Source organism: Tachypleus tridentatus, chromosome 13 (assembly GCF_004210375.1).
Source record: "Tachypleus tridentatus isolate NWPU-2018 chromosome 13, ASM421037v1, whole genome shotgun sequence".
Classification (NCBI taxonomy): domain Eukaryota; kingdom Metazoa; phylum Arthropoda; class Merostomata; order Xiphosura; family Limulidae; genus Tachypleus; species Tachypleus tridentatus.
In genome coordinates this window covers 271,232,839-271,304,927 of record NC_134837.1, presented here as the reverse complement: position 1 = coordinate 271,304,927, position 72,089 = coordinate 271,232,839, and the positions used below count along the sequence as shown (strand labels likewise).

Below are 72,089 nucleotides of genomic sequence, written 5' to 3'. Positions count from 1 at the left end.
CTGAGCACAAATTACTAAATGAAATAGCAGAACTGATTGTGGAACTAAATACCTTTAGAATTTTATGTCAAGTTTCAAATAATTTCATCCATTAGTTTGATGTTTGGAAAAAATTTTATGAGAATTACATCACTTACTTATTATATAAGTTTTTGTATAGTTCACACAGTGAAACAGATGACCATGAAAACCCCATTTTAAATGCAATTTATCAGTAGATTTTAAGCTAAGTATGGAGGGTAGGCAAGAATCCCCACTTGCCTTACCTGCTGGTTACAATGTGGAGTGGGACTAAATCAGGCCTCGTTTTGGACTATAAGCACCAAGAAGATATCTCAAGCAGTCTTGTGGAACACCCCACCTCATGTGTAAATGTTTAGTTGGGCCAGAAGTGTTCTACATTGTGTAAATTTTAGTTCAACATGCCTAAGCAGCAATATATGTTACTAAGCAACATTCCATAAAGAACTAGAGGCACTGTAAAAAGAAAGTAAGAACAAAAGAAAGACTTATTCAGTCAGAAATAGATATGTGAATAACAGTGACCAAAGGCAGTTGATGGCCTGATGAGGAACAATGGCCAGATTTTGGAGATAGTGTGCAACATAGGTGTGAGTGGTCATTTACATGTCAGTCAAACAATCTTCTCCAATGTACAAGGGATGAAAGCAGCCAGTGACTTTCATGGCAAATTTGATGAGAAATAGATGGAAACAAATGTGCTTCTCCATCCAATGAAAAATACACTGAATGGATAAGATGTCAGACCCATCTAGTGGGTATAACAAGACATAGTTGGCAACATACATCAAAGATACAGACTGTATGCAGAATCAGGTAACCCATCAAACATCCAATGAAAAAAGAAAGAAACCAGATGACAGTCCCTGAGATATGGAGGTAAATGTACTTGGGCAAGAAAGGCATTCCTCCCCAACAAGTCTCTGCAACAGAGTAATCAGGTATGAATGGGCAAAGTCAAGGAAGATGAATATTCCATTGTAAAAAGAAGCAGAGTACATATGTATTCCAAAGAACCCTCTTAGTAATGATGGCTTGCTTCCAAAAGGAAAGAGATGGAAGATAAAAAGAATGAAGATAAGACAGAGATGAGAAAAATGTGCATAAGAAAGACTAACAGACGACAATGGATCAGAACATCAAATCTGAAAACAAACTACAGAGTTTGAATCCAAGGGCTTCTGATTCATTGTAAGCTGAGGCATATCTGCAATCTCTCAATGAGGATAATGCTTACAGCACTAGAATGAAACTACTGACGAAATATTTGTCAGCAGCTACTCACATATGGGACAGAAAGAAACTATAACATTCTGAGGAAGGGAAAGTAAAGAATAATAGAAAATAAAAGAGTTAAAAAAGTAACAAACCTGAGAAGAAATGTCATGGAAGAATGCAGAATATCAAGGCTGATCCATGTCTTTACTGAAAGAATTGTTTACAAATTTAGGCACCAGGGAAAGACTGCCTAAAATCCAAGTCCTTACAGACAGGAATTATATGAAGCAAAAATTCTGTGTCAAGGTCAAAAAAAGGACCAAACCACATGCAAGGCTCCACCACACACACACACAAAGCAATTATGACTCCAAACAAAGAGAGCACCCATGCACGAATGTCAAATTTCAAAAGTAATGATTAATTAATAAGCACTGAAGGAACAAACTGCATTAGAAGGCAGTGTCACACTCCTGTTGGAGGAAGGTTATCTCACTCTTATTTGCAAGCAACAATACAGCAATATCACATGAAAAACATGTGAGATTAAGTGGTAGCGAGTGAAAACGTTTCTATGTGAAGACTAACACTAAATCAGAAAAGCCAGACATGAAAAGAGATTATGTATTTTAACCTGTCAAATAGCCATCAAATGGGCCCAAGAAAGTGTCCTGAGGGTGAAGTTGAGGGCGGAAATGAACAATGGGTGCATACAAAGGAAAAGATTAGACCATTTTTGGCTGATGCATACACTATTGGTGCCAATGTATGCAGAACAGAAGACAAATTGAGGAAGCTTAACATTGTCTTAAGTGGCAAAGTCATTGCCGAGCGTACAAAAGCAAAGCCATCAAAACAGTGGATTGTGATCATTCTAGAAAGGGGTTCCAAGGAAGCCCAAGTCCTCAACAGAACTTGATAGACACTCAACACACCCTCCCACCTTTTCTCTTTAGTTCCAGTACGTTTCTTGATTGATGTACAAAAACTTTATGGGAGGCACAAGAAAATAGCAATAAATTCTGTGGATACGTGTGTAGCATTTCTGAAAGATGTTTCCATAATAAGTATTGAAAATCAATGTTAATTTTAAAATTATATTAAAATCCCTATCATACTTGAATTATTTTATTCTTTTATTTAGGCAGTAAATCCATCTTTTTCAGTTATATAACAGGCTTTGCAGCAGGTCTTTCTCAGTTAAACACAAATTATACCGTAACAGACTGAAACAACAAAAAATAGAACCATGATTGATTGATTGATTTAGTGTTTTATGGCACAAAGCAGCTGGGCTATCTGCTCCAAACGTCCAGTAAAAAGGTAAAAACAAATTAAATGTAGTAAACTAAAGAAAAGAAAATGAAGGTAAAACAAAACATCATTGAAAAACAAAAAAAGCATAAAACCAATGTTGACACCTAGTTTACAATGTTAAGAGAGAAAGCAGAGTAAGAGAAGTTGTAAAGTACTTCCTGTAGCAAAATTGTAATGATCATAACCCACCAGGAAGACTAACAGGTAAGTTCAAGAACCACCATCAGTCACCTGAAGTTGGTCTTTCCAGTCCAGGCTCCCGGGTTATGTGTCATTATGGCCAGTACCAAAAGGTAAAATAATAAAAGTGTGAAACGAGATGCAGCAAAACTGTAATAACAACTCACCAGGATAACTAAAGGGTAGTTCAAACAGCAGCGTTAGTCACCTGAAGTTGGCCTTTCCAGTCCTGGTGGCGAGTTATTTAATGTTATGGCTATTTTCCAATGTCAAAATGAACTAGAGAGATTAAGACTCTGAGAAGGGAACCACAATTAAAAAGGTGTAATGAATAGATATCCAACACTTAAATGAGACTAAAAAGATTAATGGCCATTAAAAAACTAAAAACTTTATCAAGGTGGACAGTGTCACCATCACCAATAACACTGTCTAATGTTACAGACGAACCCTGGGACAGAACATATTTAAAATAGTGCCGTCACTGAGAGTCGTAACGATGGCAAGAAAGTAAAATGTGTCTTACAGTGATTTGAGTGTTACACAAACTACACATTGGTGCATCAGTTCCAGATAAAAGAAAATGACGAGTTAAAAAACTGTGACCAATGCGTAGCCTAGTGAGAACAACTTCCTCCTTCCGAACTTTACGGAAGCTAGACAGCCAAAGACCAATATAGGGTTTTATTTGAAAAAAGCTTGTTGTCGCATTGCTCACTCCAAGTGGACTGCCAGCTGGCACAGAGCCGAGCCTTGAATGCAGGACCATATTCCACGTGTGGAACAGGCACAGCAAAGGTAGTGCCACAGCAGATAGATTTAGCTGCGATATTGGCAAGCTCATTCTCAAGAACACCAACATGGCCCAGATAGAAGTAGATGTCAAAGAGAAATGGGCCAGTCAGTTTTGAATATCGGTGAGAACAGGGTTTGAACTAACGTGAAGCAATTCCAGTGCCAGTAAAGAACTAAGTGAGTCTGTATAAATACAGCAATATCAGTACTGATTAGCTTCTATATAATCCAGGGCAAGAGAAATGGCATACAATTCAGCATTGCACACAGAAGCTGTGGAGGAGATTCTGTGCACAACCACCAAACCACAACAAACCATGGCAGAGCCCACACAGTTACCTGATTTCGAACCATCTGTATAAATAAGAATGGAAGGATGGTTTGAAAGATGTTCAGCAAATAACAGACAGTATTTTCAATCAGGAGTGTCTGTTTTTCTCTGATGACTTAAAGATAGGTCACACTTGGAGACTGTAAAAAGCCATGGTGAGATGGGCTGACCAGTGATATAGCAATGTTAAACAAGGACAGACCCAATTCATCCAACTGTGCCTGGATACAAAGGCCAAAAGAAGCAATGGCAGATCATCTGTTCTGAAAAAATAAGGCCTACTGAGGAAGGAAAACACATTCCCAGGTGGGATGCTTTGGTAAGGAACAAAGTTTCGAAGGATACAGTAAAGACAGTTGCAAACGGCAAAGGTACAGAGAAGGTTCATGAGATTCTACGTATAAGCTTTGAACTGGGGAGGTGCAGAAAGCCCCAGTGCAGAGTCGAAGTCCTTGATGATGAATGGGGTCCAGCATCTTTAAGGCCGAGGGTCTGGCAGAGCTATAGACCATTGAACCTCAACAACTTTCACATCTTGTGTCAGTCCATTACAACATACAGCCCATTTGCAACAGTGAGAGGAAGTTGTTCAGTGATGGCATTTATCTTTATACTGAAAAGTGTGACACTCAAAACACAGCCCTGAGAGACTCCAAGTTTCTGTACAAAAGAACAGGAAAGTATCGAACCCACACGAACTTGGAATCACCTGTCCATTAAAACTTTTTATAAACATGGGTAAATGGCCATGTAACCCATATGTATGGAGGTCTTGCAAAATGCCATACCTCCATGTTGTGTCATAAGCCTTCTCAATGTCAAAGAATATTGATACAAGATGTTGGCGGTTGAGAAAGGCTTCTCTGATAGATGTTTCAAGACAAATTAGGTGGTCTGTGGTGGAGTGCTGTCGTCGGAACCCACACTAAGTGGGGAGAGGAGGTTGTTTGATTCGAGGAACCAAACAAGATGAGCATTAACTATCCTTTCTAAGGTCTTACAGAGACAGCTCGTCAAAGCAATTGGATGGTAGTTTGAAGGAATCTTGGGATCTTTCCCTGGCTTAGAAAGGTAAAATAATAGCCTGGCACCAGGCATCAAAATTCTCCTGCCAAATCCGGTTAAAGGCAATTAGAAGGACATCAAGAGAAGCAGGAGATAGATGGTGCAGCATGTCATAGTGTACATCATCAGGTCCAACAGATGTACTGCCAGACCGATGAAGGGCCATTTTCAGTTCCACCAGTGTAAAGGGACAATTATAGTCAAAGAGACAGTCAGTTCGAAAGAAATGAGGTGAACACTCTGCCCGAGTCTTGAAGGCCAAGAAAATGGAGGAACAAGCAGAAGTGCTAGATACCCAGCAAAAGCTTTCACCTTGAGTATGATGGTATGACCCAAGGAAACACGGATGGCTACGACCTCCAAGGGTGTGTTGAGTGACAAAGACAGGGTGGGCACATGCTGATCAACCAATAGTGCCACCCCTCCATGTACTCGTTCATCACACAACCTGTCATTTCTGTGCAGAAAAAACTGCCGCATGGTGACTGTATCAGCAGGCTTTAGGAATGTTTCTTGTAAGGAAAGACATACAGGATGGTAGGAAGCAATCAGTGTTTTGATATCATCCAGATCAGAATGTAAACCTCGACAGCTCCATTGTATCAAGGTAGCCATTTTTAATGATGGGTAGGCGAAGTGGCTGAAGAACCCTTCTGTTTATGACCACGTCTTTTTCCTTACTGTCCTTGGTTGGAGGTCTATCAACCTTCATGGATCCTGCCCTGGGTTGATTGGGCAGGTCTTTGTTATTGGAAGGGGATTCCAGTTACTGAGGATGCCAATGAATGATTGTTTTGCCTCTTGGGGTGGGAGAAAAAGATGTATCAGAAGAAATGCATGTATTTGAAACTGAAGGATGTGGATCTTGAGGTTTGTTGGAATGTATGGGAGGAACAGAGATGGGTTTGGAAGTTGATTCATCAACCTTTTTAACCATGGAGGTCAAAAGGCTTTTCATTTGTTTTGAAAACGATTCTCTTGGAAGCACAGAGATCTGTCTGCACTCCCACTGTAGTTGTGGAACGAAGTGCAGCAGCATATGTCTGAGATGGAGTAGCGGGCAATTTCCGAGCCTCATGATAACTAATGTTATGAGTCATTTTCAAATGCTGCACCTCTTTTTCCTCCAACCATTTTGGACAAGAATGAAAGTAGAAAGGGTGAGAGCCATTGCAGTTGACACAATGTAGGTCCATGTCACATTCATAGGCATCGTGGTCCTTGCCACCACAACGAGCACGTCAGGGAACCACGACATGATGTCTTTGAGTGGCCAAACCTGACATTGGAAACATTGGAGAGGGTTTGGAATGTAGGGCCGTACCTGCAAATTAGATAACCTGCCTTTGTAGTGGCAGGTGCATGTGATGACGTAAATGTCAAAACGAGGGTATCTGTTGGCAGTGAAACTCCATCTTTGTGAGTGGATATGTGCCTCACTGCAGAAACTCCTTGAGTGGAGAGACCAGCGAGAATCTCTAACCCGGGGACATTCTTCAAATCCCTGTCAACAATAATTCCTCATTATGAATTCAAGGTAGCATGAGGGGTAACCTCAATAGATATGTCCCCAATTGCTGTTGAATTCAAGAGGAGTTCACTGTGTTGGGTTGTGGATGTTTCAACTAATATGTCTCCAGATCGAAGCTTCTTTACTGACTTTGGAGAGCCAGCAAGACCCTCTCGTCCCTTCTGAAAAAAGGGGACATTTGCCCTAAAGGTTTTCTGAAAGAGATTGTAATATAAGAAAATGAGGTGCGTGTGTTACAGATGTTGAAGATTGCTGCTCAGAGTCTTCAAGGCGTGGTCGTTTACCTATTGACTGTTTTTCACTATTTTATTTAAATTTTTTGAGGATCCATAGGAAAAAGAAAAATTTCGTACCACTGACCCCACCCACCATGGAGCCCTATGAGGGGCCACAACAATGTCATGCAAGGACATGCAGCAACGCCAGGGTTTCGTGAGCACTATACCAAAACACCAGCATCAAGCACAATGTCCACAACACCTGTTGAGAACTTCCAACACTGGTACTTGGTTGACTCTAGCCCAAGTGGACTAGCCGATTGACCTAAGGGAGGGCCACCCAAAGGCCGCCCATCTACAGGAATTCAAGGCCAAAGTGGTGTGTTAGGGTTGGACCCCTCAACCACCAGGATCCTTTCCTCCCCTTCACAGGTTGCCATGCAAGGCAAAGTGGGTGGATCTTTAGATCCCAGAGAGGTAACCAGACAGAACAGAACCTTCCCTGGAAAGTCCCCTCACCACGTACAGGAATCCACACCGTGGGGAACAATGTTTGAAAATGAACTACTTTTAACAGAGAACTGAAGTGTGAGAATTTCATTGTGATGAATAACGAAACTACAAGCAACCAACATAACCTTTTGTTGAGATTCTGCCTGGGTAAATAAATAAAAAACATATTGCTCACACATACTTGTACAGTTTTAACTGAGAGGAATAAATTTGTTTTGTAAATTTTTCTTAGATCAATTTTAGAATAATATGCTCAAATTTGCATTTTTTCACTGCAGATGTCAAAGAAAAAACTTCTGGAGTAGTTTAAAGAATACAAGATAAATCTTAAATTTCCTGAAAATGCAGAGTAAGATTAACAGGATGTCAGTGCTTAGAGATTTATAAAAAAGTTCTGACTATTAGAGTATTTTATTTTCGGAAAATAAAGCTACAGAGTCAATGCAGGCCTAATTTTATACCAGATTATTGGAGTAAATGGTACACTGTATGTATTGTCAGTTTGAATTCATTCAAAGTATTTTTAGGATTTTATAAACAAAAGAAGGATATGTTTAGATTATGAACCAACTGACTTTCTTCCATCCATTTGCTTTGTAACTAATGCTTTATTTAACACTAATAATGCTTGAAATGTTACATTTGGGTATTTATTATAATTTTCTCAAGTTAAATAGAATATACTCACAGTCTGAAAACATGATGCTAAGACTTAATAAATAACACAAATGAACTTCCAATTCCTAACTCAACAATATAACCTTAACTTAAGACGTTAGGCAAAATAACCAGAAATAAAAACTACTAACTATACAAACTATCATAAAATCTACTTCTCTCTTTCCATATGTCAAAGCAAAATTGCACAGGTTATGACTTTTTGCAATGTTACATTCAAAATTTAATCAAACATCTTCATGTATATCAATAAACTTAGCATGAAAAGTTATTTTTCAAATGTTTATAAAAGTCTTAATTTCTTATTTTAAAATACTTAATCTTTATTTTTCTGTCATGTGATGCATCTCATCTCCAATTTTTCAATTTAAGAAATGTTTAACTTCAGTAACAGACTACCACAACTTTGAATCAATTATAAATACAAATCACACAAAATTCCAAACACAAACCTATATTCTGAGCCTCCTACCTTCCTTACTTGCTGATAATAAACAATTCTCAAACCTACAGGAAAACCATTCTCCTCTCTGGCTTACTTTACAGGGATAATGGACATGTTTATAATATAAAAGAAAATTCTCCTCTACATAAACTTTATAATGTTTATTTTTGGCTCTAAATATGATACATGATAGAATATGCTTGATTTGTGTTAAGCTGTTTTGTTGTTCTAATAATATAAAACATTTTACATTTTTTTAGCCTACTTGTAAAAAAAGGTACATTATCATAGTTTTGGGATATTCCATTATGGTAACTAACATATTTTTCTGTGTTTTAAAACATATATTTGAAAGCTACATGAATCATTTCTAAAAGAACCAGAATTTGTGAGATTTAATAAGACTTGTAGAAAAGACTTGTGAACCTAACCTGGGTAAGATAACATGTTTGAAATGACTCTAATGTCATAAATAAGGGTATCCTGATTACTTTTAAATGAGGACAAACAGCTCCTGTGTATAAGCAATACAATTATAAAATTAAACACATTTGAAATGGTTCACAGCTGAAGTTGCAAAGATAAATAAGTTGAAATTCTAATATAATTTATGCAATTTAAAAACAGTTGCAAAATGACACTTTTTACTTTTAGTTGATGATTTTGCTAAAGTCAGTGTTAGGGTAAAGAAACTATGAGACAGAATATAAAATTTTACCAAAAATTTCATGTTAATTCATGAGGTTCTACAGGCCATGCAAATGAAATATGAAACTGATAAATGCATAGTATTTTTATTCTTAACTTGAAAATAATTTTTCACAAAAACTGACTGTGTAAAGGATTAATAAATTAACATACCAATCTCTAGTAAAAATAATTAACTAAAAAGTCTGATTTTTGTGAACAAAAAAACTTGTTAACTTTTGAGTTATTTTTATACTGTAGTAGACAGGTAAACCAGATACATCAAGTTACATGTTGTCCTTAAATGTTATATGTTATGATATGAAACTGAAATAGTGAATAAATGTGACCATAATCTACAATTAACTAAAGTTCTCCACTAAAAGTTAGGTACAATGCTGGTGAAATATTTTATCACGTAATGCTTTGATTACTAAAATTGTTATGAAATTATGAAATTGTTATGAAATTAATAAAAATTATTATATAATTGAAAAGTATATAAAAACAAATACTGGTCATTCATAAACTAAGTACCTTGACAACTATCTAAACTCTATGCTCTTAAATAAATAGTATTTGGTCCTAAATATCTGAAAATTTCCAGGGAACAGTAAAGTAAATAACAAACCTTTTTATTGCAAGTGCCACATAATCCATTGTAAGTTGCAATTATGTTGTTAATGGCATGTGCTTTTGTTTTTTTTCCAGAGTCAAAAGATGCTTTGCACAAAGGACAGGTGGGTGTATTTCCTTCACACTCATCACTCACTAAGCATCTATCACAAAATCTGGAGGAAGAAGGAACAGACAATATAGAAAACATTACTTAATTGTTATGAAACTTTGAAAAACAAAGTATCTTCCAAATTTTAATTTTAATAAAAAAAACTGATATATTATGAAGTTACTTTTAGCAATACAAGCTATAAATACTAATAACTATGATAATGAATTTTATTTATTGAAGTGTAAGACAAACAAGCTTATCTGTATAAAATGGAGTAATCATTACAGAGGGAAAGGACATGACGTTTTCCAGGATAGAACTGTTTTGACCAAACAATCTCATGCATGTCCTACATATAGAAACTGTCCCCTCACTCTTTTGAAAATAATGTTAGACTACCACATCCATATAAAAGTAAAATTCACAAAATATGTCTTGCCTTTATCAATACAGACTCTGAATGTAAATAGAATGTCAATTTTTACATATCAATAATCTAAATAATACCTGGGAAATAAATTTTGTAATACCAAATAAAAGCAAAAAACTTTATCTAACAATTATCAAAAGGTATCATTAAAAAGAATCTTCAACAATAAAAAAAATTTTTAAGAATGTACATGTTAGTATACATATGTGTGTGTGTATTAAAGAGATTCATATACCTTACATTTTAGTCTCAAGTAGCTGTGAGTTTCGGTAAACTTTTCATCATGATTTGTCATATAAAACCTAAACAAAATATATGATTCATAAAACATGAATTGTGCACAAGTTTTTGTAATGGTATGTGTATATTCTGGATTTTTTTAAAGTTGTCAGCCTAGCATTTCTTCAATTACTGGATAAATCATTAGTTATACTTTTGATTTTTAAATGATAATAGGTGAATTGTGCTAATTTCAAAAGTACTTTTTTCTTGCTAATACAAAGCATTATTGTTCAACTTAAATAAAAAAAAAACATTTGAAAACTGCAGGTGCTTAAAACATTTTTAGGGATAAATAAATTGCCCATGGTGAAAGATTTGGATATAAATACACTTAAATGCAGGCTTTTTTTTTGAGGAAGTATGCACCAGTACACACACGGCACCATTTTTCATATTGCAAAATGGGTGAAAAGTCACAAATGAATGTGTGAATTTTTCCCTTTGAACAAATCTTTTGCTCACAAAAAGACTAAAGAGACACTGAACTAGAAATGTTACAAATTAAAGTTTAAGTGTGTGAACACATACTACTTGTATGTTCATGTACGTGTGATCACCAGAGTAGCATGAGGTGTGAAGTGTCAGGTAGGAAACGATGCAGTTAATATCAAACATCAATGGTCACCTGGTTTTAACATCTAAGAAAGGTGTCTGCTATCTTTCAATTTAACTGACAAGTTTTGAATGAATAGAGACAGGTGAGAGCTGGCCTGGGTGAATACAATACTGAGTTCAAAGAGACTGCTTGGGAGTGGAAAATAGACTGGACTGTACATTTATTGAAATATGTCACAAAGTGGACAATGACAATTAATATTAATCCATTTCAGCTGTTCCATATACATAATGTATACAAGGCCACTAGTATTTATAAAATTTAATGTACTGCAATGGCAGCACTAGGCATAGGGCACAAGCAGCTCAGAAGGCCCCTGACTGACAGGAATTTGTATTTTTTATTAGTACCTTATTTTTGCCTATTTTAGTACTGTAATCACTGGAAATCTAGAGATATTCTCCACACAATCAGTCTACAGCCCCTCTTAGAATTAACTGGGCATTTAAAAATTGTACCAGCAAAACCTCAGTAACCATTCACTGATTGGTTACTAAATGCATTTATAAACACAGTATAAATGAATCAGAGGTATTAGTTTATGAACAGAAATAACTTTATAATAATTGCATTGGTATGTGTTATATTCATGAATTTTTGTTTAATGAGAAAAAAATTCAATTATTTTTTTTGTAAAGCCCCAAAATATTCATGCTTAGGACCTCCAAAATGAAAGAACCACTCCTAGTTTCTTGAAAAATGATTAAGTATCACAATATTGGTTGATTAGACACAATTTACAATGTTTTAAGTTTACTATTTATCTCCAATGAACTATATGATATATTAACATGCCATCAAAAATAACAGCAAAAAGATTGTATCCATCTGTTTTGTATTAATGGATATAAAGGGAAATGGCTTTTAGTGAGAATTTGTTACAATCTACCAAATGATACTGATTAAATTAGTGAGAAACTTTGCAATGATATTAATATTTCAGCTGTGAATGAGGTCACAATTATGGGTGATTTTAATTTCAAACAAACACACACACACACATAAATATATATATATATATATAGGTATAGATATATTAGAGGAATACAAGAATCAAACCATAAGATAGAAAGGTTTCTGGAAACTCTCCAAGATGGCTTTTCTTACCAGTTAGTCAATAAATACTCAGACACTGCTTTTTACATTATTGTTAATTTCAATATAAAAATGATCAAGAAGTTGGCAACTGAGGAACATCTGGCTGAAAGTGATCATTCCTCTATAAGGCTTGATGTTTCATAGTACATCAAGATAATAAATGATGATATTTTGGTTACAAATTTAAAAAAAAATTTTTTTTGAAGGGATGCAACAAGAATAAGCTGTTATAACTTGGGCAGCTGAATTATTGGGAGACACTGAACACTTGGAAATTTTTTAAATATTTAAAAATGCACATCTTCCTCACAGAAAGAAAAGGGTGGCTGGAAGTAAAAAGCAGGCTGACTCAAAAAGAGCATGAAAGATTAAATTAGAAAAAAAAACATCATAAATTTAAAAAATTTATATTGACTTGTATGACAGGGGATTTAGAAAATTAGAAAACATCAAGAAAGTTGGTAAAACAGCAAATTAGGACATCAAAAAGGATGCATGAGAAAATGCTGGCTTAAAATATAAAAAATTAACAGTAAGGATATTTTTATATATATTAAGAGTAAACAAAATGTTGGGATGTGGGTAGAGCACTTGACATGTGATAAAAAAGGCTTGTATATAATGATTATGACATGGCTGAGTTATTAAACTTTACCTTCTCTTTGTTTTTGACCAATGAAGATTTAAGCAGTATTCTATATCTTGAACAGTTGAAACAAGATAAAAAAAATGACTGCAGTAATTCTGAGTTGGTTAAGAAAACACTGGGAAGCTTAGAGAACAATAAGACTTCTGGGCCAGATAATATTTCCCCAATGGTTTTAAATGAGGTTAAATACTGGATATGCATGCCACTTACTAATATTTTTTGTCAGTCCTTGAATAATGGGCAGATACCAGAAGACTGGAAGTTGGCTAATGTAGCTCCTCTTTTCAAGGGAGGTGTGATAACAATTGTCCCAGTAACTGTCGACCCATTAGTCTTACATCAGTTGTGAGACAAGTTCTGGAAAGTCTGATTAAACATGTTATGCAAAATCATTTAACACAGTTTAGAACTTTATTTGATGGTCAACATGGTTTTACTATGGGAAAATTTTGCCTTACAAATCTTTTGACAATTTGAAAAAGTTAACAGTTTATGTTGATGATAGTAAGGGTGTAGATTTGGTGTATCTAGATTTTCACAAAGGACTTGGTAAGGTGCCATATAAAGGATTGTTTTTATACATGTGGAGGATAAGTTAGCAAATTCAGTAGAAGAGTGGCTGGAAAGAAAAAAGCAGAGGGTTGTTGCAAATGGAGTTCAGTCAAATTAGATTAATGTCACAAGTGCAGTACCTAAGTGTCAATCTTAGGATCTTTTCTCTTTTTGAGTCAATAAATTACTTAAATTTGTAGCTGATATTAAAGTCATGGGTGTTGCTAGCTGTGGAAAGGATATTGCTGCTTTATAAAAAGATTTGGATAATTTACTGAGTTTGGCTGACAAATGGCAGATGGGTTTTAATTATAATAAATGCACGATAATGCATGTGGATTATCATAATTTGAATTAAAAGTATAATTTGGATATAAATAACCTTAACACTGTCATGAAAAATGGATCTTGATGTAATAACTGATCAGTCTCTTAAAGTCTTTCAAGCAGTTTGCTGTTACTGTTGGTAGGGCAAATAGGATTTTAGGTTGTATCTACAGAAATACTTAACACAAGTCTAAACAGATTATACTTTAATTGTACATGTCACTGGTTCAGCCATATTTGGAGTACAGTGCTCAGTTTTGGGTTCCTTACCTACGTTAAGTTGTTGGAAATGATTGAGAGAATGGTTACTAGAATAGTACCTGGGATGGAGGGGTTGTCATACAAGGAAAAGTTAAACTCTATCAAATTGTTTTCTCATGAAAAAAAGAAGAGTAAGGGATCTCACTAGGTGTTTAAAATTGCAAAGGGAATTGGTAATATGGATTTTCTATATTTTTTTTCCCATTTAATAGTGAGATATGTAGAAGATGGGGAAATAAATATAAATTTTAGTAGGATAGATGTCATCTTCAGCTAAGACAGTTGTATTTTGTTAACATGGCGTTTGGCCTTTGAAATGGATTACCTTTGGAAGATGTGAAAGCAGCCATTTTAAGTGAGCTTGAGGGAAAGTTTAATTGATAAATATATAAACAATAAGGGCTGGTTTTAAGGATGTTACAATTTTATTTATCAACCGATTTAGTTTTGTTTAAAAGTTGTAATATACAAAATGAAGTAATATATACCCTGTTCTTCTACAACGTACATTATGTTGAAAGTATTATTTGATAATAATACTTCGCTTAAAAAAATGGAGTATAAAAACTAAAGTTTTCAATCGTAGCATTTAAAGAAAGTAAACTAGTTCGAGAGTTTCAGCCTACAATCTCTTAATTTCCTGATAGTTTATGATTAAAACAAGTTAAAAATAAAGTATACATTTCTTTTAACTTTAAACTTACACATGACCGCAACAAATATTCACTGGATTATCAAAAAATTTCCTGGCACACAGGACAAGTAACAAAATCTAAGTTCGACAACACTTTTCCTGAGTCCAACTGTTTTGTACGATCACACATTTTATTTATCAATACGCCTATCCTTAAAAGTAAGTTTTAATATTAAACATAAAGCACAACATTTAAACAAGACTCACGACTTTGTTTCCGCGATTATTCTCATAGTCAATATGTAATACAATTAGTTAGTTATTGTGTTTTGAATGACGCAAAGTCAATCCCGAAACCAAAACCAAGTTTTCACCATCTGGTGATTTGATTTAAAGGTAAATGTATTTCTATTTTTTGAATTTCGCGTAAAGCTACTCGAGGGCTATCTGTGCTAGCCGTCCCTAATTTAGCAGTGTAAGACTAGAGGGAAGGCAGCCAGTCATCACCACCCACCGCCAACTCTTGGGCTACTCTTTTACCAACGAATAGTGGGATCCACCGTAACATTATAACGCCCCCACGGCTGAAAGGGCGAGCATGTTTGGCGCGACTGGGATGCGAACCCGCGACCCTCAGATTACGAGTCGCACGCCTTAACACGCTTGGCCATGCCGGACCTTTATCGTCGGAACCTAATTGATGACTCGCTGTAAACTAGTTGCTAGCGGTAGTCGAGTAGAGTGTTTTATGGAAACAATAAGCTAGTTTTGAGTTTGTGAACATTTTTTAGCGTTATAAAATTACAGTAATGTCAAGGACTGATACTACTTAACCATGAATTGGTGGCTAAAAGAAGAACCTTTAAAGCGAAAACAAGTTGTTCTTATATATTGGTTGTGGCTGCAGGTGGGCTATTACACAGTTCATTGCTGGAAAATCAGAAAATGATTTTTCCGAAATAAAATGAAGCATCCAACACCCAAATTATCAACTCAATTAGAATCAAGGAATAAGAATCGTAAGTATATTGAGACCTATTTGTTTTCTTGACTTGTGTGTATTAGAAATAAAGATTCCTTTGAGGCACAGTTCCATGGCAACTGTTAAACTGCGACAGCATTTGGGAACAGGTTATTCCCAACATAAGGACTTTTTTTAAAGAGAAAGTTTAATGTACATACAGACTAACAAGGTAAGAAAAATAGAACAGAAATATCTTGCAAAGCAAGTTACTGCATTGTGCTTGTATGAGAAGCACATACGATTGGAGAAAACTTTGTTGCAGCATTGTTGGTGTTTGTGAATTATGTGTTTGATAAATGTATTTAGGAAAACTTGCTCTTATGCAAATAAACACAACTTGTGAAAAAAATATTCAATTACATTAACAACTTTATGAAAACATATTAAATTAGATGAGGAATATGTGTTGATGTGTGAAGTAACATTGCCAGAACAATGGTGGAGAAAACAACTGGTGTTGTAATACAGATTAAAACTGTGACACAGGACTGCACCAGTAGTGCATTTGTTCTCAACAAATGAACATTTGCTATTAAAAAAGGTATCTACGCCTCTCAAAATGTAATGAATGGGGTAATGCAAATAATCAACTGTATTAAAACATAACCACTGAAATCCAGACTATTAAAATTTATGTGTAAAGAAATGTGTAGTTAGCACACAGTGCTATTTCTATATATAGAGCTGAAGTATTTGTCTTGAGATAACGTGATTGTGAGACTTGTTGAATTTCATCATGAAGTATTGGTATTTTAATGAATCACCAAGTTCGTTTATTAGATTGTCAAATACCTCGTGGTTTCTGAGACTGGTGTATTTTGCAGATGTCTTGTTAAGGCATGTTAATAGATTTATTGGAGTATATATTAACACAAAGCATTTTAAATCACAATTTCAGGTATAACATGCTCAAGCATCTTGCTCTAAATCATATTTATTAGGATATAATTTAACATGTCTTTAAAGCGAATCTTTCTATTCGCGAAGTTATCAGTAGCAAAATCATATGAAAATGTGCTTCAAGTTTCTGACTCAATAGCAAGTAAAGTCAAGCTCTTCAATCTCCTTGACTAAGTGATTATCTTAAATAATTATTTGCATGATTTAGACAAGAAAAAGATCTCCAACATTTCAAATGTTAACTATAATGCAAAAGGAAAATGCCCAAGTCTATGTAAACACTTATATAAATCAACACAATTTATCAGCTTTGATTAATTTGCCAAGTTTTGGAATGGGTTTGCCAAGCTTATCGACTCTCCTCAAATAAAACCAAAGGTATATACATCCAGCAGCTCGGCTCTCTTCCAATACATCATGGTGCTGATTACAATGATTCATACATAACCTGAGTTTTCAAATCATTAGTGGTTAGACAAGCGACTTTTCAAACAAATTGGACTTGTTATGCTTTCAACTGGAGCTTGCAGGATAGCTTTTCTGAGATTGAGAAAAATCTATTAGCTGTGAAATGGTCTTTAGCATTCTACTCTGTTTATGATTGCTGGCTGACATCAAATGGCAGTTTCTTTCTTCTACATCCAACTGTGGGCATGTCATAATTCTCTAGCCCAGATAGTAGCTGCCCCTATTTATATATTGATACACTGTAGGCATTTACCGTGTCAATAAATCTTTCCAAAATATGGTCATCATGGTGGTTTCTAGCTGCTACAAGCTATCCTTTACAGCAGTAGTTCCCAACCAGGGGTGCGAGATAACATTTCAGTTTTTTTGTTTATATTAAGAGTACTTTCCTATATATTCAAAAATTACATTCGATTTTTATTTCTTATTTTTCTTGTTACAGACGTAGCTTTTTACCTTGTTACGATAAACTGTCGTTTCTTCCGTCACCGGCGCAGACCGAAATCTTAATGTACAACTGTAAACAAACAACACACAAAACGTAAACGTGACTTAAATACTCGACAAAACTAATTAGGTTACGTTCGTGAACGCCGTCTTAAAGTGTCTGTTATTTATTTATGTTATGCATTCACGTGATCGTGGCTCGAGAAACTTCCCAGAAGTATCCAGAATTAATCGATAACGTCATGTGACGTATACTCGAGAATGTTCAAGAAAATTTTGCAGTGTATATAAACCCATGCGTAATGTTATGGTAGTCAGTGCCTTGTTGATTCTGTGTTCGTGCAAATAAGTTTCATTATGTCAAAGAAAAGGAAACGGAATGATGATTATTTGAGGTTTAGTTTCACTTGCATCGGAACAACTGAAAATCTGCAAAAACCCCAGTGCATGCTTTGTGACGCTGTCCTTTCAAACGCAAATTTGAAGCCATCTAAGCTGCAGGAACACTTCAACAACCGGCATGGTGGAGCAGATGTTGCAGGCCATGATGTTGAATCGTTGAAAGGCAGAAGGGCCCGCGCTTTGATTCTCGAAATTTTGCCCAGGTTTAGGAGGAGACCTGAGCTAATCACCGAGCAAGTCAGACGTGCCAATATCTCCGCCAACATGCTATTTAGAACGAAACGTTCATCCTCGCCAGTCAGGCCGTTAGTGCCGCCGGTAATTGTCGACGGCCTACCGCCGAACCTCACGCCGTACCAAGTCGCCACGTTGATCGCCCGAGCCAAGCCTGGGGCAACCATCAAACCGTCCAGGACCCTTATTTTACGCCGGGGCGGAATCTTCATCCAACCAGCCACTACTGCAGACCAAATTTATCTGTGCCAGCCATGGAACACTGAATTTAAAGTAAATTGTTCTCCCACTAAAAGTCCAGTCAATCTTTATTCTGTATTCCTCAGGGGCGTCGACCCATCAATTCAACCAGAAGAAATTAGACAAACCATGGAACCCCAAATACAAGCCAAGGTATATGCAGTTCATCAAATTTTTTCTAGGAACAGTAACCCTCCCACGCACTTCATGAAGATAGTGACAACGTCGAAGTACAGCGCTGACTGTATTTTAAGTGACGGCTGTTATTATCATATATTTCATTTTAGAGCCGAACGCCCACATCGACGACCACTCAATAACGGTTCAAACAAAGCACCCAGATATCGCAAACAACCAACGGAAATCTTCCAACATGAAACTACCAAAATACCGCCGAGTCCAGACCTAATTAGAAGAAACATGAAGACAGATTCAGACAACTCGACTCAGAAGACGACAACTCCCACTGTTAGCAACACGCCAAGTTCTAGTAGTTCAAGAAAGAAAAAGGACAGTTCATGCCAGACTTCAATCCCAGATCCACAGAATTCAACAACCAGCCAGACTTAAACCATTACCAAGATAACCATCGACGCGTCAGTACAAACTGAAAAACAAACTACCTCCACGCAGAAAACTCAAACCAAAACCTCGAGAAGAAATAAAGCATCACAGACCAGCGAAGAACAACTCACCGAAGAACAGTCAGTAGTTCCACCACCGAGACCACGTTTTTCAATTGCACCAATGGGCTTCAAGTGTGCAAACAAGTTCATGACAAAGTTACCACCTGATCTACAATACTACAGCTAACAGTTTCCACGTATACCACCAACATAGTTCATCAGTTTTTTTTCTTTTTTTCTTTCCTTTCTCTTCCCAGCTACTTCCGGGCACGGTCTGGGTAGATTATTCGGCGCCCAGGCCGTGAAAGTGGGTTTTCTCGGGGTACTCCCGTTTCCCCCCACAGCAAAATCTCTGGCATCGGACCTGTAGGTCCCAGCCTCATTCTGAAAAGTGCCGTTTACCCAGGCACAGGGTATCAAATCAATCATAGTACATTTTAAAAATCAATTCGCCAGCTGCCAGTGTACTCCGTCCTCGAGCCAAGGTCTGGCTCACTTCGCTGCTCTCGTCCAGTTCTCCCGTCCTTCCTCTCACTCACAAATAACCCACTCCATTTTTGAAATATTAAAAATAAAGTAAAAATTCCACGGATATTTTAAAAAATTTCTCATGTAAGGGGACGAAGAGGAACTACAACGTTCCTGAACACCCCAGCTGGAGAGAGAACTCTTCTGATTTCTCTCTCTCTAAACTAAACCCCTGCCACGTTAGTTTGCGTTTGCGTTTGATTCTCGAGCAATCCTTCCAAAACTAGGTTTTATATCTGCTGACACACCACTGCTGATGGCTTCATACCACGTAGCGTATAAAGTAACCCCATACAAAGAAGCACAAGAGGTGATAAAACCGTGTGCATTAAAAATGGCAACAATTGTTCTGGGAAAAGAAGCCTCAAACAAGCTTAAATTAGTTAATGTTATTCAAAACCGAATTGGTGATTTGAGTTCGGACATTTTGGACCAAGTTATCGCAGATATCAGGGCTAGTCCCTTGAAAATCTCTCTTCAATTGGACGAAACAACTGATGTTGCAAATTGCAAATTCTTCATCGACATGCTTTGGCATCAAAAATATTGCCTCCAAGGTTGAAAAAGGTCCTTGACACTTCTGTGAAGACCATTAACTGGATTAGGGGTCGCGTTCTGAACACCGCCTCTTCAAGTCGCTTTGTGAAGATTTTGGAAGTGAGCATTTAGTTTTGCTTTTCCACACAGAAGTCCGCTGGTTGTCACGTGGGAGAGCTTTAACGCGCGCTTCTTTGAACTGCGAGAAGAAGTCAAAACTTTTCTGAAGGAACATGACTATGATCTGTCCGGAGAAAGAGAATCACAAGAATTCAACCAAATGTTAGCCTATTTGATTAATATTTTCACTCGTATGAATGACCTGAGCGTATCTCCTCAAGGAAAAAACATAAACATATTGAAATGCTGCGAAAAGTTAAACGCTTTCAAAGAAAAGTTACATCTTTGGTCTCGACAAGTTAGAAGAGGGAATCTTTCAAATTTTCCACTACTCGAAAAAATGGTAGGTGAGGATAAGTCCCTAATCCATGTGTTTGTGAAGAAATTGTGGATCATTTGGAAATACTATCAAAGTCATTTGATGGATATTTTGGAAGAAAACTGGAAACTTCTGAAAAATGGATTATGAATCCATACTCCTTCAATTTGGATAATATGTCGGATGATAAAGAACTGAAGGAAGATCTTATTGAACTGCGCACAAATCGAATTCTTGAAATGCAGTTTGAAAGCAAAACTTTGGAACAATATTGGTGTTCGGCAATGGACATGTTTCCAAGACTTTGTGAAAAAGCACTAAATGTGCTCATCCCCATTTGCGACGTAATACTTATGCGGGTTTGGATTTAGTGCCCTTTTGTCAATCAAGACAAAATCTAGAAATCGCTTGGGTGCACAGGCAGACTTGCGGATTGCTATCAGCAACAAAGTGCCACGCTTTGAAAAACTCGTAAGAAATAAACAAGAACAATAAAGTCATTAAATTTAAATTGGCTTATGAACATTTGAACATTTCAAATTCAAAGAAATTTCATTTCATGCATGGATGAAAATTTATTTTTTTTATAAGTCATGTAAAATATATGCAACTTTTAGTTTGTTGTAATATTTTTTCTTTTCCAAATGTTTCGTTTTTGTTTATATATAATTAAAAACTAATTATAAAATTTATTCTTAAATAAATAATTACTGTGAGGGGTGCGAAAACATATTAAAATTTTTAGGGGTGCGGGGCTTAAAAAGGTTGGGAATCACTGCTTTACAGCTACAGCTTCTTGTCAAATCGCTGGTGTTTGAGGAATGTATTTCTTGATAGTATTCAGAGGTTGAATTGTACCTTTCCTATTTTTATTAGACTGTGGTGTGCGTCATCGTCTGCTGACCATCTTAGTTAGTTAGGTAGTTATCACCATTAGATTCCATCTAGGAACATATGGCCGCAATCGCTTGCGGATTCTTCAACAAGTATTTAAGTGAGTAGGTTGTTAGCCCACTGCACCGAGCCGTCCCTAATTTAGCAGTGTAAGACTAGAGGAAAGACAGCTAGTCATCACCACCTACCGCCAACTCTTGGGCTACTCTTGTACCAACAAATAGTGGGATTGACCGTCACATTATAACGCCCCCACGGCTGGTAGGACGAGCATGTTTGGCGCGACGCGGGTTCGAACCCGCGACCCTCGGATTATGAGTCGCACGCCTTACGCGCTTGGCCATACCAGGCTGCTGACCAAACGCAAACGCAAACTAACGTGGCAGGGTTTAGTTTAGAGAGAAATCAGAAGAATTCTCTCTCCAACTGGGAGTGTTAGGAACGTTGTGGTTCCTCTTCGTCCCCTTTCGTGGAAGGTTATTGAATTTAGCTTTTTTTTTAAATAATTTTAAACTCTTTTTTTTGGGGGGGTGAAGGAGCAAAGTTTAGTATTATTCGTGAACGAGGCACAGGTAGCACCGTGAAAACGGCCGCTGACCATCTTGCGATTGACAATATTTTAACAAAATTACTTTAGATTGTATGGGCTAAAATTTTTAACTATTTGTCAACCTGGAGAAAAGAAGTTTATAATTTCTGAATGGTTCAAATAAAAAAACCCTTTTTAAACAGCATTCTTTAGAATATGTTATGTTCCACAAGATTTAATAAATTTGCTAAAAGGGATATATGCAAAGCTAAAAGGTTTCTTTCTTTGATCCAAGCTTGAAGGCCAGAATAAGGATAAGAGATGTTGCTAGTATTGCTGTAAACCTGTCTTTACAATTCAATAACTCATTTGGATAAAATAAAATTCCGTGTATTGGTGATTGATTATAAAGTCTCAGTTTTATGTCTGCAGTTCAGGATAAATTTCAGAAATTGATTCCACAAAAACACCATATTTTTTTTACATATCGAATAAAAATATTTGATTTCCCTGTGATATATCCGGCGTTAAGTTAACGCTTATAGAATAATATTTAGCTATGTTTACTTCAAATAGTATCACTTTTAACAATGACTTCAATGAAAATTTTGCACAGCAATAAAATTTGTTTGTTTTAGTTTGTTTTGGAATTTCGCACAAAGCTACTCGAGGCTATCTGTGCTAGCCGTCCCTAATTTAGCAGTGTAAGACTAGAGGGAGGCAGCTAGTCATCACCACCCACCTTAACTCTTGAGCTACTCTTTTTTACCAACGATATTGGATTGACCGTCACATATACCCCCACGGCTGGGAGGGCGAGCATGTTTAGCGCGACGGGGGCGCGAACCCGCGACCCTCACTTACGAAAGTCACTTGCCTTACGCTTCAGGCCATGCCAGACCATAGCAATAAAAGGAAAGATATAATTAAATTATCTGTGGTGAATTAAATATTAAATGTTTAACTCTAAACAATAATTTTGATAAACTATGTTTTTCTAGATTTATATAATATATACATTTAAAAATAAATTAAAAAATCACAAAACTTTTGGCCTAAAAGTTTCTCAATAATATTAACAGAATACTATCGATCGTTTGCATTTAGTGATAGATTTCATTAAAAGTATCAATAAGACAAAATATAAAATATTATCGAATACAGTTTTATTCCTTTAAGCAAGATGAACTTATTCTATTAAACCTATATCACTTAAAATTTATTTTAAATAATATTACAAAATTATATGAAGTTTTCTACGCCCTTATCAGTACAATGTTTAAAGTGGCAAAAGAACTATTTAAACATAAAATTAGGGCCACAATTATGAATTTATACATACACCGCTTCATCTTTGCTTTGCGTCCTTACTTGAATTGCCTACTTTGCTATAGGTGGATTATTTGAGCTACTGCTCTACTCAGATGCCATTTCTATTATAGTTACTGTCCTCACTTGAGCTATCTCCTTCGGTAGACTCAGCAGATAGTACGATGTGACTTTGCTATAAGAAAACACACTCAACATAAACTTGAGCTATCTTCTTTACTCAGTTACTGCCCTGGGCCCTGATCTTGTTGGCCTGTTCGGAAATCTAGTTTTTCTACTGTTGTTGTACTCTGTAGACCCATGTTTAAAAATAATGTTCAAACGCACGTACTTCAATAGTGGTGTTACGATTAATGAAACCTAAACTCACTTACACATTTTCACTTCTAATAAGTCAAGTAATTGAATGAAAGCGATAATTAACACGGATCAACATACTTCACTCAATGACTGGCAATACCAAATGAAGGAGTTCTTATTAGATATGTGATTGATTGAATTCACTGGTGGTACCATTATTAATGATACTCTAGAAGTGGTGGTGATAAACTTCTCAGCAGGTTGAGTTTCTAGATTTACTTAGTTCATTATTTTCTTGCTCATATACTTCCAAATATAATTACAGTAGATAACCTTTGACTTAAATTAACTATCCTTCTAGATTCTGTATACCACATCATCGATTCTTTTAAGTATAACATTGGCCCCTTCTAACACTTCTTCACAATAGAATTCATCCTTTATCATGCTAAGAATTGTACAGCTATATCGGCATTAATATCATAGTGACTTTTCATTTTATCTCTAGCTCATTTGACCAAATAAAATCATGTATGACATTGATAGTGTTTTCCTTAATCTCTCTGTTCTTACCCAAACATCAGTGATGAATTTATTATTTCTGTAGCGTCATGTACTGTTATACAAAACCTCTTCAGTAACAATGAAAGATCTTGACCTCACATCCTCTGAAGTTCATCCACATAAGTGGCTGATTTGGTTTAAAAAGTGCTATTGTATCTTTTTATCATACCATCAGAAGATAGATGAAGATTTGTTTTCCTGGTATTTTATAACAGAAAATATTTACACATTTCTTTCTCTGATCGAAGTGAAGTTTTACAATCACAAACGAAATCCGGCATGGAATCATTTTCGAGTTTCGTTTCTGTTGTTTTCACTTTGTTGTTAGAAGCAATACATTCTTCTTGCCATTTTAAGAAGTATTGCATCAAAACAATAATGTATCGGTTCTAAATGTTTTTCTACGGTAGGGACCAAGAACATTGGCAGCATCTCTTTCAAATGATACTGCAACACAATATTGACGTTCAAACGGAAGTAACTCGCTGACTATACCAGTACTAACGTATAAATAAAATTACTTGTATAAATTAACGACTTATGGAGCAAGTAACTGAATATGTCACTCAATTAAATTGATTGGCTCAGTACTAATTCATTATTCACTACTCGCTGATTCTTGCATTTATAGCGTATCCTGGTTCCAGGTATTTCATAAAACTCCTCGATCATTATCTTATGATTACAACTAGCAGCTTCCTCTAATAAACAAAAAATTAAAACATTAGAAACACAAATTATAGGTTAAGCTCATCATAGCTGACAAGTTCTAACATTAATTAAAAGATATAAACAGCAATTTCTGATCAAAGAATATTGGTCTGAAAATGCAATGCTATTTTTTTAACACGTTGGCTCCCACACGACCCATGCACTTTCAAACCATATTGATGTACCTTCTCAAGATTAAATTGACGAAACGCTAGACGACCTCGACATGGTACCATTGTTTCATTTACTGCAATGCATTCACTTGGAATGTCAGCACTTGCAATATTGTTTCAAGAATCTCAAGTAACCTGGAAAGTATCTTTGATTAGAAACTACAATTTACAATGCCAGTATGCAGGACTACAGAAGAAGAATGTGCATGTGTTTTCTGATAGCACAGCCACGTGTGGCTATCTGCTGAGTCCACCGAGGGAATCGAACTCCTGATTTTAGAGTTGTAACTCCGTAGACTTACCGCTGTACCAGCGAGGAACGTGTAAGAAGAAGTATAGCAAAAAAACAAAATTATTATTACGAATGATGACCTTACTGGCTTACAGCGTTTTCAGCTTTCAGACGAATATTATTTTACGTGAATAATTCAGTCATTATATTCTGCTAATTCCTTATGACTCACTATCCTTTCACGTCTGGAAGATAGTGCTTGTTTGTTTGTTTTGAATTTCGCGCAAAACTACTCGAGGGCTATCTGTGCTAGCCGTCCCTAATTTAGCAGTGTAAGACTAGAGGCAGCTTGTCATCACCACCCACCGCCAACTCTTGAGCCACTCTTTTACCAACGAATAGTGGGATTGACCGAAACAATATAACCCCCCCCATGGCTGAAAGAGCGAGCATGTTTTGGTGCGACCGGGATTCGAACACGCGACCCTCGGATTACGAGTAAAACGCCTTAACACGCTTGGCCATGGCGGGCCGGAAGATAGTGCTCTCGATTTAGAATCTGCCTATCTCAGTTCAAATCCTGTTACCGTACGTACGTTCAACCGGTGGGAGGACGTTATAATATTTCCGTCAAACCTACATTTCTTTGGTAAACAGTAGTCAAGAGTTGGCGATGAGTTATGTTGACTAGCTGTCTTCTGTCTAATATATCATTTCTTATTTAGGGACAGGTAGAATAGACAACACTAATCTAACTTTTAGAGACTCTTAATAAAGAAACAAAATACAGAAAATGAAGGCGTTGTTTGTTTTTAAGCATACAGTTACACAACAGGCTATCTGTGTTGTTCTCATCATGAGTATCAGAACCTTAGTTTTATTGGTTGAGCCTCTCAGACTTGCTGCCGAGTCAATGGGAGGGTGCAACAAAACACTTTCTCCTTATAATAAGGACTCGGAATGGTTGGGTGGTTAAGACACTCGACTTGTATTCCGAGGGTCGCGAGTTCGAATCCCGTCACACCAAACATGCTCGCCCTTTCAGCCGTGGGGATTTTATAATGTAACGGTCAATCCCACTATTCGTTAGTAAGGACTACGTAGCCCAAGAGTTGGCGATGGGTGGTTATGACTAGATGCCTTCCCTCTAGTCTTACACTGATGAATTAGGAACGGCTAGCGCAGATAGCTCTCGAATAGCTTTGCGCGAAATTCAAAACAAACCAAACCTTACAATAAACCCTCAGTGACAAAGTGGTGTGTATGTGGACTCACACTGTTAAAACGTGGTAGACAGAGCACGGATAGACCATTGTGTAGCTTTGTGCTTAATTCTAAACAAACCAAACCTTATAATAATTACTTCTCGATTCATACATTATTCAAGTATAATTTTAGATTTACGGTTACGTGTGTATTATTTTTATACATTGCTCAGTAACTATTTTTGAGTCACTATATACTCTTTTATTGATATTTAACAAATACTAGAATTATTTTATTGTTGTAAATGATTCAAAGTTTAATAGAAAGTGACTGAATTAAAGTAATTTCGTGTTCACACGACCGAATATAAAATATAGGGAAGGTTTTTCTTTCCAAACTCACGAAAATCTACAGCATTTGTGGCGGAAGTTGCGTAGGCTTTTAGATTTGGGTGTGGAGTATTTCGCCACTGTTTAGGATTTTAGGTTTGTACTTTTGGTAGTGTTGTGCGTACTAACCTGAGGAAGATTGTTCATTGACTGTTTTGTGTTTAGTTTTGGTAAATTATAAAGATGGCCTATTACCAACACCAAATGGTAGACAGACAATTTCTCTGGAATGTTTTTCAAGGGTAAGTTCACATCAAATCTGATAATGTTACTAGTATACCAAAATTTAAATTGACTTGCTATTAGCAGAAGCGCTAGATTTTTGAAAACGATCCTAAGCAGTAATCCAAAGTCAAACTTCTAATACTTTATTCAAACCACACCTACTCAGTCTTAGCACTAGCATTACAATTTCTGAAGATTATTTAAAAGGGTCGAAACGTTGTTCTGTAGTTTAATAAAGGTTTTAATACTCGTACCTGCCGTCTTGAGAATACATTTTTACTTCAAGTGGGTTTCTTCATCACGAGGTGACACTAATGTATGACTGAGTAAGTAAGACCGGCCTAATAATAATAATGCGAGTTAACTTCAAGTTGCAATTAACATCATAAGACAACCATTCAAATTCAAAACCATAATTATTGATATTAGTACAATACAGCATTATTCTCTAATAATAACCAGTATTGTTTTGAAAATATAATTTTGTGTCATAACGTGTATTTAACTTAAGTTTTAGGTAAAGCTTTTCATTGTTTGATAGTAACAATAAACTGCAGTGATTTTTGTTTTGTTATTATATGGTATTGATATTAATATTATTAATTATCCACATCTTAAAATAAAATCGTACAGAGTTTTTTGAAGTTATGTACATCAGTTAACTTCATTGATATTGGTTTTGAAATCTGAAGCATGAACAGGACCAGTTAAAGACACTTAACAGACTTTATTGTTTGCATGGTTCTACTGGATTTCCTTATTTAAAAAATTCATATCACTGTAATAAAACATCAGCTCTTTTATGCATAGATTTTGAAATTCAACATACACACTTTTCAGTGAAACAATTTTTTTTTTTTTTTTACAAGTATATAATATATTATATCCATGTGTGAAATTCTGCTGGTACTTAATACCAGAACGTTTTTAAGATGGTACTAGTACCAGAATGTATTTGAGCTGCTTTGTCATTTTTTTGTTCATACATATATTGTTTTTCTTTCTCAAAACAGGTCTGCTTCACCCAGCTGAGTACCTCTACTTTTTATTTGAGAATGTCACCCTATGTGATATCCATTTATTGCCTTTAAAGTTTTGTAAAAATAGCTTAGTAACTGTATCCAATTCAAAGTAATTTTTATATTCAGAATATATAATTGATACTGTGAAGTATTAATTTTATACCACTGTTATTGCAGGCCATAATTAGTTGTAATTGAACTATTCAAATACTGTAAAGTTTCTATTTTGAAACAACTGTTAAAAGTACAGAATTACAATTACCTTACTTCTGTGGACCATAATGATGAATAGAAATAATGAGATTTATGAGAAGTAAATGTATGCACAAATATGTTTAAGTAAAATCTGCAACTCGGCTAACACAAAACCAGAAATATGTAACATATATAAACACTGAATAAATTCCAAATTAGAATAAGAGCAGTATAGGCTGTTGTCACCATTTCACATAATACACAATATAAAAAAGTTAGATAAAAAAAGGAAAAATAACTGGTATATTGAACATAAACTTTAATGCTTCCTATCCCTACTTTATCAAAAAAAACAACAAAAAACAAATCTTAACCTATCCTCACAAGATAGCCCTTACATCTTTCCAGTCACCTTTGTACCTCTCCTCTGATGATTGGAGTGGCTGCAATATTGTTATGTCAAAATTCTTTTTTTTTCATAATTGTTATTCAGTGGGTTTAATATACATTGAGGATGTGATCTATATAACCACAATGCATTATCTTAATTTAGCTATACTTAAAGGTTATTTGCCAAATATTTGAGTGACCTACCACTTCATCTGAACCATTCTGTAGTACCAAAACATTCTTAATACAAGTACAAATGCATAAAAGCTTAACCTAGTCAACCTGTTTATCATTATACGTAAGTAAAGCAAAGGCCCAAGCACTGACCCCTGAAGCCACTACTTGTAACAGGGGTTCAGTTTGATTGAACTTCATTGATATTAACATATTGTTTTTTCTTATGCAGCCACCCCACAATCCATTTAACTATCTTTCCCCAATTTAGGTTTCTTCTTCTATTCTAAATACATGAAAGTTCACATAACATGTGGTTGAAAAAACTGTTTATCATGTTTTAAATTACCTTCATCAATTTTTATTCTTCAAGTAGGTAATACCTGTTATTCCTCATGGAAAACATTGCTTTATTTAATCTTGTGCAAGAATGTTGACAGCATTGTGTAGGTGGTTTCTAGATATTATGGCCCACCTGTATGCAATTAGAACAGATGTTTATGTGGTAGCATATGTTGCTCTAACTAATGCAGGGTCTCTTGGAAACTAAGAAATCTTTTGAGATAGGGAATTTTGTTATTGTTTTGTTTACCATTCATTTTCTATTCTTACTGTTGGTTAGTTCAATTATGAATTCTTATTTACACTAAAGAACAAATTCAAGCTGAAGCATGTTGAATTTGAGTAAGTTTCATAATACAACCAGACACAAACTTGCAATAGTGGTGACCTGCAGATATTAATGTTGTGAAAGATATGCAAGTTAGCTAGTCATGAAAGATGTAACATCATAGTCTAACTATGAATTAAAACCCTTACCTTGAATTTAAATGAGTTAGCTTATCAGATAGTATGGTTTTATTCTGATAAATTCTGTTTGTTTTTTTTAAATTATATGTTGTTGGTTTTTCCTTGTGGTTGTTTTTCACAATTTCTTTATTTAGTGAAATTAATAACATTGATTTTTGTATCAAGCCCCCGAATAGGCATGAATTTGCTGCTGCTGTTTTCTTTTGTAATAAAACTTGAGTTCTGATTGTGTGAAAGTTTTATTTTGGATTTCTACTACAGTTCTAACGTCTCTTACAAAATTAGCTATTCCCATTCACTGCTGCCCTCTGTATGCAAACTTTTTCTTTATACATGCCACAAGCCTTTCCACTTCTTCATTTTGGAATTGCAAGATTCCTACATGTCTTATGCAAATCCTTTTGCATCACCTTGTCACTAACAGGAGCATGACATGATGCATGTGACTCCCTCTATTTTCCTTTTCTGACCTGTCTCTTCTCATTGGGCCAAATTTGAATTCAGATATGCTCTCTTGTTTATTTAATGCTTCATGTTTGATTATGGTTCCTCACAAAGTGGTTCAATTTCAAATTAATTTGTTTTCATTCAATCTGTGTTTGATATTAATATTTATCAGTTCATTCTAGTTGCTTTATTTCTGCACTCAAATTTAGTGAACTTTTCCGTGACAATGAATTTTGAAGTTAACTACCACTTTGGGGGTTATGCCAGCAAACAGAGTTTAGTAATTTACTTCCCTCTTCCTACACAAAGCATCCATAGTCTTCAACAAAAATCTTGCCTTCAGCATCATTTAAGAGTCTAATTTCCCTTTATACATCCAGTTTACCTTTGATATTTTGGACAGTGGTCAAGTTAAAACAAACATTTACATTCAGGAAGTAAATAATTTTATGGGGCAGAAAAAAAAAAAATTGTGGTGCATTCATGGGATGTGTATAAATGGGAAAAGGATTAATTTGTAAGATTAAACCATCTTGAACCTTTCCAGACTATGAAAGTATAACTGAAGAACACAGCAAAGATTTAATAATTCTTTTGAAGAGCTTATTTCAAACCATTTTAACCATAGACATGCAATTGAAATCTTTACTCCTGCAGACAGCCTCAAGCTATGATTGTTAATATACATAATAATTCAAGTTGAGACATTCTTGGTGCTCTTTAAAGTTCACAGCAATATTGGGAAAAATTTCCATTGTTGTAACTGGGGAAAAAAAAAATCAATGATACAATGTTACTTATTTTGTGATCTAAATTTTAGTTTTGTTTTACATTGGTCACAAATGTTCTGCAACTGATACTATTCAAACTTAATATCTAGTTTTATTCTATTGTGAATTTACAATAGAAATACCTATAATGCGTTAATGAAAGTCAGTTTAAATAATTATGAAGTAAAGTAATATTTTCAAAATCTGTTAAAGTGTCAAGCATTTATGAAGGCAGTAGTTCTACAAATTGCAAATAAAACTTGATGTAAGACACTTTTAATTGGGTATTTTTTTACTTTTGGTGAACTATCTAATTTATTGTAGACTTTGAAAGAGATCTTGTATCTCTATCTGTTTCACCACTGATAAATATTCACTATCACTGCCCAGGTGCATGTGTGCCAACAGTTGAAAAGTAATTTTCAAAACTGTCCTTGGTTTCATTTGATAAATCTAAATGTAATCATAATGCCGTTTTGTGGAGAAGCACATTTTATGTCAAAATAAAAAAACTTCTCCAAAATATTTGGATAATCTGAATACTTCTTACTTGGTAGATGAATTACTAATATCAATTAAACACCACTGTGCCTTTGTCATGATGTTTGTTTTTTAAAATAAGTAACAGGCCATCAACAATATTTTATAAACTTCATAAAATAATTAAATAATGAAAAATAAGGCTATTAATGTTTGTATTTAAAAGTTACAATAACTGCAGTTAGATATAATTAAGTTATCAGCTGGCTAATTCATTTATGTGGGTTATTTAAAAAGAATAAACATGATATAAAAATGCAGTATATGTATGAAAAAGGTAGAACATTAACTTTAAGCAAAGAATCAAATCTCTACAAAATACATTTATAAAAACTTAAGCAACCTCTAGTGATGTGACTTTATCATACTTTAGGCGTGTATATATTCCTGTGTGTATTGGTAAAACACTTGTAACTTTCAGTAATTTTCTAAACATTGAAGTAAGCTTTTTGTCATATGTTCGTCATTTCCCTAAAATGTATAAGCTAACTTTTATATCAATTATTACATATCTTTTCACTGAAAAAATTATGTAGCTTTTAAACATAGTTTAATATTATGTACTTTCACAAACAAAAAAAGAACATTTCCAGAAATTATAAGAGAAAACTCTTTGAAACTATCCCTTTACTAATATGTAATAGTCTTATTCCTGCATTATCTAATTACATTCAAAATTTCTTTTATCATTTTCTAAGTAAATAGTACAATCACTTTATTTTGCACCTTAATAAAGTTTCACCAATCAGGAAAATACTTAATACATTATCCATTTTTTGATTTTCAAGCAATGATAGAGTTTTAGCAAGAATAAACTTATTCTTGGGAATGGGCTGGAAATTCTAAAAAGAAAAGGAAAATTGACAAGTGAGTTGTTTTGTTTGGAGGCAGAACTATTTGCAACTGTGCAGAAATGAAAATATGAACATGTTTTCCATTTCTCTTCATGCATCACAGTCATAAAATAGCAAATATGAATTCTAAAGTATTTTTTGAGTTAAAATTATTAACATATAGTTAGAATTGATGTACAAATTTGATTTTAAAGTTTACACACACAACAATTTCATAAAGTGACAAAAGTTATAAAAACCCAAAGAAAACTATCTTTAGACTTTAAACACTGCTATAAAAAAAAGTATCATACATGTAATGTAGATGCATTGTATAACATACAGAAACAATACAATACTCATTTACTTGTCAGTCACCTGCTGTAACAGTATTGGGTACATTTTCCACACTTCTTGTATGATATAGAAAATTTGGTATTATTTTGCAGGTTTTAATGTATGGTTGCATTCATGTTAGAGCCTTAAATGTAACTGTGCAGCAACTTAAGCACTTCATAATCTACCAATAGAAAGTAATAAATCATAAGATGTTTCATTTATTGGACAAACACATACTTAGTCAAAATAAAAACCTAGTAATTATGGATGTTTCTCAAGGAACTTGAATATAGTGTAAGATTTTGCAACAGCATGGGACCTATTGGTCCATCTCAGCTGTTTAACCCTCTAAATTATACTAAAAACTATTAATGAATAATTTAAAAATTGAATATTAAAGCCATCCCTTAAAGTCTGGCAACAGAAATATTGTAATATCAGTTTGTGTTTGTTAAATTAATGATAGCTATAACTTTATTTTACAAAGTTTGAAAACCATCAGGAACTGAATGAGAATAAAATTAAGTGTTAAGTTAATAAGGTATTATTTTGTTTATTATTACTTTGTTTATAAGTAATGTCATTTAGCTTCACTCTAGCTACAGTAATATGAAAGTCCTAATGTAACTTAAAATAATATATTCTGTAAATGATTAGCTAAGTTAAATTACAATCCAGCAGTTTTAAAGTTTGTATTTTATAATAATGAGACTGAAATGAAAAAAATTGAAAAACATTTCAAACTTTTCAATTGAAGTTAAAATAATTATCACAATATCTTTAAAAGATTTAAAGTGTTGGTAAACGGCATGCCAGTTTTAAAACATTAAAAGTATTTTTACTTGTATAGTTCTACCTCTTGTGTTTTCACTTATTTTTTGTTACCAACTATATGAAAACATTTTTCTCATGAGAATTATAACTTCTGCAACAAGAGGTGCAAGTGTCTTAAACAATACTATCTTTGAAAACATATCTGTACTCCCCCCCCCAAGTGGTACAGTGGTATGTATACTCAGACTTATGTCACCAAAAAATGTGTTTCAATACCCATTGTGGGCAGAACACAGATAGCTGTTTGTGTAGCTTTGTGCTTAATAACAACAACAATTTCTAAAGTTTAAACACGTTGTTAGTGTGTCTGGAAAAAGCCATGGAGTGGGAAATGTACCACAGTAGCATTTAATAGATATTAGTATTGTTGTATTGGTTCAGAAATTATCAGTTAGTAGCTGAAGTCTTAACTGAATTGACGTCAACTCCAGCTTTGTTGAATTTAGAAAATTTCAAAAAGGCTTTGATAGTGATTGATATCCCAACCAAATACAAACCCTGACACCTGATGTTTCGTTTTGATACTATAGAATAGTGTAAGTTTTTTTTGTTTTTTTTTTAATTTCTGAAAAGCACTAAGGTGGTGGTATAGACCCCAGTCCAGATCTGCACATTCTCGTACAAAATTAAATGAAAGTTATTCATTTCTGGATAAAATGGGAAGGCAGAATCCTTGGGTCCATTCACTAAATGCATGCCTGCTTGTACAACATTAAAGAGTACAATTTTGTAGTTATAAATTACAAATACACAATGAAGAAAAACAGTAAATTATTTACCATTTATTTAACACAAGTAGTCGCTGAGTTGGTGGTAGATGCTGCGAATCATTTATCTTTCCTTACGCTAGCAGTTTAAAGTTAGTGACAGTGGTAGATAGTCATAGTATCTTTCAGTAACATAGACAGGATGAGCAAGTTCAGAGGCATTGGGGGGAAACAAATCTAAAACCCCTAAATCATGAATCACCTCCACATCCTATTATGTAACTGTGCTCAACAACAAATAAACTTTATGGCAATATTTTGATAACTTGGATAGTTGGAATAATTGGAAATCCTTATTTCACTTAGTTGATTATTTTTGTGACAGTTAATTTAACTGTAATTTTAATTAGTTGGTTATTTCTGTGACTTTAATCATTTTCATTGTAATTCTAATTAACTTATTAGTTTACACAACACTAATTTATTTCCTTAGTGATGAATCATGCTAGTCAGTTGAGAGTAAAGTGGTAGCATTCTGCGGGTATCGAATCGAATGGCATACAGCACTTCCTACTGTGGACATGATGTACAATTCCTAATGCAGCCATGGTTTGATTGTCACATTGTAACATATTACGATCAATATATCTGACTGATTGCTTTTTCCTACTGTGGGATTCCTCTTTCTTACCGTCCTCTGTAGGTACATTCCAGATGGGTCTTTTGTTGGTTGGAGATGGCTCAATTACAGTTAGAATCATGTGTTGGTGGTATATCCTTCCTACCATAGATGTATAATTTCAGATATTACCAGATTTTGGTAGAAGCACTTTTCTATATCACTAATATATATTTATATATCATTGTAGTTTTCCCCTTGAGCTAAGATGTTCCTACTATGTATCATCCTCCTGGATGTATGTATGTTTATGATGGGTTCATTATTGTTTGTAGATGGTCTAACTAAGTACCCACATGTTCTGGCTGGTATACTACCTTCTATCCCCTCGGTGTGGATTCCTGTACATGGTGAGGGGACCACCCAGGGAAGGTTCTGTTCTTTCAGTTTACCTCCTCTGGGATCTAAACATCCACCCACATGTTTGCCATGCATAGCAATCTGTGAAGGGGAGGAGAGGATCCTGGTGGTTGAGGGTCCAACTCTAACACACTACTTCAACCTTGAATTCCTGTAAATGGGAGGTCCCCCTTGGGTCATCAGCTGGTCCACTCGGGCTAGGGTCAATCAAGTACCAGTGTTGGATGTTCTCAACAGGTGTTGTGGATATTATATCTGATGCTGGTGTTTGGGTCCTTGTTTGACATTGTAGTGCACCCTATCATAGGACTCCATGGTGGGTAGGGTCAATGGGCACTAAAATTACCCTTTTTTATTATGAATCCTCCAAATAAAACTTAAATAAAATAGTGAAAAAACAGTCCATAGGTAAATGACCACATCTTGAAGTTTCTAAGCAGCAATCTTCAACATCTGTACCATCTGTTGTACCTCATTTTCGTACCCAATATTCTCTTTTAGACAAACCTTTAGGGCAAATATCTTCCTTTTTCATTCAGAAGGAACTAGAGGGAGTTGCTGGCTCTCCAAAGTTAGTACAAAAGCTTCGATCTGGTGACATATTGGTGGAAACATCCACATCTCAACACAGTGAACTTCTCTTGTATTCAAAAGCAGTTGGGGATATACCTATTGAGGTTACACCTCATGCTACTTTGAATTCTTCATGAGGAGCTATTGTTGAGAGGGATTTGAAGAACATCCCCGAGTCGGAGATTCTCGCTGGTTTCTTCACCTAAGGAGTTTCTGCAGTGAGGTGTATCTCCACTCGCAAAGTTGAAATTACGGTGCTGACCAGTGTCCTCATTCTGAAGTTTACGTTGCCACGTCCACCTGCCACCATCAAGGCGGGTTATCTTAATTGCAGAGTATGGCCATACATTCCAAACCCTCTCTGTTTCCAGTGTCAACAGTTTGGTCACTTGAACATGTCATGTCATGGTTCCTTGACGTGTGCTCGTTGCAGTGGCAGGGACCATGATGCCTATGAGTGTGAAACAGACCCTCATTGCATCAATTGCAATGGCTCTCACCTGTCCTAATTTCGTTCTTGCCCTGAATGGTTGGAAGAAAAAGAGGTGCAGCGTTTGAAAACAATTCATAACATTACCTATCTTGAGGCTCGAAAATTGCTGTCCACCACCTTATCTCGGATGTATGCTGCTGCACTTTGTTCCACAGCTACTGTGGGAGTGCAGACAGAACTCTCTGTGCCTCCTAAAGAATCATTCTCCAAACAAATGAAAAGTCTTTTGACCTCCATGGTTAAAAAAATTGATGAATCAACTTCGACACCTATCTCTGTCCCTGATATACATTCCACCAAACCCAAAGATCCACATCCATTGGTTCCAGGTACAGGCATTTCCTCAGATCCATCTTCCTCTCACCCCAAGATGCAAAACAATCATTTGTTCACATTTTCAGTATCTGGAATCCCCTTCTAACAACAAAGACCTGCCCAATCAACCCAGGGCAGGATCCATGGAGGTCGATAGACCTCCCTTGAATAAGGAAAAACGATGTGGTAGTAAATGGAAGGGTTCTCTGCCCAAAATACGTAAATAAAAAATGGCCACCCTGATACAATGGAACTGTCAAGGTTTACATTCTAATTTGAATGACCTCAAAACACTGATTGCTTCCTACCATCCTGTTTGTCTCTCCTTACAGGAAACATTTCTGAAACCTACCGATACAGTCACCTTTTGGTGGTTTTCTTTATACAGAAATGACAGGCTGTGTGATGGACAAGTGCTTGGATGGGTGGCACTGTTGGTTGATCAGCATATGCCCACCCTGTCTTTGCCACTCGACACACCCTTGGAGGCTGTAACCATCCGTGTTTCCTTGAGTCATAACATCACTGTTTGTTCTCTTTGCTACCTGGAGAGACATACGATCAATCAGACCTTGATGCTGTCATTGAACAGTTGTCATCTCCCTTTTTCATCCTGGGGGGACTTTAATGGACATCATCTCCTCTGGTGAAGTGCTGATATTGATAGGAGGGGTCGCTCTGTGGAGTGTATGCTCTCTGATCACAACCTTTCTCTTTTCAATACTGGTTTTTCTAATTATTTTCATATGCCTACTCAGTCCTTCACTGATATTGATCTCTCAATTTGCTCCCCTTCGTTACTTTACCATTTTTCATGGAGGGTTGACAATAATCCATGAGGCAGTGATCATTTTTCTATAATCTTAAGAGAGACTGGCCATGGTCAATGCCACCCAACTCACATGCCCTGGTGGAAGCTGGATGAGGCAAATTAGCCCTTTTTTTACCGCTCTCACAGAACTTGACCCTGTCAATGTCTGTAAGCCACCAATAAATGACTATGTGGCAGCAGCAACTGACTGTTTTATATAAGCAGCTGCTCAGTGTATTCCTAAAACCTTGACACATTTTCCACTGTATCCTGGTCCATGGTGGGATCCTGCCTGCCACATGGCATGGAAGGCTCAAAAATGAGCCTGAGATACTTTCCGTAGATATCCCACACTCTCGAACCTCATCGCTTTCCAGCAGGCCCGTGCACCTGTTCGATGGGTTAGATGTCAAAATCAGAAGGAATCTAGGATTAAGTTCACAACCAGCATAACCTCTACCACCAGTTCCAAAGTAATTTGAGACAAGATTCAAAAGGTCAGTGGGCAATATCACTCTGTCCCCCTCTCGATCTTGCTCTCTGATGATCAGGAAGTAACTGATACCCAGATCATTGCTGATACTCTAGGTGAAAGCTTTTGCTGGGTATCTAGCACTTCTGCCATTTCTACCTTCTTAGCCATAAAAACTTGGGCAGAGCGATCACCTCTTTCCTTTCGAGCTGATTGTCTCTATGACTATAATTGTCCCTTTACGCTGGTGGAACTCAAACTGGCCCTTCATCAGTTTGGCAGTACATTGGTTGGACCTGATGATATATACTATGAGATGCTGCGCCATCTATCTCTTGCTTCTCTTGCTATCCTTATGGTTGTTTTCAACTGGATCTGGCAGGATAATGTTTTTCCTGATGCCTGGTACCAGGCTATTGTCCTGCCTTTCTCCAAGCCTGGAAAGGATCCCAAGATTCCTTCAAACTACCATTCAATTGCTGTGACGAGCTGTCTCTGTAAGACCTTAGAGAGGATGGTTAATGCTCATGTTGTTTGGTTCCTTGAATCAAACAACCTCCTCTCGCCCACCCAGTGTGTGGGTTCTGACGACAGTGCTCCACCATGGACCACCTAATTCAACTTTAAACATCAATCAGTGAAGCCTTTCTCAGACGACAACATCTTGTATCAATATTCTTTGACATTGAGAAAGCGTATGATACAACATGGAGGTATGGCATTTTGTGAGACCATATATATGGGTTATGTGGCCATTTGCCCATTTTTATTAAAATTTTTTAATGGACAGGAGATTCTGAGTTCGTGTTGGTTTGACACTTTCCCGTTTTTTTATACAGGAACTTGAAATCCCTCAGGGCTGTGTTCTTAGTGTCACACTTTTCAGTGTAAAAATTAATGCCATCACTAAACAACTCTCACTGTTGCAAACAGGCTCTATATCAACGACTTTCACATCTCATGTCAGTCGTCAAACATGAGGTATATTGAGCGGTGGCTACAGAATGCCCTCAATTGTTTACTGAAGTGGACCACAGCAAACAGCTTTATCTTCTCTCTCTTTAAAACCGTTTGCATGTACTTTTGCCATCAACGGGGTATTCACCCTGATCCTGAACTCCATATCAGTGAAGTTGTGCTGCCTGTGGTCTCTGAGACACAGTTGTTGGGGCTTATTTTTGACCATAAGCTAACTTTTATACCACACACCAAGCAGCTATGGGCCAAATGCACAAGAGCATTGAACATCCTCTATGTCCTCTCTTCCACCACTTGGGGAGTGGACTTACATTCTATGCTAAAGATATATTGTGCTCTTATTCAATTGAAACTTGACTATGGATCACTGGTCTATGGCTCTGCCAGAACCAGCCTTAAAGATGCTAGATCCTCATCATCATCAAGGATTTAGGCTCTGCACTGGGGCTTTCTGCACTTCCCCAGTTCAGTGCTTATACATAGTCTCCTGAACTTTTCTTGCACCTCTGCCATTTGCAACTGTCTTTACTATATGCTTCGAAACTTCGTTCCTTACAAAAGCATCCCACCTGGGGTTGTGTTTTTCTTCCTCGATGGGTCATGCTTTCTCAGACCAGACAGTCTCTCATTGCTCCTTTTGGCCTTCGTATCCAGGTACAGTTAGATGAATTGGGTCTGTCCTTGGATAACATTGCTATATCCACTGGTCAGCCCATCCCACCATGGCTTCTTACAGTCCCCAATTGTGACCTATCTTTAAGTCATCTGAGAGAAGTAGATACTCCTGATTGGAAATACTGTCTGCTATTTGCTGAAACTCTTTTGAACCATCCTTCCATTCCTATGTATACAGATGGTTCGAAATCAGGTGACTGTATGGGCTCTGCCATGGTTTGTTGTGGTTCTGTGGTTGCATGCAGAATCCCCGATACAGCTTCTGTGTTCACTGCTGAACTGTATGCAATTTCTCCAGCCCCGAATCACACAGAAGCTAAGCAGTACTCGAACTGCAACGATTTATACTGACTCCATGGCTTCTTACAGTCCCCAATTGTGACCTATCTTTAAGTCATCTGAGAGAAGTAGATACTCCTGATTGGAAATACTGTCTGCTATTTGCTGAAACTCTTTTGAACCATCCTTCCATTCCTATGTATACAGATGGTTCGAAATCAGGTGACTGTATGGGCTCTGCCATGGTTTGTTGTGGTTCTGTGGTTGCATGCAGAATCCCCGATACAGCTTCTGTGTTCACTGCTGAACTGTATGCAATTTCTCCAGCCCCGAATCACACAGAAGCTAAGCAGTACTCGAACTGCACGATTTATACTGACTCCATGGCTTCTTACAGTCCCCAATTGTGACCTATCTTTAAGTCATCTGAGAGAAGTAGATACTCCTGATTGGAAATACTGTCTGCTATTTGCTGAAACTCTTTTGAACCATCCTTCCATTCCTATGTATACAGATGGTTCGAAATCAGGTGACTGTATGGGCTCTGCCATGGTTTGTTGTGGTTCTGTGGTTGCATGCAGAATCCCCGATACAGCTTCTGTGTTCACTGCTGAACTGTATGCAATTTCTCCAGCCCCGAATCACACAGAAGCTAAGCAGTACTCGAACTGCACGATTTATACTGACTCGCTTAGTTCTCTACTGGCCCTGGAATAGCTTCATGTTGGTTCACACCCTGTTCTCACTGATATTCAAAACTGACTCGCCCATTTCTCTTTAACATCTACTTCTATCCAGATTTTCTGGATACTGGGCCACATTGGTATTTGCAGGAATGAGCTCACCAACACTGCAGCTAAGTCTATCTGCTCTGGCACTATCACTGCTGTGCCTGCACCATACATGAACTATGGACCTGTATTCAAGGCTAGGCTCCATGCCAGCTGGCAGTCGACTTGGAGTGAGCAATGCGAAAACAAGCTTTTCCAAATAAAACCCTGTATTGGACTTTGGGCATCTTGTTACCATAAGGATTAGAAAAAGGAAGTTGTTCTAACTAGACTACGCATTTGTCACAGTTTTTAACTCATCATTTCCTTTTATCTGGAACTGATGCACCAATGTATTGTCTGCATAACACTCAGGTCACAATAAACCACATTTTACTTTCTTGTCATTGTTATGATTCACAACGACAGCACCATTTTAAACATGTTCTGTCTCAAGGTTTGCCCATGACATTAGACAGTGTTATTGGTGATGGTGACACTGTCCACCTTGGTAATGTTTTTAGTTTTTTTTAAAGGTCATTAATCTGTTTAATGCCCTTTAAATTTTTTAATTTATACTTTACACCTTTTTAATGTGGTTCCCTTTTAAAAATCACAGTTCATCTAATTCAGTTTGAAATTAGAAACTGACCATAACATTAAGTAACTCAACCAGGACTGTGGAAAAGCCAACTTCAGGTGACTGACAGTGGTTATTGTACTTACCTGTTAATCTTCCTGGCAAGTTATAATTATTACAGTCACGTTATGGAAAGTCTTTTACAACATGAATTACTGTAGGTTTTCTCTTGACATTGTGGACTAGATGTAAACATTGGTTTTACGCTATTTATTTATTTATTAACTTTGTTTTGTTTTACCTTAATTTCCTTTTATGAATTTTACTGAATTTACTTTTACCTTTTTACCAGATGTTTGGTGCAGATAGCCTAGCTGCTTTGTGCCATAAAACACTAAATCAACCAACCAACCAATCCACCTTCTGCCACACATTGGATGATAAATGCACACTGCTTTCACATTTTAAGACTGGAGATGCACCGCAAGTTGTGGTTCCTCGTTTTGCAGTGTACTAGAATTTGTGTTGAATCTGACATTGGTTGTATTGCAACATGTCTTCTCACTTGTGCATGGCCAGGTATCTTCCTCCTACTACATACTAAAGGTTTTGGAATGGAAATATCCTATGTGAGTTTTCTGCCTTGCTACAATCCACTGGATGCTGGTTCCTTGTGGATCTGGTATTAGTTTGTGTTGGAAGTGTAAATGCAGACAGATTTGGTATGGAAGCTTGTATTCTCTACCAATTCCTGATTTGAAGCAAATAAGTTGGTGATCCTCTACCTATATGAACCTGATGTACCATCCCAGATACTGCCTAGTGTTGGATGAGGTTGAACTACCATTATGGTCTATCATGCCTCAGCCATTCAACACCAAAGAGTCCCATTCATGTTTTTCTGTTTGCAATACAGTCTTTTATATAAAAGAGTGAAGAGTGTACCAGGATCAGATGTTGCATGGTGTCTCCCACTGAGGTTTAATGTTTCTCTTTTAGTTCCATACTTCCAGGTCTCTCTTTGGGTGCTTCATAAATGGGGATTTTTTTTTGTTACTGGCCCTCCACCAGTTCATGTGATATTGTATATTTTTTTTTAAATTTCAGTCAACATTTTTTATTTAATAATACAACATTAAAGGACGAAAAGGGACCTCTTGGACCATCTAGATAGCTATATATTTATGAATTTGTCTTTTCCCATTAGACTCCTTGTCTTCTTCATTTTAACAGTTATTTTCATATAGTTCAATCTATAAGGTTTTATCAAGAAACAGATTTGAACATATACATGCTTTGAGATTCTGCTCAAAGACCACTTATAAAATCCACACAAAAAATGTCTTTGAAATAATAGAAATGTTTCTTGATGACAAGAAACCCACGTAAAATAAAAATGTATCTCAGAATAACTGGCATGGGTATTAACTACTGATAAAAGGTCAAAACGTTGTTCTCTCCTTATCAGTAAAAGTGTTAATAACCAAACCAGCCCTTCTGAGATACATAGCTAGACAATTTTCTTTTTCCAAGAAGATGATTAACAAGATACAGAAAATGTTTTTTTTTTACGTATATTGTTACAATCTTATAATTAATTGAGAATGTTCGTAAAACAATATAGATTTAATTTTCCAAAGAATAATTGGCATTTACCCATCATAAACAGGCATCAGCTATTTCAATATTTTCATGACATGTAGCATAACAACAAACCTGATTATGTAATGATCACTCTTCACAAATATTACTTGTAACAAACCACACTTTCAATGTTTAACAGTAAATATAAAATGGTATTCTTTCTGATTGGATCTCTCAGTTTCAATGTAAATAGCTACATCTACAAAAAAGTACAGAAATCTTGTCCAATTCAGTGCCTTTAGACTATGTTGATTATAGTTTCATTCAAGTGATTTCTGAAACTACTGATACAATTTGTAACTGCTTTGCCATAAAAAAACAAATGTGTCAATAAAGTTGTGGGTGGAAAGATATCAACTGGTTTGCAATTTCTGGTCCTTTAAGACCAAGCCTATACACCATTAATAACATTAAGGAGCATTGATTACAAATTATTTTTTAATTATTTCAGAGTTGACAGAGACAGAAGTGGTGCAATATCTGCTACTGAATTACAGAGTGCACTATCAAATGGTAAGTCCAATGAATATTCAAGTCTTCACTGTGTTTAGTTGTCCAGTAAAATCTTTTGTTTCAGTTGAGAATGCAACTATGGTACTTTTGAAAAACATTTAAAATACTAAATTTGAAAGTAAAAAGGAAATTTTTTAAACAGTTTCACAATAAAAGTTTGGACATTTCACGATATAGAAAATGATAGAAAAACAAAGCTAAATTTCATGAATACCTTTAAGTTTAATATAATATGGTTAAATATTTCTACTGTGAAAAGGAAAAGTCAAAGAATGTTATTGACACACTCCCAAGCTAGAAAAGGTTTATTGTATGTCATTCATGAGCTTCTAGAATTTGGTTAATAATTGTCAGACAATAAGCAGGTGAATGTATTTAAGTTCTTACAGCTTCAATAATTATAAATGATCTTTGCATATTAATTTTACAGGGAACTCTTGTATGCTACAATGATTTTAGATGAAATCTCTTAACTTGCAGGCAAAAAAGGGCCATTTGGTCCTTGAAGTCTTCCATGCAGATCTACCCTTGATAAAAGTATAAACTTTAAACCTACCTTTTATTTTTCAGGAAATTGAATAATCTCTCAAATTCATGTAAAGTGCCAGATTTTACCACTTTTCTCAAAGTACATTTTGTGTTTACTTACTATATAGTAGTTTTATATTTTTATGTGAAAACTTTGAAAATTTTCATAATTGTCTTGTGATAAGTTAAGATTTTGGTTATTTTAAAATATTTCATTAGTTACACTGCATCACAATTTTTTTGAAAAATTTTGCTTCCTGAAAAGTATTTGCTGATTGTGACAAGTACCTGGTGGGTTTGCACAAATATAGTTTTGGTTTTGCTTCATCACATAGGAACTCTGAGAAATAGATAGTTAACTGTTTACCAACAGTAACGTATTTAATTGCGTTTATGTTTCTAATACACAATTAAGTTCAACATAATTAAAAGTGTTTTGCTTCTGATTTTTGTTTGTATTCAATGTCCAGTGCATCACATTGCAGTGTCCAACAGTAATCAGCAAGCATTGGCGGATTCAGTTGCCCTGATATTGTATTTCCATTGTAGCAAAACTGAAGATTTCAATGAAATGATGCGTGATGGGCAAATTTGGATGTGATTTTCATGATCATCAACCAAAAATCTATAAGGAACACCCAACAGTGTTCAAGAAGCAAAAGCTTTGTTGTGCAGTGTTATTAGGATATAAGGGATGCAATTAAATAAAAATTCATTTATTTAGTAATGATTACTGATCAAAGTAAGGTAAGCCTACAGATTAGAGCTAAAAAGTCACTTAAATTTATGAAACCAATTTCATATATCAAACTGGCTAAAGTCCCTCAAAGTTGTCTTTTTTTTTTTTTTTTCACCCATCCTTCAGACAAGAAAAACTTAAAACCATCTTTTTATTTTACAGGAAATCATTGATTCCTCTAATAAATTACTGTAAAATGCTTTCCTTCACTACTAGCAGTAGTAAAACAAAACTGTTGAAATTGGACTTTAATCGGTCTTCTAAATCTTAAGCTTGTCTTCTCTTGTCCTGTTATTTTCAGAATATAGCATAAAGAAATGTATAATTCTTATACTGTCAATTCTCTGGACAACATAAAAATAAAATACTTTTTTTTCCTTCTTTTTTCTTTAGAAAAGAAATTAAGTGATCTTACTCTATCACTGTCTCTAGAATTATCCTGTTAGACCTCCTGTAAATCCTGTACAAGCCAATATTACTTCTTAGATAAGAGACAATGAACATACACAGTACTCCGTGTGAGGGATAACTAGTGTTTCATACAGTGAGGTGAATCTTTAGACCTATAATTAATATAACTATAAATAACACCCTAAAATACTATTATACTTGTTGCTAGCAACAGAGCACTGCTCTACTAGTTTGACTTGTTCAGTGTTATGCTGATATCCTTTTCATCAGTAGTATTGTGGAGTGGCTTCTTATCTAAAGTAAATATGCAATTTAAAATTATAACCTAAGCATAGTAACTTCACTTTACTGTTTCCATCTTACCGATTGATCAGGGTTATTCCAAGTACTTTAACATCCTCAGCACAGTGAAAATACCCAAGAGTTTCATGTCATAAGAAAATTTTACTATTTATTGTTATCTTTCTATCAATACCATTAATGTTAAATAAGAAAAGCAAAGGCCCAAGTAATTATTATTGAGACAATTCTTTCATCAAACTGCCCTACAATGTAATTTAGTATTTTCCCAATCCCTCTCAGTGTAGTTTTCATAACTACTCTCTTGTGTAGCACCCTGTAATAAAGCTTTTTTGAAAAGCTAAGTTCAAACCCTTTCCACTTTTGAGATAAGCAAGCAACATCCTTGAAAAATTTAACATATTAATTATCCAAATTTTATATTTAGTGAATTAGAATGTTGATTTCATTTTATGGTATAATAATTCACCAAGTGATTTCGCAAAACTTTTATCAGACATTAGAATTTTTATCAATACTAAATTAGGACTAATTAGCCTGTAATTTTTTTTCTGAACATTTTAGGTTCATGGAAACCTTTCAATTCAGAAACAGTGAGGATGATGATTGGTAAGTATAAGCTTTCAATTTTGAATTTAAAAAATATATTCTTATTGTACTTTGTCAGATTTAAAAGACTGTTTAATGTAGGTAGTATTATTTATTAATTTATTTTATGTTTGTAATTAATTTATGTTGAAGCTATCAAATGTTGTATTTGAAAATCCCTTGATGTTGAGGCTGTGGAGATTTCTTGAAGGCCTGAGTGATAAGATTAACAAATAGCTATGACCAGATGAGTGAAAACAGAATAAAAGTAAAATCATGTGAAAGAGAAATTCAATCCAATGAAAGTTAGAAAACAAAGTTAAGCATCATGGGAATAAATAGCCACGAGTGAGATTAACAATTTGAAAGAGATAAGAATAATAATTTGTTTCATTAAATGATGTTCTAAAGTAATTGAACCCACCTCTATGGACTTTACATAATCATCTGCCTTTTGTCAAAGTTCAAGATGCAACTGCAGTAACTTGTGTGACAGTGCAAGTGAATTGTACGTGGATATTGTTGAGATTAAAAACAGAGAAAAATAGTTTGGTTTATCAACTGAATTCTTAGGCAATTGAATTAGCCTAAGTGAGCTTTTGACAAGAATAAGAGAACTTTATAGTATTTAAGATAGCCCTATGATCTCCATAATGTAAAGAATTTTGTACATACATTTAATTTGTTTAAGATATATATACTGAAAACAACTGAAATGTGTGCTGCTTGTTTATTGTCGGATATTTTGTCAACAGGTCATAGGCACCTACTGTAGAAGAATCCTTACCCCAATACACCCATATATTTGTATATACTACAAAAAACTTGTTAATGACATACTTTAACAGCATTTTATGGTAATATGTACTCATGAAAGTAATGCCTTTTTCTTGTATTCAACTCCATTTGTAATGGTATGGCAGACTTTATATTGTCTGTGAATAATAGATTTTGTGTTATCAACAACTAACTTTAGATATGTTTGCCATTTGTGATTGGTCTTAACAGATTTACTGTTATGCATTTACTTTAATATCTACATTTCTTTCAGTTTGATGGATGTCATACATTGTTGAACATGTATTGTGCAAGTCCTACTTGTTCTCTAAATTTGTAGAAGATTCTCAAGAGTAAGAATCAGCAATATGTTTTACAAAAATGCTAGTATATCTATGAACATTATTGAATTTTCGAGGATCTCAACTAATTGGTATGAAAGCAAAGATGCAGTAATAGAAAATGTTTTGGGCACCATATTCAATATACTGTAAGCTTTGAAAACTATATTTGTCTTAAATGCTTACTAGTCAGAAAACTACAGATATTTGATCAGAAATGTGTATAGATTTGGAACATTTTATAAAGTTCAGTAACTTTGGATGTTAGTATTTCTACAATGATGTTAAATATCTTTGTCGGTAAAAGACAGCTAACTAGCTTAATTAAGGTGTAGCAATATCAACTTGGAGTTAATTTGCTCATTGTGGACCTGGACCATTGATAAAATATTCAGTTCTAGACCAGATAAAAGACTGTTTAGTTTGTTTGCAAAGCTATTGTACATCAATTATTATTTGTATAACTGTTATTATAAATTACATTATTTTTATACTAAAATATATTTGTTAAATTTGTGTATCAGTCTTGTCAGCAAATATTATAAATTTGATACATATTGACATTCAATTAAGTTTTACACCAACATTTAAATTTCCATTTATTTGAAATGACTAATCTAAGATAAATTATAATACATAACAAGCCAAAAGTAGTATTACATGTAAATAAATGGTTTTGCATCCAATATACAAGATATAACAGGTTGTATAGAAAGTTACAAGCACGTAGTGGCTTAAAATATTTAAAGTTTAGTTGTGCATAAAACAAGATTATTTATTGTTAAAACTGTTGAAAACAAATGGGTTCTGGTCATAATTTGAATGTACTGAATCCTTCCTTTTACTCTAGTGTTTTTCTGACACTGGAGCTTCAGTACCACATCAGATACCTTTCCTCTAAAATTGTTAGTGTTAACAGTCAGTAATGTCTGACTTTTACATGCTTACAAAGTATGTAGACTATCTAGCCTGTTAAGTTTTATCTTGTTCTGTAATTACTTTCTTCTCAAGTCAGGATAACTAGGACATTTAACATTTTGCATGTCTGCATGGTGTTTTTACTTGTTTGAGGTCAACTATATACAGTTTGTCAATCATATAAAATTACATCTGAAATATTGAATGCCTTTCCTTGTTGAGTTACAACTCCAACTATCAACAACACCTCTGAATAAAAATTTCTAAATATATTTTACACATTACAGAACATGTATCACTTACATATAGTTCTCCAATTTTTCATCTCTTGTGCGACTTGTTTTGAAAACATCAAGACATCATAAATAGCTCTACTCTTTTATCATTTAGATCTTTTCCTTGACAGTTATGCTGGTCACTTTACTTTGATGCTCTTTTTTGAACAGCTATTTCTGCCACTATCAAAAGTTAGATACCTTACTTCTGCAGTGTGTCTACAGCATGAAGGGTAAAGTGTAACTGTGGTGTCAACTTTGGTGGTTCAATGTATTTGTCAATGTATATTGATAGTCCTGGTTCTATAATGATTGTGTGGATGCTTTAGTTACATAACAATTTTTGTATGTGTGTGTGTGTATGGTGAAGTTTTGTTTTTTTTGTAGGCCTAATCACCTTAAGTCTTCACAGTGAGTTAGATTTGTTTGCTAACTTTCATCATAATGGTATTTATGCTGATATAATTTCTTTGTTTCTGTGGTTTGTTATACATTTCAATATTTAAGCTCATTCCATTACCTCTGATTTCTTTATTTCTCCCAAGTTCTCCTAATCTTACGATTGTAGATGTTTTTTGGAGCTAACCCTTCTTAATATTCCTTCTCTCTTCATCTGAAAAATTTACTCTCACTTTGTTTCTCATCCTGATCAAATCTAGCTGTGAACTGTTGCTTTTTTACGTGCAACAGTGGGTTCAAAGTAGATGTGAGAAGGTTAGAAGTTGAAGATATTAGGATAACTAATTTGGAATTTTCTGTCAGTATGCAATCATTATAGACAAAACTGTTATTCATTTTATTTTATATTTTTTAACTTTTCTCTATGTTGATTTTAATACAATTAGTGTAAGGCAAAAGAAAATGAGAAGAAAAATAATAAGGTTCTAAAGGATTTTGAAAATGAAATATGAAACTGTAAAATGAAAAATATTTTTGTTCTCAGTATGCAAATCACCTTTCACTCAGGCTGAGTCAATAAAGTTTTCATAAATTTATATACAAATCTTTACCAAGAATACCTCATTAAATGATCTGATTTTTTTATGTATAACAGAACTGTGATATTAACTAAATGCTTCCTAAGTTTTGAAAAAAATACACGCAACATATTCAGACTTACAGTGTGCATAGTTTCACAGTTACATGATGGTTCTATGTGATCAAGCCCAGATGATAATATTTAAGGAAATAAAATTAACAATGGTTATTTGTTCTACCTTTGTATATGTAGCTGTTGTTTTGAGTTAGCCAAAAAAGTGTTGATAAAGAATTTTAGACCATTTTACAGTATAGTGCATCAGTGGCAGCAATTTTTTGTAATTGTGTTTATGTTAAAATGCTTGGTGGAACAGAGTGTAGGGATGATTAAACATTTATTATATGAATGACTATGAAACCCAGAACTAAAATAAAAACTGTGGGTATTTAGTTTTGAAAACCCTTTGAACTGGGACTCCATCAGTTTGTCTTTTATACTGAGAGAGAAAATGACTGTCTCCATATATTGATGTATGTACAGATTTGAAACTGTGGGTGAATAAATAGAAATCTACATAGTATAACAAGCTTTTCCATAAAATTTAACTTGCATTACACTAATGATATTCAGATGTTTCAAAGGCAGTTGTTATAACTGAGAAATTAATAAAATATCTTACTGATATGAAATCACATTAATACATAGTGAATGATGTAAAAGTTGTTTCATACATTTACATTTTATTCAAGATATTTCAACATGGCTATTTTACTGACATGTACTTGCTGTGTTACATTATTGCGGGCTCACTTCTTTTCTTTTAACATACACACTTGTAAAAAAAACTGGGTTAAGTGCATTATTAAAACATGTCAAATTGTTAATTTGACAGGCAAGTAAAAATGCATTATCCTGGTGGGTGGGAAGCTTGACTTGTAATCTCAGGATTACGGGTTTGAATCTCTATCACAACAAACATGTTCACCCTTTCAACTATGGAATCATTATAATGTGATGTTCAATCCCATTATTTTTTTAGTAAAAGAGTAGCCTAAGAGTTGGCAGTAGGTGGTGGTGACTAGCTGCCTTCTCTCTTGTCTTACATTACTAAATTAGGGACAGCTAGTGCAAATAGCCTTTGCATAGCTTTGCCCAGAATTCTAAAAACATACAATGTGTAAGATGTGTTAGCATTTGAGGTTTTCTGGAATTTATTTTATTTACATGTAATATGTTTACACCTTTAATAGTTTGCTTAAAAAGAAAATGCAACAATCTTGTTTTGTAATTTTAATACTCATGTTTTAACCTAATAGGATGATAATATTAACTTTTAATGGTGGTAAAAGTTTTCTAAACATTTATTTTCAACATAACTAAATCAGTATACGCTTTTCATTTCATTGTACCAATTTTCAGGGATGTTTGATCGAGACAACAGTGGAACAATTAACTTTGAAGAATTTTGTTCATTGTGGAAATACATTACTGATTGGTTAAACTGTTTCAAGAGTTTTGATCGAGATAATTCTGGAAATATTGACAAAAATGAACTGCAGACTGCCTTAACAACTTTTGGTATGTCCATATATGCTGTTACAATGTTTTGAACTAGTACATAACTAAGTATGCTAGTTTTTATGCTACGTACCTCCAATTTAAAGTGTTCCTAGAGTAATATTGTAGTTTTCATTATGTGTATGTGAGATGATTTACTATAATTTTTCATTTGTGAAAGTAATTTTGAAGTTAATGATTGTCAGAAAATTGTACTTTATAATTCTACTCTATATTAACTAAAAACATTCTGGAATTAAATATTAAGTTCAGATGCGTAGTATGATTGTAATGCCATTTATCACAAATGTTGTTTTTTTTCTGAGACGTTAAAAATAAATTTATCTTAATTTCTCGTCTTGTAGTTTCTGTGAGTTAGTGTCTGATATAAATCTAGAATATTTCCAATGCTCATTGTCCTTTGGAAACATAAAAAATTAATAATCCAAAATTATTTATATTCCTTGAATTTCCAACTAATATTTCATCAACATCTTTGTCTACAATTCTTGGAAGAATTTGTAATAAAACTATTAAAGGACAGTAAGTCTAACCAGACAGTTACTAAAGATGTTTTCACTTGCTGTTAATTTTATCACTGTTTTATCTTCATTAATGTTTCTAAGTAATAGGACTTGGTAATTGTTTTTTCTAAATGATTAATCAAACTTAATTAGAATAGTGTCCCTCAAATCATAATTGGTACAAGCAAATAATAGAAGTTGATGGTAGATGTTGCCAGGTGCTTGCATTCGTTTTAGTTAACAGTTCATAATTAGTGACAGTGGTACATTGCCTTATCAGATTTTCCATAACAAAGATGAGGTGAACAAGATTAGTGGTAATGGGAACTAAACCCGAGACCACTGAATGAACTTGAAGTGAACAAAATGTTCCCAATATATATAGAACTAAAAGCTTATAGCTTTGTGCTCAACAGTAAACAAATGTAGTATCAATAATTCTATTAATGGATAGATAAAAACTATGGTTTCAAATTATTACAATTTATTAGTTTATTATTGACAATGAAAAATGGTCATTGTAACCAATGCAAAAACAAAATGACTCACAAAATCTTGAGATAACTTTGATTTGTATTAACAAGTCAAAATGTGAATGTTTTTGACTTCTACACCAGTATCAATAACTTCGTTTCACTATTCTGTCTATATTTCAGGATATAGATTTTCGGAAAATTTCTATGTCACACTTATACGGAAGTTTGATCGAGATGCTGCAGGTTCAATAAAATTTGATGATTTTATCCAGTTGTGTGTTTTACTTCAGGTAAGTGTTTGAATACTTTTTTTTTGGACTTAACTTTGGTCAAATTCAATTCCCAAGAAAAGAAAAATAACCAATCAATATTATAGTACTTTTAAACATGTTAAATATCTTTTAGTTAAATTTGGTGTTGCAAGCTTATAGACATGTAATACAAAAGTAGTAAAGGAAAATATTTGCATCATATATATTTGTGGATTAATAATTGCAATTTTAGAGAGAAGTTAAATATTTTTCACATTGCATTTAATCATTATTGAACATGCTCCAGATTGACAACTCGCATGAATTTCTGACAGAATAATAAATTTAATATAATTGAACAAGCCTATGATGCACTGAAAATGAAACAACAAAATAAAGAATCATCTAATAGTTAAGGCCAAGAAATGCTGATAAAACAAGAAAACTTTTCATTGTGCAACTGTTTCTTGTTTCCATTCTATGCTTGAAACAGTGTATCAGTGTGAAATAAAAAAAAAAAAAACTTTAAAATGTTTAATTGTATTGGTAATTCTAAGACTTAACTAAATATAGGTTACTTAACTAGGGACAACTGTCAGAAATTGAAATCAAATACATTCTATATTTTAAACAGAAAACGTATCTGTGTACCAAACGATATTAGAGACTGTACTAAAAACCATAAATGGACTAAATATACATTGTGTTTATAAGTTGAACAAAAGCAAAATAAAAAAAATTATTGCACAAGTAATTTTTAGATTTAACTGTAAACATGGAAGTTGGTAAACTTAGGGACAAGTTTGAGAGATTAAATATTTTCTTTACCTAACCTGGGAAAACTTGCAGTAAATCTGAAGACAAGCTAAGTATTATACAAAATCACTTTCATATTTCATGGTTGTAACTAAAGTTTGACAAGAGGGAGAGAAAACTGTTCAGTATTGTTACATTCACATGAACCATACGTTAGCATAGAGTTTTGCCTTTTTTCACAAAAAAATTATACTTTCTTCCACAGGTTTTTGTCACTTATTTTTTACAACAAATATATAATTTGTGAAATTCTGCACTAGTTTATTTATTTGTTCTTGTGGTTTTAAATGGTAGTCTTTTAACTTAAAATTTCATGTCTTACATCTTTAGCAGCATTGTAGAGGGAAACTTTAATAAACTTTATTAAAAATAGCAACACGAATTAGGCCCTAAGAAATAACAAAAGCTTAATGTATTGAATTTTTTAAAGCTTTTATATATATATTTTTTTTAAGACTTTGACTGCTGCTTTCCGTCACCACGACACTGATCAAGATGGATGGATTAGGATTTCTTATGAAGAATTCTTGGCTCTAGTCTTTAGTTTGCGAATGTAATTTTAAAATCACAATTTCTACAGATATTTTTTTCCAATTTGCTTGTGTGTGTTATCTTGTTTCTTACAACAATTAAAAAAAACAACAAAATTAAGATTTAAACATTATGGAACTTGGGATTTGTTAAATGTTGTGAAATAAGAAATTACTGTTTGTTACATTGTACAGTATATTTTATAAGAAAGTGTTAACATAAATATTTTCCTTTCGAATGTTATGTCAACTTTAAGTTCATATTCACTGTTCTGTTTAGTGTTTCTTCTGATAGATAAAATGTCCAAAAACTCTGTTAAAGAATGGATTTAGTCTTATCACAGGTATTGCTTAATGGCCATCAAATTTGGCATGTTAAATTATACACTTAACCTAATAGATTAATGTTCAGAAATTAGTTTTTCAATAATCCAAATTTACTTTTATTTTCTTTCTACAATCACCAAGAGAGCTCATGCAAAAAAAATGTTGATGTGCAACCAGCAAAAACTGGTAGAATTCAAATATTGTTCCCAAAGTATTTGGACAAACTTAAGTTTGTTGGAGAACTCTTTTAAAAGCTTTATTGGCATTTTTATAATGGGTAAGTAATTTATAAAGCTACTGCATCTTTTCACTTTTGGTTTTACATTCCATTAAGAAGTTTGCATTTGAGGTATTTAGTATTGCAGTTGTTGCTATTCCTCATAATAACAAGAAACCCAACTGAAGTAAAAATGTATTCTCAAGACTGCTGGTATGGGTATTGAACCTCTAATTAAAATAAAGTACAGAACAATGTTGCTACCTTCTTTGGTCATCTTCAGATTAACAAAAACTAGCTGTATTGAGAACACGTTGTTGATGGTCTTGTTCCAGATATCTGTGAATTACCATAGAAGAGTTAGACGTGTATTAGCAGCAGATCTTTGAATATTAAAGATACTATTCACAAAGATGTCTGTTGTTTTATGTTAGTGTGTTGTTGAACAGAAAAAAAAAAATCTGGAATTTCTTTTCAGTTTGTTACCTCAAACTAATGAATCTGTAACTAAAAAGGTTTTTTACATGAACAGGTGTTATGATGTTCAAACAAAGATTTTTAGTCCACTAAATATTCATCAGATAATCACAATTAAACACCGATATATAATATTTTGTGAAATAAACAGTTTTTTAAGATTGACAAAAGAACCTTTATTGTATTAGATATTTGAAAACTAATATATCAAATGTTTTATTCTACTGTTGCCATCTAAGACATGCCTGTCTTCAGTGATAATGAGTGACTTCACTGCTGTTCTTAATTACTAAATGCAAAAACATCTTTACACATCTGGTTGAAATATCCCACAAAAAAACATAGTTGTTTTTTTTATTACCCAATCAAGTTGTTTCAAAACTTTTACAATGACCCTGAAGCTCTTCACAATTAGTTAGTCACCCTATGAAAGCCTGTGTATATGTAACAATTTTGGATAAATGGATACTTAATCTCAATTGTAACAATACTGAGAGATTAAAGTAATATAACTAAACAATTAAAACTGAAGAAAAGACTTTTCAAGATCTTCTTTAAAATGTAATTTGACAAAAATTCATATTCTAACTGAGGAAAAAGTTTGGACACCCCCACATTTATACCCACTTAAAATGGCTCAAATCACACACAGGTGTATCACACCGGTGCACATGATTAGAAGATCGTTACTCAGCATTGTGAATGAGGCTTTCCCTATTTAAACCTCGGACATTTAGTTTGGTGTGCTCCTGGCTGTTGAAGTGAGAGTGAGCACCATGGTGAGAGCAAAAGAGCTGTCTGAGGCCTTCAGAAAGAAAATTGTAGCAGCTTATGAGTCTGGTAAGGGATTTAAAAAATATATTAAAAGATTTTGAAATCAGCCATTCCACTGTCTGGAAAATAGTCAACAAGTGGAGGGCTTTCCAAACAACTGCCAACATGCCCAGGTCTGGTCGTCCAAGCAAGTTCACCCCGAGAGCAGACTACAAGATGCTAAAAGAGGTCTCCAAAAACCATAAAATGTCATTATGGGACCTACAGCAGGCTCTGGCTTCTGTTGATGTGAAAGTGCATGCCTCTACAATCAGAAAGAGACTGCACAAGTTTAACTTTCATGGGAGGTGTGCAACGAGAAAACCTTTTGCTCTCTAAGAGAAACATCAAGGCCAGACTGAAGTTTGCCTGAGAGAATGTAGACAAAGACCAGGGCTTATGGAATAATGTTCTTTGGACAGATGAGTCCAAAATTGAATTATTTGGACACCAGAACAGAGGACATGTTTGGCGTAAACCAAATACAGCATTCCAGGAAAAGAACCTCATACTAACTGTGAAGCATGGAGGTGGAAGTGTCATGATTTGGGGCTGCTTTGCTGCAGCTGGACCTGGACAGCTCACAATCATAGAATCCACCATGAATTCTACTGTGTATCAGAGGGTGCTTGAGGATCATGTGAGACCATCTGTACGAAAATTAAAGATGAAGCAGAACTGGACCCTGCAACACAACAATGACCCATAACGTACCAGTAAATCCACCAAGGACTGACTGAAAACTAAGAAATGGAGAGTCCTGGAATGGCCGAATCAAAGCCCAGATCTTAATCCCATTGAGATGCTGTAGGGTGACTTGAAACGGGCTGTACATGCAAGAAACCCCTCAAACATCTCACAGCTGAAATAATTCTGCATTGAAGAGTGGAGCAAACTTTCTTCAGACCAATGTCAGAGACTGGTAGATGGTTGCAAGAAGTCTCACTGCAGTTATTTCAGCCAAAGGGGGTAACACTAGCTATTAGGGAGTAGGGTGTCCTAACTTTTTCCTTAGTTCAAGTATGCATTCAAGCTACTCGAAATTCACAAACAAAAAACAAACAAACTTTTGTGTCTAGATGCATATATCGACAATGAGGATGAGATACGCACCCTTATTAGGAAGTTGTGGCTAACGTTGGTAATGTCCATTGACGACTGACCGTCTTCCCGTAACATACTGGAGATGTGCTTGATTTTGGACATCTCCCGCGCCTTTCACAGTAGAGCTGTAGTTGTTGTTCTGGGATCTACTGGTTCCATCAGATTGGAAATGTTTACTGCCAGAAACAACTTGGCATACTCAAAGTGTATGTCTTGTCCGAAAGTGTCCACTGATCAATCGATTTTCCTCGAAGCAAGGCTGCTAAAGTATCTTGCTTGCTTCGCAGGGCGAGGTTGCGGGTTCGAGAATGCCTCATGCCTGTCTGCCTCACCAAGGAGCCAGGCTTCTTTAAAACTCACCTACTAGGTTTCATTAACGTAACACAGGTCTCACACAAAAGTGATTCATCCATCCTCTACCTCGTTCTCTGTGAGTAAGGAGCCGTTAAAAACAGGAGCAAAGTCATGGAATGAGGTTAAAAAAGCCCGATAATCAGACACGTTGAAAAAAGCATCGCCAACCCGATAAATGGCAGCCCCAGCTAGGCACTGCTTTAGACAAGGCGTCACATAAAAACAGTCAACGCGTATGATAATCAATCCCACTCTTCGTTGGTAATAGAGTAACCCACTGTAGAGTTGGCGGTGAGTGGTGTTGACTAGCTGCCTTCCTTCTAGTCTTACACTACTAAATTAAGGGGCAGATAGCCCTTTTGTAGGTTTGTGCAAACTTAAAAAACAAAGTCTGAAGATAATTATCAACGTGGCACATCACCATCCGGCTCTAAATGCCGTCTCGCTGAAGAACAGAGTGGTGTTGCTTTATCATGTGAGTACATTCCGTGGCAAGCAGACGGTAGAGAGAACTGCAGTCCATCGAAAAGTCATTTGACTTGATGTGACAGCGTCTGATCACCGCTACAATGTCAGTATACTAATTGGGTGGATCAAAACATGTTGGTCTACTCAGGCCTGGTGAAACACCAAAATGCCTGAGCCCTGTGCCAATCAGGAAACGAACAAGTTGGCTACAGGGATGAACCTCCCAAATGAGACAATGGACAGTTGTGGAAGTGGACAAGAAAAGAGAAAGACACTTGGTCCAGACAGACGGGATGCCCAGTCCTCCCTTGTAAGGAGGCTAGATTTAATTACAACCAAAACACGGCCTCAGTCTTACCACTCCACAGGAAGGTGTAGATATGCAACTCGACAGCTCATGCACTGCCACTATTCAGAGGAAGAATCGCCCCAAGATACCATATCAATGGGAGTATTCACCCCTTTATCATCTCTGCTCTACCAACGAATAGTGGGATTTATCGTCACATTATAATGCCCCCACGGCTGAAAGGGCGAGCATATTTGGTGCGACGGGGATTCGAACCCGCGACCTTCAGATTACAAGTCGAATGCCTTAACCCACCTGTCTCTAGCAATAATCTTGAGCTGTCAAACTGATACGTTGTATCACCTCCTCCCAGGTAGCCTCGGGTTCAGTAAAGAAGCGGATCCTAAAACATTTGACTGGAGAGGAAGTCCATACCAAACCAAATGGGGTGTCTGTGGCTGAGGCCCATTTGCCCAGCCACTAGCTATAGACTTGGTATAGTTGAGTCGGGCTGCACTGGCTTGAGATTACTTGTTGACGATTGCCAGTGCTGAACCCAAGGATGTTAGGTTTGCTAAAAAGAGGTTTATGTCATCCGTGTGGCTAACATACTTAATTGACACCCACCCTTCTCGGCAACTGAAGGTTATGCACTGAAGCCGAGTGGTGCAGATAAGATATCAGGCACTCTATCAACAACGTATAATGAGATGGTGATAATGAGCATCATTGACAAACACCCTGACAGATGTTAAAAAGGGCCGTCAAGTATCCATTTACTGGGAGCCTGCTCGAAGAAGATGTATAGAAGGATCGTACATACTGCACAAAAATTGGAAGAAAACTATATCTCTCGAGAACATTCCACAAAAACTTGTAGTGAACTCGATCAAAGGCCTTAATCTGATCGAGTGACACATAAAATTGCATGGGTGTTCCTGTTCATGATGTAATGGGAACACGTCCCGTAAAAGCACCAAATTTTGTTGAATATTTCTACTCTGCACATCACACGTCTAAGTGCTACAGAGAAAAATGGACATAACAGCACTCAAACGGTCACACACGACTTTAGATACAATATTTACGTCCACAGCCAGGAGAGATATTGGATGCCACGAGGAAAGATCTTCAGACTGCGTAAGATCCTTACAGATTAGAGTAATTAACCCATCCAGCATACCCGGAGGCATGGACTCACAGATAAAACAGTCGTTAAAAACTCTAATGAAAAGGGTTCCGTTGACGTGCCACATGTGGCGATAGAATTCTACTGGTAGGCCATCCGGTCCTGGGCACTTACCAAGTGACATGAACTATATAGTCATCCAACATTCACCCAGAGTACTGGGTTTCACAAGGTTGTCAACTTGCAAAGGATCGAGGGTTGGCAAGAACTGTGTAATGTTTCGCCAAAGTCCCTGGTACACGGGCGAAGCCAAATATAATTGGCTATAATAGTTAAGGTACATGTTGAGAATGTCAGTAATGTCTGAGGACACCTGACCATCTTCCCTCAACAGACTGGAGATGTGCTTGTTTTTAGACATCTCCTGTGCTTTGCACACTGGAACCCTAGTAACATTTCTGGGATCTAGTAATTCCATCAGGCTGGAAATGCTCGCTGCTCAGAACAATTTGGCATATTCCAACACTATGCCCTTTTACAACCTTTCAATGTTCAAAAGCATCCATTGATCCATTGGTATACCTCTAAACAAGGCTACAAAGGTGTTCTGCTTACTTCGCAGGACAAGACGGCGGGTTCGCAAATGCCTCTCTACCTCAGCAAGAAGGCACAGGCTTCCTTAAAACCCATCCACCAGGTCTCATTGATGGTATCAATGGAACAGAGGCCCCAGACAAAGGCGATCAATTCGACTCCCACCACATCCTCAGTGAGTAGGGAGACATTAAATCTCCACATTCCTAGACCCTTAAAAACAGGGATATTATCTTGGAATGTAGTAAAAAAAGGATCGATAGTCAGACATGTGAAGCGAAACATCACCCACCCAATAGGCTGCAGCTCTGGCTAGACACTGTTTTAGGCAAGCCATTACATAGAAACAGTACAGGCGACAAGATATGCCCTAACTGGTCCAAGTAGTAACAAAGGCAATCCTTTAATGTATGCCAGACATCATGAAAGTAACCCAGTCTTATCGAGTTGTGGATCCAGGACACAGTTGAAGTCTCCACCAAGGACGATTCAGTTTGTGTTATCAAGAACCTGCCCAAGGAGGAAAAAAAGGTCCATAATTTCTTCCCTTGAACAGGTATATAGACATTAACAAACTGTATCTTACGACCCTGAGAGATGACATCAGCATATACAACCCGTCCTTCAGCATCACTATGTGATGCGAGAATACTTTTTAAAAAGTTGGGATTGAAAAAAATTCCCACCCTTCAAGCATGAGTCAAACCAAAAGACAAGAAAGCCCTAGCATGGAAACGATTTATAAAGAAAAAGTAATTCCTCTTGGAGATAAAATGAGTTTCCTGCAAAAATACAATGTCAATCTTGAATCAGATGAAGAGAGAGAATACGTAGAATTGCTTTATGTATCTTCGCATTCCCTGGATATTAAGCGTAATGCAGGATAGACCCCTCAATGCCTCTCGAGGGAGCAACTTACTTTCTATGTTGCATTAGTGTTACAACTGGTAGGGAAGGGTCGTGCACCCTCTTCAGACTATATTGAGACATAGGTTCATCTGGATGGGATAACCACCCCATAACTTTACTTTGTCCCAGCAAAATTTCTTCCAACTCTTCCGATAACGAACTCAGAAGACTTGGAAAATCCTCCAAGTACTGTTAAGGGTGCATGCCCTCCATGCAAAAGGATGGTGAAAGAAGCTCGTCTTGCACCAGCATAGGGTTCCCACTTCGATCAAAGAGGGGGCCCGAGCCTCTTCTGAACTTGCAAGGAGGTCTGAGTCCCCTTAGAGACCTCAACCTCCTCCCTAACTAACAAGAGGGTCTGAGTCCTATCAGAGACCTGAACCTCCTCCTTAACTAACAAGGAGACATGAGCCTTCTCAAAAATTGAAACTGTTCAGGGTGCCTGAGCCTCCTCAGAGGACCCACCCTCTTTATGATCTAATAAGGAGCTATCCCAAACTCTTCCCGGGCCGGTGAAGAGGTCCGAGCCTCCTCAGAGGCCCCCACCCCTTCTTGGGTCGGCAAAAAAGGCTCGAGTCTCCCCTTTTGCCAGTGTTGAGGACTGCTTTAAGGAAGACTGGACTTGCATACTGTCTTGGGTTTCTTGCCTTTTCTCGTGATCTTGGTTGTGTATGATGTTACGCGTCGTGGGCTGAGTGACGACCTATGATCGCCATCACATATGGGGCATTTTACTATGCATGTGTCTCTAGTGGGTCCAAATACATGGCACTTTTGAATTTTCATAACTCCCTGACAGATGGCCCTCCATGCCAGGGTAGTTTACCATGACATTAAAACCTTTGATTTTTATAAAAAGTTTGAAACAGGTTTTCTCATATTAAAACACGCCCTTTTTTACCCTTGCATACATTAGAGCGTGTCTCGAAGCATTCGTGTTCTACTTTCATCACCACCCTTTATACCCGCAGTTCTGACGCTATAACGTCATGTGGCAGTTCAAATGGCGATAAGCCAGTGGTCAGCCAGCTCAACTCGAACCCTTCGCTGGGCGGAATTTTGATCCAGCCCTCTACACCCGCGGATTATGTATACTTATGTCAACTATGGAACACTGTATTCAACATTAATTGTGCCTCCACCAAAAGTTCTATTAGCTTCGTCTCAGTGTTTCTTGGAGGCGTCCACCCTAGCATTAAACTTGACGAAAACAAACAGGTCATCGAAAGTCAAACCCAAACCAGGCTACATGCAGTACATCGTATATTTTCTAAACATGCCAACCTGCTCACCTATTTCAGCAAGACTGTAACAACTTCAAAGCATAGCGTTGACTGCATTTTGTGCTATGGGTGTTTCTACCATATCTTTCATTTCAGCGCCGAACGCCCACGTCACCACTCCGCCCACCCGCAGTCATATAACACTTTCAGACGAAATAGGCAACCTACGGACGACTTTCAACAGTGAAGCACCGATTTACCACTTAATCCAGATCTAATCAGGAAAGACACCCAAACTTTCTCATCCAGCTCTACATCGGCGCCTTCAATCTCCACTTCCAGCAACATATCTGGACTTATTGATCCGAAGGAGGCATACAACAAATTCTGCCAAACCACAGCTTTAATTTCAGGTACTACAATCTCAAGCCAGATACAAACTACGCGACCTAAAACTACAGACGCATCAGTTCAGACAGACTTCAAGATCACAAACACTCAGAAGTTATAGACTAAGGCTGCAAGAAGTCACAAATCAATCCAGACCACCATAGAACAACACATCCAGGGAGTAAAACCAGAGAACTCACGCTTACCCTCACCACTTCTATGTATCTCTGAACCCAAGCCCACACTGAAATTCCTCGATGGTATACAAGCGAAGCGCAAGCGGTTCATCCAAGATAGAAAAACCAGTTACTTCTATAGTTCTGCCGTAAGCCTCTCACGTTTTTACGTGTTATTTGTGTGTGTGTTGTTGTTGTTTTTTCATACGTTTTAATCCTGTATGCATTATTAACCTAGATTTTCTTTCCCCACAGCTATTCCCGGACACGGTCTAGATAGATTATTCGGCACCCAGGCCGTGAAAGTGGGTTTTTTCGGGGCACCACGGTTTCCCCCCACACTTAAATCTTAGGAACTGGATCTGTAGATCTCAGCTGGGGCAACTTGATCCATCGATCCATGCCCGGCCCTGAATCGGACCGTTTGATTTGAGTCAATATGTCGTCTGCCGACTTTCTTCTTGCTTTTTCTTCAATCGGGCGTTGACTTTGCCTTCACTTTGTCAGCTGCCACGCCTACCAGACTCGCATCAACCAGATTCATGTTAAACTTATCAACCCTTTTAACCCCAAAATTATCAATAGTCACGTGGTCAATATTCTTAACTTCTACCAAAAGCGGGGTTAAAGGAGGACTTTAGTCTTCGAACGCCCCTGATGGTTAATATTTTTGAGGATATATTAACCTTATTCCAAAACAACTGCTCGAATAAAGAGAGTGGATCGAGTCCGCGGGAACCACGAACCTGATTGATCGGACTAAATATGGTTTGATAAACTAGAACAGAAAAATGGAACGTTAGAAACGATATATTTTACCGCACACACAGGACAGAAAAAAGAACTAAACAAAAACGCTACAATATTCTATTAATTAAAAAAAATCCAACAATTAATTACACTTATTCAGAGATAAAACAATCATCCAGCTGACTAAACTAGTATAGCTCTCAACCGTCACACATTCACCAAGTCTACCGTGACTATTATAACAACAAACCATGGCAGATATTTAGTTTTGAAAGAGGTATTTCACTTTCCCAACTGGGGTGTTTAGGGATAGGAGTATCCCCTTCGCGAATATATTGACTAGTCAAGGAATTAAATGTATCAACGGATCAATGTAAGTTGAATGGTCAGTGGATGCCTGTTACAAGATTTGGTAAATGTCCGGTGGGTGTCGAGGCTGAGTGAAGTCCAGGTCTGTTAGTGATGATGAGGAGGAGCCGGAGATGAGAGAAGAAGCAAGTCGATAGCATTGAGACGAAACATCACATCAACGGGTCTTTAACAGGGCTACTTTGTGGCGAGGATCTATAAATCCAATAACTGAGACTATCCACAAACCGCAAACGAACTTGGCAGGAGTTTAGTTTAGGGAGATAGAAGTCTGAAGAATTATCTCCCCAATAGGGATAGTCAGGAATGTTGTGGTTCCTCTTCGTCTTCTTACATGAAAGATTATTTAACTTTACGTGGGAGTTTGCTATTATTTTGCTTTGACTTGTTTATGGTGATGAAGTGAGGTGGGGAGTATGAAAGTGACACGTGAGAAGGGAGAGCTGGACAAAGGCGGCATAAGGGAAGAAAGCCAGGCCAGAGCTAGTAGTCAGAATAGCCTGTAGGCTGGCAATACGAAACATTAACTCAAACGACTCCTTTCAGGACCAGGCAAGAATGTTGCCTTGGCTGGTATCTAGAGATCCAATACCGGAGACTTACGTATGGGGAAACGGAGTACCCCGAGAAAACCCACTTTCACGTTCAGGGCGTTGAATAGTCTACCCTGAACGTACCCCAGATAGCTGGGGGAAGTCGAAATGGAACATCTAATAATTATGGGGTGATTAGGTACGACCACTCATCTCTGAAGAGACACTATGCTCGTTGCAACCTTGCTCTGAGGCTTTTGGGCGTGCTTCTCTTATTATAAGACCTGGAAATATTTTCTTTCGTACAGACTCATACAACGAGTCGTCGTTTTGATTCTCTGCATAAGCTTGAGATGATCCTAGGTTTGGTGAATGTGGCATCTGAACTTGAATAGGTACATTCTCCGGGTATTCCTCGGTCGTCTGGGACAGTTCATGTTTTATAGGTATTCTAGCTTGAATAACTCGAGAGATGGTTGGGGGCTTGTCTGTCATAGTTGACTTATCCAAACAGGTAGTCTGTGTAGTTTGCATCTGGGAAGATGTTGTAGAGCATAGTGTAATAGACGACGTCTGAGTGAATTTGTCGAGATACTGGGTTTTGTTCTGTCCATGAGCGGAGGTCGAAGTGTCGCTTGTCTGAAAATGGTTGTCGTGCACCTTGATGGAAGTTCATGTTAAGTTGGATATCGGCTTTACGGGATACGATTTCTCTTTAGACTGTGGGGCGGTTAATTGGATAAGATGATATGAAAGGTGGCAAAACAGGTTCTGGTTGCTTGGGTATCCTAGGATTAATTGAGCGACGGCGGGGACGTTCAGCACTAAAATGGAAGATGTGATAATAGCAACCACTACGTAGAATGGTATCGGCAGATTGTTTGGTGGTCGTTGCTATTTTCATGTAGGTTGTAGCTTGCTTGGTGGATTTAGAGAAGATACGATGCATAGAGTATATCTTGGACGTTGTTTGACTTTCAATGGCGCATTTGATTTCGTTAGGGTGAATAGAAGGGTGTTCCCTTTAAGAAAAACAGAGAAAAAATCTAGTTGGGCTCTTGGTGGGTGAACATCTGACATTAATTTGGGTATTCCATGGCTCAAAAAAGTAAGATAAGTCTGCAGGCGTTGACGGGTGGAGGAGAATTCCCCCTCGGCGAAGAATTCGTGTTCTGAAAGGGTCAGGGAGGCATCAGGTTTAGCCTGCGCGATAAACGTGACGATTTGAAGAGGCGAAAGGTGGGATGGCAGACCGTCGACGATTACTGGCGGGACCGGTGGCGAAATAGGCACAGCAGGACCAGGTAATGAGAACGTCATACTGGTAAAGCAGAGGCAGTAGACACGTCTTACTTTTTCGGTGTACTGAGATTATCATGTTCTAAACAAGCCTTAATATGCGGCAATTTATACATCCGCATAAAGTAGTGCCAAATTGTTAAATGACCTTATTCATAACTAAAAATAGTTATTAGAAATTTTAAATAAAATTTCTCTAATTTTCATTTTTTTATGTTTATTTAATACATCCTTATATTTAATTTCTAATTCCAAATAATTTTTTTTCTTTAATAGATATTGAATCGTTTTCAATTTCTAATCCTGACAGATAAATAGTGTTAATAACATTGTTTCCCGCTCTACATCGCTAAGTCTACGGATTTACAATTATGATATTAAGGGCTACCTTTCTCTCTGTGGAATCAGCAAATAACCCAATTCGGTTTTGCTAAAAAGGAAACACGAACACACAAACTTAATAACATTATTTATTTTACGATTATTTATACTAATTAAATAATCTATATATCTCTAAGTTAAAGTAAAAATATTTGGATTTGTGTAGTTTTCAATAAATATATTTTCATAATAGTAAAGATATAAATTTGCTATATAAATAGAGTGGTCAGCTCCAATTGGAACTCCTATTACTTGTTAAAAAACCTGTTTATTGAAAAATATATAATTATTGTAAATATAAAAACTTAGTATATCTTATGTTTTTTGAGATACGTTTTCTTTCTTCCAGTTCTGTAAGTTTGTTTGTTTTTTGGAATTTCGCACAAAGCTACTCGAGGGCTATCTGTGCTAGCCGTCCCTAATTTAGCAGTGTAAGACTAGAGGGAAGGCAGCTAGTCATCACCATCCACCGCCAACTCTTGGGCTACTCTTTTACCAACGAATAGTGGGATTGACCGTCACATTATACACCTCCACGGCTGGGAGGGCGAGCATGTTTGGTGTGACGGGGATTCGAATCCGCGACCCTCGGATTACGAGTCGAGCGCCGTAACCACCTGGCCATGCTGGGCTGAAGCTAAAAGAAATTTGTACATGAAAAACAAAAACTCTGAGCCAATGTGGTAAAATCATGTGTTTGAATATTACCTATTTGTTCACATTTTTTTCTGCTATTTTAAAATATAGTTGATTATTTTTTTATTATCCAAAAAGTATGTTTCTTGTTATTAACATTCACATTTTTTATTTTATTAAGTAAAATATTGAGTAATTTATTTAAAAAATATAGTCAGTTGTTTGATAATTGTTCTTATCGTATTGGAAATAAATCAAAATTTAATTGGAGATTTATATAGTTTGAGTATAGCATAAAGAAACGATAAATCTACACAAGAATTTTGTTTATAGTAAAGTTTATTATAAGCTTTATTGAAATTATTAATTACTGCATCATTGGATTGGTTAACAAGATTAAATGTTTGTGTACTATTGATTTCTTTTATCATGATTAATGCATAAAACGTTTTGCAAATGATATCAATTTTACAGTTAGCCTTATCAATGGGTACTATAACATATTTTCCTTACATTTCTTGAATCTTATTTTCTAAATGATGAAATGATAAATCTGTATGGTATTTCTTTAATTTTATACGTAATAATATTATTTTTATTTTTTTTAAACAAATACAACTTTCATACCAGAAACCATTTAGGCGGAAAAGATGTAATGTAGTTAAGTTTTAAAATATATTCATCAATATTGATTTTAATAGATTTCAAAATATTATTCTTATTACATTTTGTGGCTATTCTGTATTTAGATCTTTTTTGAGTATTTCACGTAATATTTTATCTTTTAAAATATTCAAATTACCAGTAACAATATGTTTATGAAAAGTATCAATAAATAAACTATTTTCACACTCACAAAATAAGTTATTAATTGGATTTACAGCGCTAAAATAAAGGGTTCAATTCCCCTCAGTGGACTCAGCAGATAGGCTTATGTGGCTTTGCTATAAGGAAACACACACACGCAGTTATTAACTTCATCTACATTTAGATTAGGTAAAAAAAAAAAAAAAACTTTTATAATTATATAGTAATAATGGACAAACTGGAACTTCGTACTTGTAACAGACGGTAGGCTTTAAGTTTTTACAAGGAAAACCTTATTTTTTTATAGATTATTATTCAGAAACTTTAGAAATGTGTAAGCCATTGAATATTTTATGTCTAAAATTAATTACTAAATATGAAGGTTTGAAATACCGTTTCGTTTTTTGAAAACTTGATAAATCATTTACTTTTAATCGATATTTTATACTGTCTACAAGGAAGTGTTTTGCATGATCATTTAGAAAATCAATTTTTATTACATTAATTACTGCTTTTATTTTGGGAAGATTAAGTTGATAAATCTTTTTAAAAATAATTTATATACACTAATACTACTATAAAAACAATTGACCAAATAATTACAAAATTCTAATAAATTAACCCATTTTAATTTATTATTTCCTTTACCTCTAGTTTTCATCCCGGTCGCACCAAACATGCTCGCCATTTCAGCCGTGGGGGTGTTATAATGTACGTTCAATCCTACTATTCGTTGGTAAAAGAGTAGCCCAAGAGCTGGCGGTTGGTGGTGGTGACTAGCTGCCTTCCCTCTAGTCTTACATTGCTAAATTAGAGACGGCTAGCGCAGATAGCACTCGTGTAGCTTTGTGCGAAATTTAAAAAAAAAAACTTCTAGTTTTCCTATTTTTATGAAAAAGTTATCTATAAAAAATTAGCAATACAATAATCATACTCAATTTCAAAGCAGTAGAATTATTACAATTTTTGTTTAATCCATAAAGATATAATGTTCTTAGTTTCAAAATGTATAAGTTTTCTCGTTAATCTATTGGCGTCTTCATTAACAGCTTCTAATATTGTTATCTTAACAGAGGTAAAAGGGTAAATCCTGAAATATTTTAATGCTATGGAATTGATTAAATTGTTTTTAACGTGAGATCTATGTAAATTTATACGTATATGCAATGGGTTTGAAGTTTGACCCACATATTCCATATTACATTTAGTACATGTTAGAAGATAAATTACATTTTTTATTTTACAAAATAAATTTGTGTAAGTAATAGGGTGAAAAGTACTTAGAGCAGGACATTTTTCACTATTACATTTTATAAAATTTGCAGCAATATAATTACTATAATTAGCTCGCTAGGCTGAACTATAGTTTCACATTATGTCATTAGTTAAGGCTATTACACTTAATTTGATAAAGATTGAACAGTGTAATGGAAAGTGCGTCATAATACAGCCATAATTCACATACATTGATTATATTTTAGTAAAAATGAGTACATTTTAATAAAATTAAATAAGCAAAATCACAAGGAAGAACTGCGTCAAAAACAGTAAATCCAAATCTCTGACTAATTATGTTAGTTATAACTTAAAATACAAGCCGAAACAAAAATAAATTAAACAAAAAACGCTGCACTAATTGGCAAGATCCCTGGATACAAGATATAATGTGGGATTATAAAATGTAACCAGAGTTTGGGTATATATATATATATATATATATGATTCTCAAACGATATATATATATATTTACATTTAACGTTTCAAAGCAAATGGATTTTAATTAGATATAAGTTTTATGTCATTTTCAAGCGAAACATAAAATATTTAAAAGATGAATGAAGTTAAATTACACAGAGTCCCTCTATTCTGAATATAATAGTGCAAAACAGAAGAAACAGAAATTTTCGCGGGAAATACGACGTATTATTTTGAATGAATTGGATATGAATTAGGTCTTTATTGGTATAGATTAATGTAATTTAAAGTAAGTTAATTTTTTGCATTTTGTTTGTGTTCTTTGTTATATAATTTTATAAAGAATATTATTTAAATTTCGTGTAGAGTATCTCACATAGTATTATTTGAGGCATTAATGAAGTTAATCGTAATTAAGTTAGTGATAAATGTATATACGCTATCATGGTATCTTTAACTAAATTTGACACTAACTCACAAACTCCACAAAATTGTATGAATTGATAATTATCCTTTGCATATATATAGTAGTGTAACAAATAAGCAAACTGAAATATATTGTGGTTTGAACTAAATGCAAAAGAAAATACAAAAATTCGTGAACGTGAAGATGACACCATCATATCGAACTTTTGAGTTCATAATTTTAATACATTTTTACAAAATCTTTAGTAACTTGTATTACATCAACAATGAGTTAATTTGTTGCGACAAATTCAAATATATAGTCAACTTGTACCGATTATTGTCTAACATGCATACTGAGTTAGAATTTGTACCTTAACAAATGGATTTTTGCTTTTTTACATTTTTATTCACTTGAAAATCAGAATTTATTTTTGTTCAATAATAAGTCCATGAAATTTGTTATAAACATGTTTAATAATTAGTTTAACTTAATTATTGGAGAATAATGATTTGAGTACTAAAAAATCTAAATAGATTATTATGATATTACACCTTGGTTTTTATTAGATTGCTACCCACAACTTATGTACTGCTGCAGGTTTATGTTTTGAAGTTTGGCAGCATCCACATTTCATATTGTGGTTTTTTCACAACTGGCAAATTGTAGGTCAGATAATAAGACAAATTTTGCAAATAAATGCTTACCAGTAGGTATGAGGTGTAATAAATATTAGAATGATTTTGTTTGGGTTTCATTAAACATGTAACTAAGATGATATTTAAAAAAAGTATTAACAAGTTAACTGTCGGAAGGTTGAGCACTGCACCAGTAATATTTGGCTTGGGAATTTAAAACACTACAGAAAGTAATAAAGTAAACTTGAACAGTCCAGATCCAGGTTCTTTTTTCTTTATTACTTCAGACATAACTTTATCGAAAATTTGAGTTTCAGAACTCGTTTTCAACTAGATAAATGTGTCAAATATTTGAAAAGTTAATTGATTAAAATGCTTGACTTGGATGTTTGTTAAATTCATTATCCATTTTCACATAGACAAGGAATGGAGTTCCACCTACTGAGGATTCAGGCCAATTAGCCTGACTGATCTGAGTTAAATGTTAAACTTAAAGTGAATCATGCAAGAAAATTCCACATCTTTCAAAATCCCAATTTAACCACTTGTTTCACATGTATTTTGTAGTTTGTAATATATATATATAAAGATTGTGTGCTTTATATAGTTTTTGTTTATTAACTCTAGGATAAAGCAAGCATGATGTAATAAACAGAAATGAACTTAGATTCAGGAAAAATCAAAGTTCAGCTGGACAAGAATGCATCAACTGACAGTGCATTTTTCAGTAATACTAGTGCTCTTGAAACACCTGCACAGGTGAGAATAATTTAGTCAGTGCATTGTTATGAATACTTTAACACTGCTAAACCAACATTGTACATCATTGAGAAAAAAATTAAATAAGTTCAAAACAGTATTAGTTTGTGAATGTAATTTTATTCCATCTATGTGAAGTTTAATAAAGAAAATCACAAATATTGCAAGTTCTGTATTGTTTCCTGATAATAAATGTATTGTCTTGAATTTTGCTTTTGAAATAAAACTTTTTTTAGAATATTGGTATAGAGTTAGAAGCATTTGACATTTAAACCAAAAATACATAAACAGTAGCTTTACTTACTTTCATCACACCAGTAAATTTTTATTTTGATGACAAGATGATTTTAAAATAGAAAATTCATGTGTAACTATGAACAAACTAACATATTTCTCTTTCTTTATTTTGGTAATATGAAAATTTTATATATATATTCCATATTAATGCAATGTATTGCTACATTCACTCGAGGATGTTGGTATAAATACATTGCATAATCTTGTATATAATTCTGATATCACAAATATTCACATGTGCTTGTAAGGAAGTTAACTTAATTGAACTTGTGGACTTTTAAAATCATAATTGTCTTTTGATATTTTGCCATATTTTTATACCTTTATTAACCTACAGTTTTTGCCTTCTGATTTGTGTTTATTAGGTAAGGGTCTTCATATTATAAGAAATTTAACCCACATGAGAAAAACATTAAAAAATTAATGGCAACTCAGGTTAGAAAAATTGTTATGGCTTATATGAATAACCCATGGGAGGTATGTTTGATTACCAGAGTAATGAGGTTAAAAACAGTGACCCAGATATGGGGAGTAAGATGTACATTGTATGCACTGGAAGCCAAGACTCACATTCAGTTTGTTGAGTTTTCTAATGAGTGAAAAATGTATGAACATTTTTCTATGTATTGTGAACAAATTTAATTATTTCTTACACAAATAGATGCTTTTGGAGTGATTTGCTGTTTTGAGTGGTTATTTAGAGTAAAAAAGTAAACCTATTGTACCTTCCCACTTGTATATTTTTATGAGAACATGTTCATGGTGTTAACTATAAAAATTGTTATTACTTTTGCAACATGTTTGTGGGAAGATTCAAGAAATTATGAAGTTAATTTATTTAAAAATACAAAACATTAAAGTTGGTCATTTTCTTGAATTTTTAGGATACGTTTTTGAATATTTAGGTTTATAATTTACACAGACAAATCTTGTTTCAATTTTAAAAGATTCTGGATAAAAATGTATTGTATTTTATTATTTTTTATTTGTGTAGAATCATTTCTGAAGTTAACGGTCACTTAGTTTATTTTTAAATCAAAAAACCAGTATTGAAACCAACATGTTTTATACGTATAAGTTGCAACCTAATAACTATTACGTATAACAATTTGTGCTCTCTCTCACTAGACCTCCATTGTTATATGTAAGGTTACACCTTTCAGCCAGATAAATTAATAAAACTAAAAATCATGTTACAGTAATCTGCCTAACAGTCTTCCAGATTGATATCTTTAAAACATTTGGTAAATGACCTTCACTCTTTCATTTAGAAACAAATGAGTACATATACTTGTTGCTCCTTGTATTTGTACATGAAAGTAACCAAAGATGCTTGCTGAAAATGGTACATCTTTACTTACAAGCAGCATCCCCATACAGTAAACTGTGGTATTAGTATTTAATATAAGGATACTCTTTCATAAAGAACTGGTGTCTAATGTTGTGTTTAACTAATCACAAAAAATATCATTGGCTTCACTGCAGTTTATAGTCATATAGAAATTTGTTTGCTTATTCTTGAATTTTTGGAACATTGTTTTATGGCTGTTAGAGTTTAACTGGTCTGAGTATAGAGAGCAGGTTATGTCACTTTATCTGGGGTTTTATTCCCATCACTTGTTAGGCTTATAAAGACAGGAGATTGGTGTTTAGTCATCAATCATTCTTGTCTATTTCAATGCCTAGATTCTCTAGGGTTCACAAGTAACTCATTTTTCAATTAAGTTGGCTTTTATTTATTTTTACTAAGATTATAGATGGCCAAGTTCATTGTAGTCAACTCTTATCTATACATTATCATGGTAGTGCCATTCCAACACTTTTTGTCGTTTTTTATGCACAATCATTAGGTTCTGCAGTT

General features: G+C 35.2%; 1 protein-coding gene and 1 long non-coding RNA gene across 3 annotated transcripts; one reads left to right on the top strand and one right to left on the bottom strand.

Annotated features, from left to right (window-relative positions):
• Positions 1-9,611: 9,611 nt before the first annotated feature.
• LOC143237356 (uncharacterized) lies at positions 9,612-14,992 on the bottom strand. 2 transcript variants are annotated; one of them, XR_013020035.1, is made up of 3 exons: positions 14,846-14,992; positions 13,015-13,170; positions 9,612-9,790 (listed from the first exon to the last, which is right to left on the bottom strand). It is a non-coding gene; the product is annotated as an uncharacterized LOC143237356 (long non-coding RNA). The 2 variants fall into 2 exon arrangements; XR_013020034.1 differs by having other exon boundaries at positions 14,649-14,962.
• An 11,765-nt stretch (positions 14,993-26,757) lies between these two features.
• LOC143236958 (programmed cell death protein 6-like) lies at positions 26,758-54,144 on the top strand. Its single transcript, XM_076475693.1, has 6 exons — positions 26,758-26,992; positions 43,117-43,178; positions 45,721-45,765; positions 50,454-50,612; positions 51,772-51,881; positions 53,114-54,144. The coding sequence occupies exons 1-6, from the start codon at positions 26,934-26,936 to the stop codon at positions 53,213-53,215; spliced, it is 537 nt and encodes a 178-aa protein (XP_076331808.1). The 5' UTR covers positions 26,758-26,933; the 3' UTR covers positions 53,216-54,144.
• Positions 54,145-72,089: the final 17,945 nt, after the last annotated feature.

Coding starts and splice junctions, on each gene's coding strand:
- LOC143236958 (XM_076475693.1), top strand. CDS start 26,934: ATGGCCTATTACCAACACCAAATGGTAGACAGACAATTTCTCTGGAAT. Junction 50,613..51,771: donor GACTGCCTTAACAACTTTTG/GTATGTCCATAT, acceptor TCTATATTTCAG/GATATAGATTTTCGGAAAAT. Junction 51,882..53,113: donor AGTTGTGTGTTTTACTTCAG/GTAAGTGTTTGA, acceptor ATTTTTTTTAAG/ACTTTGACTGCTGCTTTCCG.